At 41.1% G+C, this 72,089-nt stretch overlaps 2 protein-coding genes across 3 annotated transcripts; one reads left to right on the top strand and one right to left on the bottom strand.

The window, feature by feature from the left end:
- The first annotated feature begins 20,556 nt into the window (after window positions 1–20,556).
- On the top strand, window positions 20,557–33,980 carry LOC131246684 (dihydrolipoyllysine-residue succinyltransferase component of 2-oxoglutarate dehydrogenase complex 1, mitochondrial-like). Of its 2 annotated transcripts, none has more exons than XM_058247037.1 (13): window positions 20,557–20,719; window positions 25,765–25,825; window positions 25,905–25,932; window positions 26,193–26,263; window positions 26,391–26,465; window positions 26,654–26,709; window positions 26,818–26,862; window positions 26,989–27,240; window positions 28,250–28,344; window positions 30,328–30,418; window positions 30,497–30,607; window positions 32,864–33,058; window positions 33,482–33,980. In XM_058247037.1, exons 1-13 carry the CDS (start codon window positions 20,678–20,680, stop codon window positions 33,671–33,673), a joined length of 1,314 nt encoding a protein of 437 aa, XP_058103020.1. In that variant the 5' UTR covers window positions 20,557–20,677; the 3' UTR covers window positions 33,674–33,980. The 2 variants fall into 2 exon arrangements, with proteins under 2 accessions (XP_058103020.1, XP_058103019.1); XM_058247036.1 differs by having other exon boundaries at window positions 25,905–25,933; window positions 26,182–26,263.
- A 2,265-nt stretch (window positions 33,981–36,245) lies between these two features.
- LOC131246683 (uncharacterized) lies at window positions 36,246–59,228 on the bottom strand. The gene is made up of 3 exons (XM_058247035.1): window positions 58,915–59,228; window positions 54,822–55,032; window positions 36,246–41,126 (listed from the first exon to the last, which is right to left on the bottom strand). Exons 1-3 carry the CDS (start codon window positions 59,077–59,079, stop codon window positions 36,394–36,396), a joined length of 5,109 nt encoding a protein of 1,702 aa, XP_058103018.1. The 5' UTR covers window positions 59,080–59,228; the 3' UTR covers window positions 36,246–36,393.
- Window positions 59,229–72,089: the final 12,861 nt, after the last annotated feature.

The following is a 72,089-nucleotide window of genomic DNA, read 5'->3' as shown; positions in this document are numbered from 1 at the left end:
GCTTGATTGTGGGACCCACCTATCCCTATTGTTGTACTTCCCTAGAAACATTAATTACTATGATGTCACCCTAGGGGTGACATCACCCTACCATACCACCTTACCTTCCCTTTTCCCCATAAGTCAAACTCATTAATTCCCATTACCTCACCATCCCTCTCTCCCATCACTCCCTTACATCATTTCTCTCTTTCACTTCTCTCCATTCCAAGCAATCCCTCCATGGAGCAACCCACGTCCATGGCTCCCATGAGAGAGCTAGTGTGGCCCACCTCCCTATCTCCCATCTCCACCATCCAATGATCATCTCCACCATTGAAATTGTTTCTTTGGGGCTCTATCATGCATTGGCGGAAGAAGGAAGAAGAGATCTCGAGGTGGGTGCTCCTTTCTTTTCCTCTCATTTTTTTTTGTGATGTGTGGCCCACTTGGATGAATCCCATCTTGAGGTATGTTTTATCCCAACCGTACAAGTCATGTGGACCCTACTTTATAGTGATGGAAACACACAAATATCAAGTTGATTTAAATATGGTGGGCCACGTTCATGTGGGACCCACCTTGGTGACACGTGGACCACCTACACGTAGGACCCACTATGATGATTGTGTTATACCTATGTTGTCCAACGTCCAAGGGACGCTGGACAGGGAGTGGCTAAAGTGGCGTGCGTGCACTGAAATGGTGGTGTACTAATAAGCAAAGGAGAGGAAGAAGAATAGTATTTGGAGGTGGGCTGCTCATGCAGGCCCCACCTTGATGTATGTATAAAATCCACGCCGCCCATTTCAATTCTCATCTCATTTTAGGCGTTGAGCCAAAAGATGAGGCTAATCTGACAATCAAGCGGGCCATACCGTAGGAAATGGTAATTTTTACCGTTGAAAACTCACCCAACGATTCTACATGCTGTTGAAAAATACTCAATATTGGTCTTGTTTGGTCAATATTGAGCCGTGAGATGCAATGGTCAGGATGGATTTTTCCTGATGAGGGCCCCACCTAAGAAATTCCCTAGAAAAATTAGATTTAGAGAAAAAAAAAAACACAGAATCATAAGGCAGCAACGCTGCTGCTGTCAGAAGACTGCATGGGGGGGCCTCACGGCTCCAGCTGTGGGCCCCCACGGTGATGAATTTGGATCATCAACCCCGAGCATTTGGTGGGTCCCCACGGTTCATCCGTTCACGCCAAAAGTCAGCTGTATATGGAACTCCGGTGGGCCACATCATTTGAAATCATGTGAAGACATGTCTAAAACATATAAAATCGTTGGTGGGGCCTACCGGAGTTTTGGATGTTTTGGTCTGTACCGTCATTTATATGGGACCCACATAATGGGTGGGTGGATTGTGAATCACATCTCGGTGGGCCCCCAAAAAAAAAAATATAATAAAAAAAAAAAAATAAATAAGCGGCCCTGCTGCGGCAGCGGCCTCACGCCATCATGTGGGCCCCACGTGATGTGTTTCGGACATCACAGAGCATTTGATGGGTCCCCTTTGATTATGGTCTGTCCCAAAAAAATCGAATATTGATCTCAAGTGGGCCACACCATCCAAAAAAAAAAAAATCAGTGAATATATGCCTAAAACATATAAAATTGTTGGTGGGGCCTACAAAATTTGGTGACGTCAACTGGTCTGTACCCTCCGCCAAGTGGGACACACATAATGAGTGGGTGGATTTGGGGACCACCTCCCGGTGGACCCCCTCCATGTGAATATAATAATAGTTATTATAATAATAAATATATATATATATATATATACATTTATAAACATGCATTACCATGGGCTTCCCTGGCTGTGTACACAGTTCCCCACCCCAGGACCATGAGACCCTTTGAACGGTTGGGTGACAAATAAATATTACAATGGGCCCTACCTTGGTCCACGTAATTTTATGAACAATTGGGGTAGAAAATAAACATTGTGTTGGACCTTAGTTGGGTGGAAAATAAACATTATGTTGGGTCTTAAGTTGGGTGGAAAATGAGCATTTTGGTGGGCCCCACTTAGGTAAGTATTGTAAAGCACCCTCTATTAGTGTGGGCTCCATCATAATGTATGTGTTTCATCCAACGGCCCAACTATTGTGGAGATAATTTAAGGCCCATTATGGAGGCCCATCTTCATGCATTAGTGGTCCTTGTTGAGGCCCACCTTGATTTGTATTAGGCCCATATTATGAGGCCCATTGAGGCCCACCTTGATATAGATATGGGGCTCATGTTAGGTAGCCCATTTGATGTATTTGGGTCCTTGGGTCAAGGCCCAATTAGATGTATAAAAGGCCCATTACAATGTGTACTTCATGGAAGGCCATTCGTTGGGAGCGATGTTGGTTTGACGTCCACATTGATAATGTTGGTTAAATGTCCGCATTATAGCTCTCCCTAAGGCCCACTGATAGGCCCAAACTTGTGGTAAGTAGGCCGTCTAGGCCCATCTCCATTATACCTAGGACCCATCTCTTATTACATGTTTAGTATAGATGCATGATTCATGATCATTCGCACCATATGTATGCTGATGTGAGGAATGACCGATCATAGCATAAACCTTTGGATAGACTGTTTATGGGTCCCTGATAGGCTGAGTTGCCTCATATAAGTGCATGGTATCTACACATGAGTGATAGTATGATTCATGCACTTGCATTGTGTGATTGTAGTTATTGTATGGGCCTCGACATCGGGCCATAGCCTCCACAGAGACACATCGTGGATGGCGGGATTGGATACCGAAAATATTTGGTTCCAGCATACGGGCACCATAGATGTCCCCTGGGTGAAAATTCCTAAACCCGATGGTACGAGGATGACTCCAACGTCGAGGCCAAGTGGATATACGGGCGCATGAGGGCCGAATACCGGGAGGCCGCGTCTCCCACCGTGTCGTGGTCGGTTGGAAAGGAGTGTGGCCTTACTCGCCCGAGGGTAGGGGCAATACTAGGTGAGTTTGACCGGCTCGCGAATGGGTCCGCTATCGACGTCTCGGGTAGGTAGTTGACTATTGGTCGGGCGGATAGTGAGGTTTCTTACGCTCATTTGGGCTGTGGGGGGAGCGGCAGTGCCATTTGGAGTGTATTGAACCCGGTGATTATCTAGAATGAAAACTATTGATACATGATGAGGATTGGCATGCTTGAGTTGCATCTTGCATCGCATGGCGTATTATGGCCGATAGCATTCATATCTTGCACGCATAGCCTTGGTCGGGTGATTGCATTCATGTGCTCACTACCATGTTTCCGCATCACTCGACCTTGCATTTTGAGCACGTTTATATTGCGCACACACTTGCACCACCCTCTAAGCTTTCTATAAGCTTATGCACGATTAGATGCGTGCAGGTGACGCCAGGACGCAGTCGTAGCCATAGTCTCGCCGTAGTTGGACCGTGCAGACGAGCTTCTGGAGTTTTGTTTCTTTTATCACATTGTATTTTTCCTTTTCTATCGCATTGTACTCAAAAGTTTTGATCTTAGTGGATTTTGTGGTGGTGTTCTTGTGGTTATTGTTTGTGGGTTATGCTTTTGTTATGCTCATTATGAATCGGCTGATGACTTGAAATCCTCCTTGTAGTATTCCGGGATCGGAACCTGGTGAATGGGTGCCGGAATCCGAAAATGGGGTTCTACGGAGGTGTCGGCGCCGGATTCGGCGATCGGGAATTTGGTGAGCCCGGTTTTTGGCGTGACAGAAGTTGGTATCGAGCATAACTTGGGAATACTGAAAATAACATCACATATCTGTGATAGCTACCCTACACTTTATGATTGTTGAGAACTTAGAATGGTTAGATCCCAGAGTTCGAATAACCTAGAAATTTTTCTAATATAGCGCCCTACCGTTGGGATTGTGAGGTGCATAGTATTCCAGATTCGATCGTTCGATCTAAAGATTGGTAGGGTCACCATAGTGTTGATGATGCACCTTGGGGGCGAGGTTGCGATTAGAGAACGTTATCTTCATCCTTTTGTAGATTGATTGAGCCTTAACATATATACTTGATGATGTTTCATCTTCCCTTGTCTGTTTGTAAATTTCGAGGACGAAATTTTTATTTGGTGGGGAGAGCTGTAAGACCCGTAACCTAGCCTGTACCATTCCATAAACTTCTACGGTTCCCTCTAGTCGAGTTTCGGGGACCCGGGACGAGTAGATAGCATTGGCGCATGCTCTTGAGTCACATCCTGTAAACCCGAGCCGACTCAAAATGAGACCTACGTCATTTTGACCGTGCCGTCGCCGCGGTTCTGACGATGCGTCTTGTGCGTCAATACGATGCTCAGATTATAAGATCCGGCCCGTGCATTATCTAGGCCGTTGATCGCTTGATTGTGGGACCCACCTATTCCTATTGTTGTACTTCCCTAGAAACATTAATTACTATGATGTCACCCTAGGGGTGACATCACCCTACCATACCACCTTACCTTCCCTTTTCCCCATAAGTCAAACTCATTAATTCCCATTACCTCACCATCCCTCTCTCCCATCACTCCCTTACATCATTTCTCTCTTTCACTTCTCTCCATTCCAAGCAATCCCTCCATGGAGCAACCCACGTCCATGGCTCCCATGAGAGAGCTAGTGTGGCCCACCTCCCTATCTCCCATCTCCACCATCCAATGATCATCTCCACCATTGAAATTGTTTCTTTGGGGCTCTATCATGCATTGGCGGAAGAAGGAAGAAGAGATCTCGAGGTGGGTGCTCCTTTCTTTTCCTCTCATTTTTTTTTGTGATGTGTGGCCCACTTGGATGAATCCCATCTTGAGGTATGTTTTATCCCAACCGTACAAGTCATGTGGACCCTACTTTATAGTGATGGAAACACACAAATATCAAGTTGATTTAAATATGGTGGGCCACGTTCATGTGGGACCCACCTTGGTGACACGTGGACCACCTACACGTAGGACCCACTATGATGATTGTGTTATACCTATGTTGTCCAACGTCCAAGGGACGCTGGACAGGGAGTGGCTAAAGTGGCGTGCGTGCACTGAAATGGTGGTGTACTAATAAGCAAAGGAGAGGAAGAAGAATAGTATTTGGAGGTGGGCTGCTCATGCAGGCCCCACCTTGATGTATGTATAAAATCCACGCCGCCCATTTCAATTCTCATCTCATTTTAGGCGTTGAGCCAAAAGATGAGGCTAATCTGACAATCAAGCGGGCCATACCGTAGGAAATGGTAATTTTTACCGTTGAAAACTCACCCAACGATTCTACATGTTGAAAAATACTCAATATTGGTCTTGTTTGGTCAATATTGAGCCGTGAGATGCAATGGTCAGGATGGATTTTTCCTGATGAGGGCCCCACCTAAGAAATTCCCTAGAAAAATTAGATTTAGAGAAAAAAAAAAAACACAGAATCATAAGGCAGCAACGCTGCTGCTGCGGGCGGAGGCCTGGCTGGACCTCACGGCTCCAGCCGTGGGCCCCACGTGATGCATTTTGAACATCGAAACCGTGCATTTGATGGGTCCCCATGGACAAGCCGTCCATCCCAAGTATACGGAACTCAGGTGGGCCATACCATCTAAAATCACGTGATAACATGCCTAAAAATATAAAATCATCTGGTGGGGCCTCCTTGAGTTTTGGATGTGATTGAAACTTGGTTTGGACCCCTAATTTTATGGGACACATATAATGGATGGAGTAGATCTGGTTAATGTGGGTCCCACCTAGGATAAAAGAAAAAAATAAATAAATATGCATGCATGTACATTGACGTCCAGACTCTCTGGACGTCCAACGTTAAGTAGGGAGGGTCCCATTGGCCCCAATGGTGGACCCTACCATGATGTATGTTCTACATCCATGTCATTCATTTAATAGGTTCCCTTTTTTGATACGTTGGTTCTAAAAATCAGTCATAAAAAGTTCTCGTATGGCCCACACCATCACCTTTCATGCGGTGGTATGTCAAGCCACATGGAATCAACTGCTGGGGCCCACATGCAGCTTGGATCCACCTAAAACTCGGTTTGGACCCTTAAATTGGTGGGACACACATAATGAATGGGTGGGATTTGTGAACTACATCATGGTGGACCCTAGGATCACATAACCGTACCAAAAGTTTGGTGGACAAATAAATATTACAGTGGCTCAGTCCACGTGACCTTATAAAGAGGTTGTATGGCAAGTAAACATTGCAGTGGGCCCCTGGCCCATGTGACTTTATCAACAGATTGGATGCAAGTAAATGTTGTAGTGGGTCCCAATGTCGAGTGACCCTATCAACAGGTTAAAATAATAATAATAATAATAATAATAATAATAAATAAATAAATAAATACATACTGTAGTGGGCCCCAGGTCTGTATGACCTTATCAACAGGTTTGAATGGAAATAAACATTTTGGTGGGCCCCAGGTCTATAAGACCTTATCAACAGGTTGGATGCAAATAGATGTTATAGTGGCCCAAGTTGGATGATAAATAAATATTACAATGGGCCCTAGGCCCATGTGACCCTATGACTAGTTTGGATGGAAGATAAACATCATGTTGGCCTCATTTTGGATGGACAGTATGTTGGGCCCTAGGTTGGGTGGAAAATAAACATTTTGGTGGGTCTTACTTAAGACTTATTTATGTATGTGTTGTGTCCACAAAACTGTGGACCTCCATCATGGAACATGTGACTTATCTATTCCTTCCATCCCTATGGGACCCACTATGATGCATGTGTTTCATCCAACCGTCCAACCATTTTTGGAAAATGATCCTTTTTTTTAGGTTTGGGACGAAAATAAGTCAGATTTACTTATCAAGTGGACCATAGTGCACGGTGAGGATTGAACGGCTATCTTTGAAATCTTGAGACCCTATGATTAGATTAGATGGGAAATAAATGTTATGGCGGACCTTGAAAATTTTAGTAGTGGAAATCATTATCACCACTTATATTGAGTGTGGCCCATTTAACATACATGGGGCCCATTGATGTGGCCAATTTGATGTATGTATGACCATGTTATGAGGCCTACTTTGATGTATGTTGTGGCCCATTTGTCAGGCCCACTTTGATGTATCTTTATCCACGCCATCCAGGGCAGGCACCCCATTATGATATTGCATGTACAGGGCCTACCTATTGTGCATTGTGCTGCCAATTGGTGCAACCCACTTGATGTGTACGAGGCCCATTAGGGCGGCCCATTAATGCAAGGCCTATTGTGACATGTATTAGGCCCATGACGCGTGACCCATTTGATATGTATAAGACCCATGGGTAGGGCCCACCTATTCTGTATTTGCAGCCCATGAGCTGAGCCCCCCTGAGGTTTATATATGGGCCCCATTAATGTGGCCCTCTTGTATTTGAGGCCCACGGGTTGCGGCCCATGGGTCGTGGCCCATTGTGATATATACTCGGCCCATACGTCGTGGCCCATTGAGATGTGTTTACCCATTTAGTGAGGCCATTGTGAAATATTCCTACTCTTGTGATGAGGCCCATTGAGATGTATTTTTGGCTCATTGATGCGGCCCACTTGTTGAATTGAGGCCCATTGGTGTGGCGTGCGGCCCAATGTATCGACCCACCGTGATGTGTAGGCCCACGTGCTGCATGTGTAAGGCCCACCTGTGATGACTATTTGAGGCCCACTTGTTGGATATTTGGGCCCATCTTATGTTTGACTCTATGTGGACCACTCCTTGGGAGCAATGTTGGTTAAATGTCCACATTGTTGGGCAGTGATGGTTAGATGTCCATATTATGACCCTTCCTTAGGCCTTATCAGGCCCATTCTCATCATTCTCTTAGTGGGTTAACTCAAATAAGTGGGCCCCATTTACCGCGGACGGATGGCTCCATGCTACCAGATTTGATATAACCACGGTCGAGGGCTGATCTTTATATTATGGTTGATCAGATGTTTATCTATGGACCCAGTCTTGTCTATGTGATCGGTCGTCGGTGTTGATTATCGATGCTGATTGTCGGTGCCGATTATCGATGTAGATTATTGGTGTCGATTTGTCGAGGTCGATTGTATTGGCCGGTTCCGATTGTCGAGGCCGATTCTGAGTATCGAATTCGATTGCCATGGCCGATTGTCGAGACCTGCATGATGTATATGTGACCCGTAGTTGAGGGCCATTGTGATATGTATTAAGCCTATGATGCATGGTCCATTTAATGAATTCAAGACCCATGTGTAGGGCCCACATGTCCTGTGTTTGAGGCCTATGGGCAAGGCCCATTGTGATATGTATTAGACCCATGAGCAGGGTCCACCTGTTGTGTATATGTGGCCTTTGAGTAAGACCCATTGTGTTGTATATTAGGCCCTTGTGTGAGCAGTGGGCCCATTATATGTTTGACTCTATGTAGGCCATTCCTTGGGGGCAATGTTGGTTAAGTGTCCACATGGTCGAGGTCGATTATCGATGCTGGTTGTGGATACCGATTATGAGTATGTGACAATAGCATCATGATACATGCCCATACGCATCATCTGCATGTTTGTTATGAGAGGTGGTTGATCATTGCATATGTCATTGAGCATGTTGTTATGAGACTCCCTGATAGGTGGAGGTTATCTCACATGAGCACACGGTATGTGCAGGACTGATGCATGACTGGATTGTATGACTCATGCATCTCGCATTATGATTACTATACGCCCTAGCGACATCAGGGTCGTAGCCTCCACAGGCATATCGTGGATGGCCAAATAGGACACCGGAAATGTTTGGTTCTAGCATACGGGCGCCATAGATGTCCCCTGGGTGAAAATCCCTAAACCTCCGTGGCCGGGAGACGCCCCAACGTCGAGGACCGAGTGGATACATGAGCGCCCGAGTGCCAAATACCAGGAGGCCACGTCTCCCACCGTGTCGTGGTCGGTTGGGAGGGTGTGGCCTTACTCGCCCGAGGGTAGGGGCAATACTAGGCCGAGTTTGACAAGCTCGTGAATGGGTCCGCTATCGACGTCGGATAGGTATTGGCGGACTATTAGCAAGGCGGATAGTGAGGTTTCTTATGCTCACTTGGACTGTGCGGCTGGGAGAGCGACAGTGCCATTTGGAGTGTACTAAACCCTGGTGATGATCCCAGAGATGAAATGTATTGATTTGTGGATTTAGTGATCAGGAGTTGCATACTCATTCATGCATTCATTCATTCACTATCTACTCGGGTTGGTGGTAAGCAACTAGTTGATACGTGTGCCTTCGCAATGGCCAGGATTTCGGTTGGGCGCGCGACTAACTGAGATTAGGAGTCTACCACATTGAGTCGACTATCCAAATTTAGGTATGGGGTGGTTTGGATAGAAGTCTCTTGTGATGGACCCCATAACTGCGATACTACGTACTACCATCCAGGCTTCACACTCCAGTATGGTCATTCCATCCGCAACGCATATTGCATTACATCCGAGGCATACTACATATAGGGATACTTTGTATCTACAATTAGATGGTTTAGATATGGATGACGTATTAGTGCACATAAGGAATTATATACCCAATAGCATTTAAATGGTTATATGGTCTAGTTACGAACTGATGCTATTTGTGTTACTCATCAGAAATGTATATTGTATTGCATCCTCTACATTTGATATTTGGCTCTTTATGACTCCTCGTTTGCGTAGCTGTTATATATTGCGTATATATCGATTGGCTCATGGACTTGTTCATATTTCCGCTTACTCTGTTATCGTATGATCTATGATCTTGTGAGCATTTCTGTTTACTCAGATAATTCATGATCTTGCTAGTATCTTTGCTTATTCCGATATTGTACGGTTTATGGATTACCAGTACTTCCAGTTTGTATGATAATGGCATTGTATCGAATACTTGGCACTTACCTTGTGCACACACTTACACCACCCTCTAAGCTTTCTATAAGCTTATGCACGATAGATGCGTGCAGGTGTTTTTAGGTTGCAGCAGCGTTGAGCTTGGAGCGTGCAGTTGTATTCTGGAGCTTTGATTTCAATATATGTATTTCCCTTTCAGCATTGTATTCAAATGATTATATTAGTGGATATATGATGATGATGTTGCCTTTATGATTTGGGTATACTTGTGGTTATGCTTATTACGAGATAAATGTACATTGGCAAAAAAAAAAAAATCCTCCTTGTAGGATCCCAAGATCGGAATCTGGCGTGTGAACGCTAGGATCCGAGAATGGGGTACTACGGAGGCTGTCGGCACCAGATTCGGCAATCGGGATTTCTATGAATCCGATTTTCGGGTTTGGGGCGTGACAAAACCTGACCAACACATTCTCAATGTATTCTACCCGAGACAACTATAACATGTTCATCTCCCTATCTCTACATATATCGATGCCAAGAATCCTCTTTACAGCCCCCGTATATTTCATTTTGAATGTCCTTGGTAACTCGGTCTTCAGTATATTGATCTCAAACATGCTATGTCTAGCGATAAGCATATCATCAATATATAATACTGGAAGAATGAATTCTTATCACTCAGTGCCTTGAAGTGGACACAATGATCATATTCACTTATGGTAAATCGTTGACTCACCATAAAAGAATCAAATCTTTTATATCACTGCGTAAGCAACTATTTTAAGTCGTACAACGACCTCCTTAACCTGCAAACCTTAATATTTGGCTCTTATGTCTCAAACCCTTCTGGTTGTCTCATGTAGATCTACTCTTTCAGTTTCCAATATAGGAAAGCAGTCTTTACATCCAATTATTCTAATTCTAGATTGTATTGGACAACCAACGCCAACACAAAACTAATAAATGCATGCTTGACCATAGGAGTGAAAATTTTGCTGAAGTCGACATCATCCTTTTATATATAACCATTCGCTACCAACCTGGCATTGTACCTATCCCATTTCTTTTTATAAATCTATTTACATCTGATCACTTTTTGCTAATGAGAAGCTTCACCAACTGCCACGTCTCATTCTTGTATGAAGAGTCCATCTCCTCCTACATCGTTGTCATCCACTTCTCAATATTTGTGTCTTATAGTACTTCATGAAAGGTAGACGGATCCCCCTCATTCGTAATGAGAGAAAATGAAATATTTAAGTTATCTATGTATCTCACCATTAATCCGTGATCTCTCAGTAGATTTCTCATCACAAGTGGTCACACTACCTACTCATGTATATCTTCCTACGACTCAACTTTTACTAGTGTCTCACTCTTGTCAATTTCAACATCAATCACTGTTGATTTTTCTATTTCCTAATGTTCATCCTTCCGGAATAAGGAATTCTCATCAGAATTGATATCATGGCTCATCGTGATTTTTCGTATGGCCCAGTCATACAACTGTATCCCTTTACACTATGACCATAGCTACCAAAGGTATACTTCTTCGTCCTTTGGTGTATCTTATCTCTCTTAACTGATGGTACATTAGAGTAAGCATCGTAATCAAATACCCACAACCATGAATAGTCTACATCTGACCACTCCACACTTCTTTTGAAATTTTACAATATATGGACGTAGATGTGGACCGATTCACTAAATAATAAGTCGTATTGATGGCCTCAGTCCATGCCCCATTACCCAATGCAGCATCGCGCAACATGTTTTAGGTTGTTTTCAAGAGAATCTGATTCATTCGTTCCCCCACACCATTCTGCTCTTTTGTATGACTTACTGTATTGTGTCTAACTATCCTCACATCTTTACAAAATTGATTGAATTCCCTTAAGTAATTATCCACCATTGTCTGTCCTCAACACTTTCAACATTCACATTTGCTGTTTTTTCTACCATCACCTTCCGCATCTTAAAAATGGCGAAAATATCAAATTTATTTTTCAGAAAAATAAACTCACACATTTCTAGAGAAATCGTTAATGAATGTTAAAAAGAATGACAATCCATAAAAAAAAACTCACAAGCGATGACCCTCAAACATCCGAATGCACGTAATTAAGTACACCTTTACTTATATGTTTTTCAGACTTAAAAGACAACCTTGATTATTCACCATATATGCAATGCTCACATATATTCAAATCAATACTTTTAAATGAAGGAATCAGACAATGATAAAAAAAAAGTACCTTCATACAACACTCACTCATGTGGCCTAGGCGCACATGCCACAAATGTATCGATGTGAAATATGTTATGGACCTTGCAGCTACACCCATTTTAGTATTTTTGATCGACTTATAAAGCTTACAATTCAATTATGCTTTCATAACGATGAGTGCCCATTTTACAACTTTTATGACATGATTAAACCTAGTGAACTTGCACCCAAGTGCTTCGAGAGAGCCCAATGATATCGGATTTTTCCTTAGATCAGGAATGCGTTTAACATTTGTCAGGATACGCTTTATCCCATCAAACATCTTAATGCACATCGATCCGATACCAACCACCTCAAAGGCAATTTTATTGCCCATAAGCACCTAGCTACCATCATGCTCATTGTAAATGGTGAACCAATTCCGATGAGAGGTTATGTGGTATGAAGCCTATGAATCCAAAATCTACTTATTGCTAAGATACTCGGATTTAGATGTAGTCAGTACATCACAACCACCCACCTCCTCAATCGATTCTGTTGCATTGGCCTCCCTCGGTGAGTCATTTAAGTTATTTCCCTTCTAAGCTTTGGGGTTCCGACAATCCTTTTTTATATACCCCAACTTTTCACAATTCTAGCACTTCATCTTTCATTTGTCATTCGACTTGGACCTAACTTGTGAATTCTGCTTCTCTCGCTCGGAAGCTCTTCCCCTAGCAGCCAACGTATATGTAGAGGAACCCTGGCCCGTCATTTTCCTTCTTTCCCAACTGCTTTGAATGAACGGTTGAGATAACAATTTTAACGTCAATGATCTCCCTACGTGGCACATAGTGTTTACGAAATTATCGTACAATTCTAAAAGAGAATTCAACAAGATTAGAGCTTAGTCTTATTTATCAATCTTCACCTCCGCACTCGTCAACTTGCAAGGTAATTTATTGAATACGTTAATTGTTTATTAAGATCTAACCCTTCCACATTATATAGATTATAAAATTGTTTTTTTAGATGCAGACAATTTGAGAGAGATTTCGTCATGTACAAGCTTTATAACTTCGTCTAATGTCCCACTGTAATCTTCTGATCAAGGACATTATAAAAGACGTCATCCACCAAACATAATTGGATTGAGGTAATCGTCATCTGATCGAGTTCTTCCCACTGTTCATCGCTTATAGTCATAGGAAGCTTCACTATACCAATATGTGCTTATTACAATCTTTGTTGAACTAGAATGCCTTTTATCTTCACCGTCCATAGTTCAATGTTAGTTTTTTCAGTGAACTTGTATGTCTCATTCTTCTCGTTCAATCCCTTCATTACCATGTCTCATATTCAAACTCAAATCCTAACATATAGCTTTGATACCATTGTTGGGAGCCGTGGAAGCAAACTCCAAATTCAAATCACGCAAACAAAGCAATTACATAGAACACACGATTTTACTTAAAAAAACCATTGTGGGAAAAAACCACGACACAAAGCGACAAGCAATCCACTATGAAAACGAATTACAAGAGATAAAATTGACATACATATGCAAAAACCCTTCTCAAACCCTAACTCTTATTTAGAACAAGTCCTCATCCACTTAAGATTACTCTAATATCGAATTACACCCATATATATAATATTATACACGAAATAGGAAATAAATCGGGCAATTACGCAAATTTGTACGTGCTATCGATCTAAGCATCAATTGATCGACATCGATCGATCAACTTTCAATCAATCGAGTCTTCGTGTTCGATCAACCGAACATGATCAAAAGTGTCAAGAGAGTTATGTAGTTTGTTTTGAATTTTTTCGATCGATCGAAACTACAAAAAAACTATCTAGCAAGCAAACTCATATATTCAGGGTATTATCGATTGATCGAATTAGACCGTGGATTGATCAAAATCCCTTATTCCGACATAAATTGGAGACACCAATTTCAACAATATACAATTTTTTTATAGTTTTTTTCATAACTTTCTGTACAATTCTTGCTTATCATTACAAAACACTTAATCCATTTTGCAAGACACAATCATATTGTACTCATGACCCTTGAGTCAAAATCTTTTCACTCGTCATCAGTTAAACGATGTATTCTTCAATATTCATTTAAACGCCTTGTATAAGTCTTATTGAATAAATAAGTCACATACCCTAACTCGCCATATGTTAAATTTATTTTTTTCCATTAAACTTCTCTAATTTAAAGTTTAATATACAATTGATCACTCTTCCAAAGTGCATAAACAAAAAAAGCACAAACTAAAAAAAAAAATCAAACCAAAGATCTTATTTTAATTAATGTAGAAAATCATCCACACATGTTGATACAAGCCACACAACAATAAAATGAAATAAACAAAATAGAACAAAAAACGAAGCATGAAAAATGATGTAGTTTAACAATATGCATACGCCAACCTCTTAGCAATATAGAGCTATCTTCTTCATTAAAAATAAAAGAAATGGAATTATAATGTTTATCTCTCATTCTCACTTTTTCATTGCGCAAGAAATATTGTACCTTAAAAATTTCTAGGAAATTATCGTAACTTTACGTGTGTTCTTCATTTGTAGACGACACCAAGAGATAGTGAGTGCAAGGCCTTAAGAAACGGAAACGGATTGGCTACTCCCCCTGACACCAGCCCCGGAGCTGGTGGTCGGTGCGTTGTGGGCCCCACCATGATGTATGTGTTTCATCCATTCTGTTCATCCATTTTAAAATATCATTTTATGTCTTTACCCGAAATATGAGAGGGATATAAATGTCAAATGGATCACACCACAGGAAAAAAAATAGTGATTGGATCTCCATCATTTAAATCCTCCTAAGGTCTGATGTACTGTTTATTTGAAATCCAATCCGTTTATTAGGTCATAAAGGCCCAGATGAAGGGAGAAAACAAAGATCAACTTGATCCAATACTTTTAAGCCCCCAGAAAGTTTTTTAACGGTCGAAGTTCATTCAACACTGTTTCATGTAATGTGGTCCACTTGAGATTGGGATATACCTCATTTTTTGTGTATTACCTTAAATTGATCTAGAAAAATAGATAGACGGAATGGATGAAACACATACATCATGATGGGCCCACATAGCACCGACCACCAGCTCCGGGGCTGGTGTCAGGGGGAGTAGCCAATCCGTTTCCTTAAGAAACATAGGCTTCACACGGTGTATGTATACGTATGCACCTGGAGATGCATATGGATAGAGAGAGAGAGAGAGATTTCTCAGCGAGATGCTTCTAACCGGACAACAGGACACCCAATTAATACAGTAGATCTCGTGCATAAGAATCCGAATCCTCTATTTGACACGAATGTGAATGTTCTATTTTTCTAAAATGCGATTGAGCCACATCGACATCCACAAAACATGAAATTCTTGTTACTTGCAAATAGAAAATTCGGACTCCATGCACAATATGATAACCCTACAAAATCCAATGTCGTAGTTCTTGTTCTTAAAAAGGTCAGATGATAATACGATTTTATTCTCTAGAAAAGTTAGATGATATTGACCGCGTATCACGTTGTATGCACTCTTAGAATCTGTCCCTTTCTTATTCACTTTAATCCGCCTTTTGTTTTTCTTGTATAAGTTTATCAGGAAAGTTTATTAAAAATTAAATTTACATAAATAATTATAAAAGGTAAATTAAAAGAATTGTCTTAAAAGATAAGTTTTTCTTCAGTGGATGAACTGAGCCCTTAATCAGAGTCGGCGTGGCCTTGTACACTTGCGTTACCACACACCACCGACCTGGATAATGTGTTGACGTCACCAAGTTCTCTAGATCCCATCACGAGGTATGTGTTATATCTAAACCGTCCAACCATTTAAAGAGCTCTTACTAAATCTTGAGACAAAAAATAAAACAGATCCAAAGATAAAGTGGACCACACTGCAAAAGGCAGTGGGGGATTGAACGTCTACCGTTGAAACGCTTTTGGGGTAACGGAAGCTTTGGATCAATATGATATTTGTTTTTCCTCTTCATTCATTCAGTTATTTGTGACCTTATGAACAGATTGGGTTGAAGATAAACGTTATTGAGGCCCAACAAGTGTTTTAACGGTGACAGTCGTTATCCCACTTCCATTTGTGGTGTGATCCATTTGAGATTTTAATATCATTCATTTTTTGATGATGCTCTAAAATGATATCTCAAAATAGATGAACGGTGTGGATATAATAAATACATCATTATGGGGTCCATACAACATTGATCTCCTTTGAACCGTTCGTACAAGCCGTCGTTCGAGCAGCGTCAGCGCTCGTCTTCGTACGACACGTACCCACACCAGCCAGGTCGGTGGTGTGTGGTACACCATCCAATCCACATCCTTTTCAGACGGGACAGGCGGCGTGAGTCTTGGACACTTGCGTCATGACCTGTCTTAATGTGATTTGTAATAACTGAGAACGGGACTTCTCAACCAACAGCCTTCAGTTGCCATACGGGCACACGTGTGAAAAATCCATCCGTTTACCTTGTGAGCCCTCCATGAAGATATTTAGGGTGCTTCCTTAGTTTGGTGACCACACATGTTTATTAAAAATCAGACCATTACTGAAATTATTTAAGTTTTGAATTTATCTTGGGTATATGTGGCCCACCTCCTTATAAATATAGTATTATTTTGTCAATGGGGTGTTAAAGAGTGGGTCCATCTGATGGACGGCTTGGATCTTGTACAATTATGCCATATAGTACGCGCTAACTGGGAACCACTTGTAATGTGCGCCGCGCACCTTGTTGCATGGGTGGAGCTCTTCTAGAAAAACTTTGATGCTCTGGCAGAGTACGATGAATGATACGCAGACTTAAAAATTGTATTAATGTACCATACAAATAATAAAAATGAAACCGTCCAAATTATATATACCATTTAGATGCATCATGGCCCAAAAACTAGCTTCAGTTAATTATATGAATATTAGATTGGTGGACATTTAGTAGACGGTTACGATGAAGAGCATCCCATCGTTCAACAAACGAGTGTCCACCACTCAGTGGCTAGGATTGTTCAAGTGATCTTCTGAGTTTCGGGAATGTGACTTATCGACAGTGGTTTCAGAAATTTAGTTGATTCAATGTGAGTTAATACATGCCATGTGTACCATTCCCAAGCTCCTGTGTATCAATCTTCAAAAGCGGCCAGAGTACCAAAGAACTCCCCTTCTTTAAACACCATCCAACCGTTGAAAGACGAGCTCTCTGCGTCCAAAAGCCGCCACCTTTCTGGACCGAAAATTCTCTTAAAAATAATTACGAGCGCAATGGCGAACGCTCCATTTTCAAGCGCCAAACACAAACGCAGCACATATGAAGTTTAAACGCATATGAAGACTCAGATTCTCATAAATCAGTCCTCTCAGTATTTCACTGGTAAAAATAATGCCGGCCAACTGATCTTGTGGGTATAAAACATTTGCCAAATGTACGCCGTTGGTTACTGTGTTTACATCATTTCTTCTCTTAACGTGTGTTTCCTACTGGTGAATGAATTTACCGACCTTATTTTATAAAATTTCAACATGAAAAACCATATGAACGGTCTTGATCTCTTTAAAACATGCCACGTGGCTAAGTACGGTGCGCGTTTGTGTTTGTTGATAAAAGACAAGGGTAGTCTGAGAATAGCATTAATTTTCTCAAAATACCCTTACGAGAAGAAGCGATCATATCTTACTGCGGAACGCTCTCGATCAAGTATACGTTTTTGGTACTCGCCTTTCACGTGGCTAGAATATGGCACACGTGTTAGACATCCCTTCCGCTCGTCATGCTGGCCATACTCTTTTGATGCTATGTTGCGAAAATGAACCGCTAGATGAGTTTTCTAATGGTCCAGATTAAAATTCCAAATGTGGCCCATGAAAGGACCAGATCAGCCTGAATTTTTAGTTAGGTGGTTTAGCAGTTAAGATATGCCTGATTGAACAGCTTAGATCTTACACACGTGCTCTGCGTGCGAGTTCCACCAACTTAGCATTTTTCTTTCTTTTCTGTCACTTGGCAAACGCTCTCTCACCATCTAGAAAGTCGTCGCTCTGGTGTCCCCTACGAGAAAAACTCGATACTCTGACAGTGTGTTACAATGATACACAGGCACCAAAAAGTTGGATAAGTGGAATAAAACTACAAAAAAAAGACCGTTCAAATTATGCATAATATTTCGTATGTTCTATGAACTAGAAATCACTGTTATCTGATAATATGACTATCAGATTGGTTGACATTTATTGGACGGTTAAAAATGAAAAACAGTCAACTGTCTTATATCAAGAAACAATCGTGTTTGAATGAGAGGTTAGGATTTTTCCACCCATCTCATTTGACTGTAGCTACAGGGACGTGGATTCCATAAAGTTTGAATTAATATATGCCAGGTATAACATTTCTAGGTGCCTGCTTATCAAACATCATACGCAGCCAGAGCATCAAATAAGTCCAGCGCGGTTTGAGCTCGGATTCAGTAGCTGACACCGACGATACCAACTTCCCCTTGTGGTCATTAGGCCTGTTTGATTTTCCAAATTTATTGTAAATGTTCCGGAAATAGCTAATTATGACAATTTCACCGGTTGAAATTACGATGGTATTCTTACTTAGGAAATCAGTCCAAAATGGCTGACGTAAATTTGTGGGCCCCATCGTCATGTATATAACATATCCGAGTCGTCCATCCATTTTACCAAAACATTTTGACGCATGATCCAAAGAATGAGGCAAATCTAACATTCAAGTGGCCCACGCCAAAGTAAACAGTGGGCCCAAGAAGTTTTTAACAGTGAGTGTTTGAATCCATTTTTATTATGGTGTAGTCCACTTGAACTTTGAATCTACCTCATTTTTTGAGTCATGCCCTAAATTCATTAGGCATGATGGATGAACAGTGTGGATAATCTACATACATCATGGTGGGCCCCATATATATTTGGCAGCATTCTCCGTTTTAGCATTAAAAAAGTAAGAGCCAAATCAACCACGGGCAACGGTACGATAATTACTTATCAAATAATTATCATCCATTTTTCATGCATTTATCTGTACTCTAAAAACATCAAACATGCTATTTCTGAAAAAAGCTATGAAAGCCTCATCACACGTATGTGTTTTATCTACTCCATTTGTCCATTTTTTAGTGTTGTTAGTGAATGAACAAAAAAATGAGGCAAATTCAAATCTTAAGTGAACCACACCATTAGAACCAATGGTTACTTAACTGCCACCCTTAAAAAACTACTTAACGGCTATAAAATTTTTGTATAAAAGTGATATTTGTATTTTCCTTTTATCACTGTCTTTGTGACATAGTAAACTAGTTGGATGGCAAATAAACATTATGGTAGGCATTAACTACTTTCTAGCGGTAAGCTAGTGTGATGTTTGTGAGAAATCTATCTTATTCTGTACATTTTATGAGATCACATTTGGATGGGATACCCAAAACTTAAGTGGGCTGTACAAAAAGAAAAAGTGGGTAGCCAAATGCTTGCTGTTAAGACCTTTTTGGTCCATCCTCGGTGTCTCTATGTCATCCGTACCATTTATAAGGTTATTTTAGTAGGAATGGGATGAAAATACAGAAATATTAGGGGTCATTTGGCACGATTGATTTGGGGAGTTGAGAAATTTGAGTGGAGATTTCAAATCCCCTGAATTGTTTGGCACCATAAATAGGGTTTTCTAATCTTATAGTTTCAAATCCCTTCAACCAAAGCGTTTGAAATCCAAAGCGAGACCTTGGATTACATCTAAAATCCCATAGTTGCATTTCTAACATGTGTATCATTAGACTATTAATTTATTGGACACATGGCACACTAATGATATCTTAAAATAATTAGATTATTAATTACATCACTATAATTACTTTAATACAATGATTAGCATTGTCCATATAAATTCATGATTAAAAATCATTGGTTAGTCATTGGAACATGATTTTGTGCTTGTGGCTTATTCGAGATTTAAAATTTTATCAATTTTTTGACAAAGTATATATTTCAATGGGCTTATTACAACCATAATGGGCTTATTACAACCATTGTGTCAAAAATTATATAAGTTTACTAATTAGAGATATTAAAGTTGATTTTATAATTAAATTCAAATCTTCGCCGATATAGGACGAATAGCTACAATTGGATTAAAGTTGATTCTCAATTTAGGATGTCAAACGCAACAAGAGGATCTCAAATCCAAGGGTTCCGAATCCAAAGTTTCAAATCCACACTATCAAAGAGGCCCTTGGGCGGACACAAAACTTCAGTGGCCCTACTATTGCTTAAACCGAGTGGACGTTCAATACTCACTGTTTCCTGTTGTACGGCCTACTTTATTTTTGAATTTGCCTCGTTTTTTGACCCATGACCCAAAATTACCCGGAAAAACGGATGGACGGGGTGGATTTCTCACAAACATCAAGCTAGGCCCCCCCTAGTTTCCAAGTGCAAGAACTTTGCCAAAAAAAACGATCTTCCAAAAAACTCGCTGCGACAGCTGCGTCCCTTTTTATATTCTTCTCGAACCTTCTTGCCTCCGTAGTTTTCTCTCTATTCTAGGGTTTCTCATTCAATCTTGAAGTCTATTGGATAGATAGAAGTGGATCTCATAAATGGCAACGAAGATTGCTCGCCTGATTCGTCGTCCAGTCTCTGTAAGCTATGCTCCTCTTCGCTTTCTTTCAAATTCCTTGAGATCATATTTTCTCGCTTTCTTGATAAATCGGGTCTTCTTCTTTTTTTTTTTTTTGAAAATTTGTGATCTAGGGTTTGGATTTTTGTAGATCTGGACCTAATCCTTCTGTCTTTCTCTATCTGATGAATTGTATGATCTTCGTCCCTGGGACATGCTCGGGCGTTGAGTTCGCAGGAGTTGGGCCCATGGGTCTGTGATTGTTGATCCGATGGCTCCAACATGGATATGGTCCAGGAAGCTTCTCCGTTGGACAAAGTTCATCTCTGATTGGTGGCCACGAACTAGGCGGTTAAGAATGAATACGGTGATGGCTAATATTCAGCAAAAAGGTTGGCCAATGATCGGATGGCTAAGATCTTTTAGCTCGGGATGCTTTTTGGTGCATGGCCCATCCATGGTGGGGCACATAAATCAACGGCTTGGATCACTAACCCATGGCCAAATTATTCAAACTGGAAACCCAAGGATACTATGCATTTTCTTGGATCGAGATAGTTCTTCAAACAGCACTTCAAAAATAGATATTTTACTCGAGCAGTTTTTAATGATAAAATTACCTTGAGTAGTTAAGCCCAACCATCAACCATAAGAAAGCTATAGAAACAGAAATGAAAGATGAGAATGTTTTTATCAAGGAAAACAAAGAAGAAAACATGTTATAGATAAGGTACTTGGGGAAGTTATGCGGTGACTATGTTTTTATTGAGGTAAAAAAAGCAAGAAAACATGCTATAGATAGGGTACTTGAGGAAGTTATGTGGTGGATGGCAAGTATGAAAGAGGTTCTGAGAAGATTTATAGACATGACTTAAGACATTTGTGAGGCTGCTGTTACAAGATTGAGAATGGCTTTTGGTTATGATAGATGTGTTCCTATTAGCAATGTGTTCCCATCAAGGATCCACATTAAGTACTTTGTTTTTGACACCCGTTATAGATGACTTAACTGCTGGTATCCATAATGAGGTCCCTTGGTATATCATGTGTTGTTGTCAATGATGTGGTGTTGGTTTGTGAGATTAGCGAGGGGTTAATCTGAATTGGATGTTTGGAGTAAGGCTTTAACAATCCGAAGGTAGAGAAATTAGCATAATCAAGATAGAGTATTGGAATTTAAATTTAGTGGGGGTAATCATAAATGGGAGCCTCTAGTTAAAATTGATGTTTGAAAGGTAAAGTGATATGTTTTGTTGTTGTCTTGGATCTATCACTTAAAACTAGTAGGGAGTGCATTGTGCCTGTGCACATGCATGGTATTGCAACAAGGAGGTTCATGCAAGATTTGCAACAGGTGATCTACACTTCATATCTTTGGCCTAAAATCAAGACATACTAATGTTGTCTATATATTATATTAGTAGAGTTTCTTTCTTTGAGTAGTTCACATGACCACCGAAAATGCTTATTGTACGTGCTTACAAGGCAGCTAGTACATGTTATAATTAAGTGCGAGGGAAAGTAAGTACTTAATTACAAAAAAAAAAAACCACACAGATAGATAAAATAGAAAGAGGAGAGAGCAAAGGAGAGGCTGCCACATAGGCAACCCAATGCTAGAAAGATTTAAAGACTAGTTTTTTTTTTGGAATCAAATCAGGATATTTCCAATAGAATTAAGAGTTGGGTGGAGGAAGTGGAGATGTAACTTTGGAGCGATTTTTTATCAACAATTAAAATGGAGCTCGAGGGAAAATTTTGTAAGGCAACTACTGGACTAGTTATGCTATATAGGCAAAAGTGTTTAACCAAGTAGCAACATGAAGAGTGTTGAGGTGTAATGTGTGGAAGACTAAGAGGGGTGGTGTTAAGAATGAGGTCACTTGAAAGAACTTGGGAATAGTTGTCATTGGATATAAAATAGGACAACCAATTGAGATGGTTCTACCATGTTTTAAGAAACTTGAAGAGGTGCAAAGAGGCTAAGAATTGGACTGGCTTGAAGGGTTTGAAAGAATGATGGTTGGAGGACCTAATAAGCTCTTGGATAGAGGTCATAAGAAGGAATGTGAGAGCTTTTTAACATATGGAAGATGAATCTTATATGTGAATTTTTTGGCAACATAAGATTTGTAAAGTTGATGACCCTGGTAGCTAGTACAAGGTATTGATGGTGATCTAAGTTAGCTTTTTAGTGCAACATGAATCATGAAAAATGGACTTGAAACAACCAAGTCGTGCTTCGAAAGGTGAAGTAACAACATTGTTAGTAGAAAGGGTCTAAAGGAATCATCATTATGGAAATATATGACAAAAGGAGGCATTTTAAAAGAGAGTGATCACAGAAAAGGGTTCTCTCCGAAATGAATAATACAAAAAAGTGTGTTGTTCAAGAGAAATGAGATGACAAAGGATATCATTAGAAGGAAAAGGACAAAAGAGGATATTGCCTATGATCATAAGAGTTGCAATAATAGTGTTGAGAGCACCCATCTTGGGAACATCTTATCTATGAAAGCTAAAGTCTTTTTGCCAAAGGGTTGCAGACGTGGCAACCCTCTCTTTTGCTCTCTCATCTTTCTATTTTTTAGAGGTTTTTTTTTTTTATCATTTTTTTTTGGTAATTCAATAATTGCCTAGACGTGAGGTAACAATGTCGGATACATGTAAAATAAGTTTTTTCGGTGATTTGGTGGACTACTCAAAGAAAGGAATTCTATCATTACCAGCATGGAGGATAGGTAATATCGGACCATCTTGATTCTGTGCCAAGACAGTTTTATCATAGGCCACTTGCTGGGTTAATTGGATCTTGCATGAACTTCCAAGTGCATTTGCACTTTCATGCATCAAACTGTGCCCTACTAGTATGCCACTACGAGTATGTGTGGTGTGGAAGCATGTTGTTAAGAGCATGTGTTGCGTGTGAGAATGTCTTGTGATAGCATGTGTTACAGAGTACAATTCCCTGAGAGAATGTGTTGTGAAAAAATTATTGCTTGGAGAATGTATCTTGCGCAAATTATACCTCCCTAGAGAATATGCAGGCATGTCATTGAGAGTATGTTTTTTGCAAAATTATGCCATCAAGAGTATGTGTCATGACCCATGTGAGTGAGAGAATGTACAAAACTGACCAAGTGCCCAAGATAAAGGAGACGGCTCTAATCGACTCAAAAACATGGAGATGTATGTTGGTTATAAATCCAGCAAGCATTAGGCACTGGATTTGTCTACTGAATGGTCTTTACTCTTAGACACTGTGAAAGAGAGATATAAAAGAAAATACAATATGATGGAGGATACCAAAAAGGATATTTGTGGGTTGGGTGGTTCAAATTGACAAATTTGATATGGGGCGAGGTGGTGCTTGAAGATGAACTTTGTTATGTTGACACATTCTAAGTTGATTTTTGCATTAAGTTACTATCCCGTATGTTGATTTTGTCTTCTAAAAAAGATGTTATTTTCCTACCGAAGTTGCACTTGCTTTTGCAAGTTGAAAAACTGGAGTTAGAGAGTGGAGGGAGGAGCGTTTTCAGGCCCAAGGGGTCGGAGTTTCAAAATGTCCAGATTCTCTCTTACAGTTTCCAAGTTTTTCTTTTATTTACAAGGATAAATGTCTGATGGAATACAACTGCTAGAGATTGATAGGACATGGTTTGATTAGGGGATGGTTCAATTGGTCCTCCCCCTCATTAGAGTAAGTCAACTATCACAGTTGCGTTCAAATTGAGCATTTGTTTACCTTGGGTTTGATGTCTTTGGGTCTTGGACTTATAGAGGGTTCCTGAAATCTGACCTCCTTCATGAGTGGAAGGAGGTCACCAATGTCTCTCAGTGCTTGCCTCTAAGACACACACACGCGTGCGCACACGCACGCACACTCATTGAATGATTTGGGATTCAGAGGTAATATAAATTATTTTATCTACTAATAGTGGCCAAGTCGGCATATTACCAAATCATGCCTCTATTGCTATAGCCGTAGATATAGGTATTTTGAGAATATGCCTCAACGATCAATGGTTAATGATGGCTCTGATGGGTGGTTTTGCTAAAATGGATAATATTGTCCAACTTTTTTGGGCACCCGTAGCAAGGACGGCTAGAGAACATGTGATTATCTATAAGCTGCCCGGTGCTCATGCACATACCCTTGAACAGCCACATATATGCTAAAGAAATTTTAACACGTATAGAATTGAGAGTTCAAACCTCACCTTTATCACATGTATGCAAGTATATGAACTACACATTTACTGTTGTTGTTGAACCGTGGCTAGAAGATCCTACCTGAGCAGGCTATTGAGAAAGCTGATGGGACAAGTTTAGAATAGACTGAAGAGAGGGACTTTCTTCCTAATCCACTGTGACTATATATCAATGATATAAAACTGAGAGGTTGCTTCCTCAACAACATTTGTAGAATAAGCTTATGTTGTAGTGTGTGGGCCCAACCATGACGGGTGCATGACATCTACTCAACTCATCATGTGTGTCCCCTCCTGTTCTACTTGGATTCCAAAAATCAGCCAGATCCAAAACTCTGGTGGATCACACCATGCAAAATCATACATGAAACCTCTAAGATATGTAGCGTGGCCAACCTGAGTTTTGGAATGGCCTGATTTCTGTGGATTGAAATGAGAAATGTCCCAAAATTCGTATGTCACCGAGCAATGAGCTTTTGATTATGGCAAAGAGTATAGCATGAAGCTATTTATTATGAGCCAACTTGTGAATGGAGATTTATTGACATGGGGAACTTCTTAGATAATGTTGGAATCTTCTTTGAAAAGGATGTTTGTCCAGTACTTTTGTATCACTGTGGAAAGGCTTCTTTACAGTGGTTTTAACCCCATGCCAGGATCACTGGAACCTTCTCTTAATGGTTTACAAACATTATGAACATGATTAGTTTTTCTGTGTTTTGGCTTAAATTCTATTTTACTTTAGAGTTATTATCCCAAGTTATTTAATACTTGTCATGATACCATATAATATCTGTTTTCATGACCGTCTATTTGAATTGCTTTCATTCTTATTTGGCAAACATCTCCACAGACATTATTTGTGCTGAGAAGTTGTAGGCATGTTCGAAACTTCAGTCAACATATTTTGCCAGGTGATCTTTTAAACTATTTCCAGCTCAATGGCTGCTTGTTATCGTTCTGGAGGATGACATCATACATACATCTGTGCAGGTGGTCCAGTTCTTTCGAAGCCTGTGAGGTTAGATGTGGAAAGAAACATGCCTTTTTTTATTTTATTTTTTTATTTATTTTTTATTTTTTATAAAGTTTACCGATTAACATTGCTAAAGTTGTTACCAAAGTACTTTCTTCTGATTGTTATTATTAAAACCTTGCTCTGTTTCTACCTTTATTTTGCGTATTAACATTTTTTTAGTTTACGAGTGCCTGACTATAATTGTTCCTAGGCATATTGCTTTCTTTTACTTCCTCTCAAAAATTTCCCATGGAATTATGCAGGGAAGTTGTTGGCTTCCTTCAGAAGGACTCTCCTTACTGTGTATGGATTAGGTCGTTTTCTTCGGACAATGGTGCGATGCTGCACTTGCTTCCTCCATGTGATCTGCGTACTAGCTTTGATTATTTGACGCAAGTACTTTTGAAAGTGGTCCCTGACCAAGCAGATTTTTCTCCCTGCTTTTCTTTTGTTAAATGAAGGTGACCTGGTTGATGCGGTTGTCCCATTCATGGGTGAATCTATTACTGATGGCACTCTAGCAGCCTTCTTGAAGAGTATGTATATCAATAGCTAGCTTGTGATTATCTCTCTCATGTAATTTTATGGGTTTTATCGTAAATTACCGTGTCCATTTGTGGTCGAGTCATGTTCAAATTATGATTTTGTATGCACACATTCTGCGGGCGTGCGTTCGTGTGTCTATCTTGACTGGAAATTCACGTCCGTAATCTGTGTTGAGCAGAAACTGGAGATAGTGTAGAAGTTGATGAGACAATTGCTCAAGTTGAAACTGATAAGGTACATGTTGCAACGAGACAGTTGTCTAGTTACTGTGATTCTGTGCATAGTTGAATGTTTCAGGTTTGTTGCATTGGCATGTATTTTCAATTTTATCGATTCTTTCAGGTCACCATTGATGTTGCAAGCCCTGAAGCTGGAGTTATCGAAAAGGTAAAATGCCTGTAGAGCAAATTTGGCTTCTTCAGTACTGTTATTATTTTACCCTTGCTTCCTCTTCTGCAAATGGATATGTTTCTGAATGTGGCTTTGTGGGTTCTCTCTCTGTGAATATGGTAGTTGGTGGCCAGGGAAGGTGATACTGTGGTGCCAGGAACCAAGGTTGCTATCATTTCCAAGTCAGGTAGTGGCACAACACAAGCTCCATCAGAGAAGAAACCAGAGAAGGATGTGCCTCCGCCTTCTCCACCCATGGAGAAGGCGGCGCCTAAAGTAGAAGCTAGCAAAGAGAAGCCTAAAGCACCTTCTCCTCCACCTCCTAAAGCCTCAGCTACAGAACCTCAGCTTCCTCCCAAGGAAAGGGAAAGGCGAGTAAGTCTTGTAGTAGTTCTCCTCTTTACTTACCAAAACATGTTAATAGGGTAGTCTTTTGGTGCACGTGCACCTTCCTGTTGCATGTAATTGTAATTTGCACTGTCATTCACAGTTGTGTCATCTTTTTTTTTTTAAAATTTTTTTTACACACACTCACACCTACACACACCACAATGGGTACTCAAACCAATGACCTCTGTGTTGAAACTCTTGTGAGTCTACCACTGAGCCATGAGCAGAGACCCACTGTAGCGTCATCTGATTTTGATTAAGATTAGTAATTTCTAATTGTGATTATCATACCACAATAGCAGAACATTAAATGATATAGTTTATGTGGCCTTAGTCAGGGAATTAACAATTGAGGTTAACTAGGTCTTGACACTTAATATTTTGTGGGAGATTTTCTTTTTTGAACTTCTAGGGCTTGTTCGGATGGTGGGAAAAGAAAAGAAAGGAAAATGAAACACTCTTCTCATGATGGGACATTTCAATGTGTTTGGATAACAAGGGAAATAGTGGATTCCACAATGCAATCATTACCCAAACACTATAGTCAAATGCTCATGCCCAAGATACGAGGTGGCCATTGTGAATGGAATATGCTCTTGCTATCCAAGCAAGACCTCCAATCCATGTTTACTCATGGAATCCATGGGAATCCATCATGGATAATCATTACACTTTTATTACCTTTTCTTTTTTTACGCAATCCAAACAGGCTGTTAATGAGACTTTTGACTGAGAATTCAAGAGACCCACTGTTTACTCCACCATTGGAGAGGTTTGTTTCCATTGCTTGTTGTAGTTGGACTGTTTTGTTCTCCAGTACTTTATTATTGAATTGTGCTTGTCTGCTTGGTGTTACTTTATCAAGAAATTCTTAACTTCCATGGATCCATGTGGCGCATTTTGCATCATCTTTGATCTTTACACTGCCAAAGACACAATTGACGCGCAGGCTTCTGTTGTTTCTTGAATATTTTTTAACCTCTTGTGGTTGCAGGTTCCTATGACAAGGCTTAGGAAACGGGTAGCCACTCGTTTGAAGGACTCTCAGAATACATTTGCAATGCTGACAACATTCAATGAGGTTGACATGTATGTGACTGCACTAAATGTTCTTATTCGCTTTTAATGTAGATCAACTGTGTTTTTTTTTTTTTTTCCCACAAGCTGGCATTGCTTGCAATAATTTATTTTAATATATTTCAATAATTTGGAGAAGTTCGAGTCCTAGTTAGGTCATACAATGGTGTGTTATGAACTCACATCTCACACATTCTTATATGAATGTTATGTTACCTTCTGAATTTTCTACTTTTGCAAACTTACGTTTGCCTCGTGTGCCTTGCCACGTGGTGGTCTAGAGAGTTCAACTATTACGTTCCGCCATGAATGGGCCTTGTGGAAAAGGAGGAATTGGTCAGAAATCTTCACCATCCATACAAAGGAGGGAGACAATGATGCACCTGTTATGAGCTTTATGGGGATTGGGAGGATCTGATGAATGCTTTTTTCCTACGTGACCCATCCACGAAGCGTTGACTAATGAACAATCTAGATCATCATGTGTAGAGGCACAAAGGCTAGAAAAATGGTAAACAACACTAGGCACCAATCTGGAATAAGCGTTCCTAACAAATCCTGGGAAAAACTATTCCTGTATTTTTCAGATACTAATAGCAATGCATGCACTTACACATGGAATACATAGTGAGCACATCAATTAACAGTGGATAAGAGAAATCAACCAGTGGTCCAACATCTATTTACATTATTGGCCCACCTGATATCAGATCACCATGATTTTTAGAGCTTCCATTTGATGGAGATCGTGCCATGAGCATTTTTTATTCTCTTGTAAACACATGTTTGTCTGCATATAAAGTGTTCTTAATACTCGTGTTGGGACAATCGATATGCACATGTATATGCCCAACTCATGTGCGAACATGGCACACGTGTGCGAGATCCAAGAAACACGTAAGGTGGGGCTCACTTTCTAATACCCTTGCCCAAAATCAGGCCATTTTGCTCATTAAATCGGCAGTGGGCTGTGAAATCAGCAATGGGATGTGAATTGGTGCTCTTGGCCAAAAATTTTCAACTGTTTGGGCCTATTCAAAATTTTCATTCTTCTTGGCAAGCATGGTGTGTTGTAAAGGTCATTATGGGGCTGTAAAGGCCGTTACGTAAAGGTAACGGTGGCAACCATTACATGTTACGGGGTCGTAACGGCCGTAACAGCCGTTATGGAAAAAAATGACTCGCAATTGCCGTTAACGGCTCGTTGCGTCCCCTATAAAGTCATAACAGCCCCGTAATTGTCTGTTATGGGGCAAATACAGGTTTTTCATACTTTTTAATCAACATTACGGGGCAAATACAGGTTTCTCAGTATTTTTTTTCCAACCGTAATGGCCATTACGGGGGCTGTAACAGCCGTATAACCCGTATCGTAAAGGTAACGATGGTGGCCGTTACGGCCACCATTACTGTTACAGAACACTAGCAAGGCCTGGCCTATTGATAGGTCTACAAACACTACCATGCTTGCCTAACTTCATCATGCATTCATTTTCTTTTAAAAGTTTGTAGCTCATTGGATAGGCCTCATTTTTGGCCATCGACTTCTAAATGATGGCTCCAATTGTAGCTCCTTTTTTTTAAAAATTGCCTCATGTGCCTTGCCATCTAGTAGTCTAGAGAGTTCAACTATTACATCTCACCATGAGTGGGCGTTGTGGAAAAGGTGCTATTATTCAGAAACCTTCACCATCCATACAAAGGAGAGACAAATGATGCACTTTTTATGACCTCTATATGGATGGTGAGGATCCGATGAATGGATTTTGCACATCACCTATCCACGAAGGGTTGACTAAATGAACAGTCTGGTTCATATCATGTGGAGAGGCACAAAAGCGAGAAAAATGGTAAACAAGCACTAGGCACAAATCCAGAATAACTGTTCCTCAAAATTCCTGAGAAAAACTATTCCTGTTTTTCAGATACTAATATCTGCAGTTTTGTCACTGTTTTTTTTAAAAATAATTCTTGTTGGTTTGTTGTATGATTCAGGACTAACTTGATGAAGCTCCGATCTGATTATAAAGATGCCTTTGTCGAAAAGCATGGGGTGAAGTTGGGCCTTATGTCTGGATTTGTGAAAGTATGTGATGTGTTCAATTCTGCATTGCTCAGATTTTGTTAATGGTTGGATTCTCATATCACTTCCATTTTGTTTCAGGCTGCTGTCAGTGGCCTCCAAAATCAGCCCATAATCAATGCGGTCATTGATGGAGATGACATCATTTATAGAGAGTATATTGACATCAGTATTGCAGTCGGCACTCCTAAGGTATCTCAATATCCTATCCGCTTTGTTCAACGTTTAAAAACATGGGTACTGGAGCATTCTTGCTCCTATGTTTTTTTTGACTCCTGCCTCCACCAACGATGGTGGAACCAGATCCAACACCTGTTCCCACAATTGGTTTTGAAATGTCCGGAGATGAAACCTGTGCCTCTACCCTTGTGTATATCCCTTAGCTTCTCTCGCCTCTTCCGGTCAACTTCAACGGGACCTAGAACAAGCTATATGACTATTTTCCACAGTGCTGTTCATCGCCATAGGCAACCTCACTTCCCATTCTTTCGGGGATCTCTTGGGCAAATGTATTAGAGAGTTCATCCCATACCTAGATGTCGGTATATAGATCTATAACTTGAGGAGTGATATCAGGATAGATCAGGGTCCCTCCTGCTAGCTGGAACGAAACGATCTTTCAAGAAGTAGTCTCATCACCCTCGGGCCTGGCACCTGACAAGAGGAAGGCTGGGCTCTCTCCAACCATTCTGAAGGGCTGAGACCTTGTAAAGGAAAAATAAGCCAACTGGTTTAGACCTGAATCAGTTCAGTAAAGTAAGGAAGCCTTATGGCTTTTCCAAGCCTTGCCGATCGGCGGCTCATCGAACTTTTGATCCCAGCTCAAACTGAACATGATGTAATCAAACTTATGGTTTGACACTATAGAGAACATAAAGCCCATATGCGAAGTGGAAAAAGTGAGAGTTGCAAGTACTATTTATGATGTCCCTGTGATTGTAGCCTGGGATCGTCCACAAACCTTAGCTGTTCGCCGAATAGGGTGAACGGGAAAAGGTTATCACCAATCTGGCCAGACTTCCTTGCTTCCCCGTGAAGCCCCGCTGATCAATTCCTCGAGATAGGAAACTGCTGGCATAAAAGCAGTGGCTTCCGACCCATTGATTCATACCTCGGGACACCCTCTTTTAGTAGCGCCCTTGGAATCTATGCCCTTTAAAGTGCCAGTAGTTATAGCTGTGGTCACACCAACCCTTTTGTTCTTATTGCTCTGGGGTCCGATCCGGCCAGCTCCGAAACTTACAAGTATTGGATGATGCTCAACTATGTATCGTCCAATTCGATGCGAATCTTGAGTGATTTAGTCCTTGGCATTACGATTAATGTGGGTCATCATCATCATCTCAGCCTTGACCCAGCTAGTTGGGATCACCATTACAATGTGTGGGTAATGTCCCAAAGATGCACTTTTTACTTTTGATTTTGCCTGGGGTGTGTTTGGTTGCACCAATCATGAAATTTGCACCTAATTAGACTGATTAATCATGAATTTTCATGATATTTGGTGCACTTTAACACACCCTTAACCATTTGGTGCAAAGGCCGGATTCCCCTATCATTCCATCGACCAATTTACCTTTGCCTCTAGGCTAAAAGTACTAATTTGCAAATATTGAGTGTATGATGCAAGGTATTAAAAAACGGTTACGTAATGGTAACAAACACAACTGTTATGTGTTACGGGGCCAAAATGGGCCGTTACTGGAAAAATTACCCGTAACAGTCCCGTTGTGGACCGGAACAGTGTCCAAATAGGTTTTTTTTTTTTTTTTTCAAAAATATAGAAATTGCTGTAATGGCTGTAACGGCCTGTATTGTAACGGTAACGGTGGTGGCCATTACGGCCACTGTTACCATTATGAAACACTTTGGTATGAAGCCAAGAGTGGCCTTAATGAGGTCTAGCTATTTAGTCACCTGCCATATTTGAATGTGGAGTGATATAAATTTTCCAAAATACCAGGGAGCATATAGAAACCAAATGCACCATTAATCTATATATATATATTTGAAGACAGGGTGTCCCCACCTCTTTTTGAAGTGAGACTAATCCCTGCGGATACACGCAATCACCCACAACCATGTGTATTGAGTAAAAGCCAAGGAGGGGAATCGAACCCTCACTTGTAGGGAGCAAACCTACGGTGAAGACCGTTCGCCCAAACCTTGTTGGGTTATTTATTTATTTATTTAATTTATTATTATTATTATTTTTTTTTTGTTTATCATGTTCAATAAAAATCACTCAGCTTGTGCGAGTACTGACAAAAGACAACTGAAAAAGAAGTGTGTAGCTAGCAGCCTTCTGTACTAAGTTTTGGGGGAACCATTGTTTTATTTTGTTTGTTGTGTTCGTATGGTCAAGCTTAAATTTGCTTCAAATCTCTGAACATCTCTCCAGACATGCATGAATTTTGGTTTCCTCACAGAGTTCCATGATCATTTTAGGGTCTTGTTGTTCCAGTCATCCGCAATGCGGATAAAATGAACTTTGCTGAAATAGAGAAGGCAATCAACAGTCTTGCAAAGAAAGCAAATGATGGAACGATATCAATCGATGAGATGGCAGGGGGTTCATTTACAATATCCAATGGTGGTGTCTACGGAAGTCTTTTGAGCACGCCAATCATTAATCCCCCACAGGTATGCACCTATGGTCTCACTTCTTTCAACTCTGGTTAATGAGGAAATCTAATTGCATATGAGTTCCTATGGGACAAATGGCGATCGTTTCAAGTCTTCAAGATCAGGACTGCTCTTCTGGTGGCCCACACCATAACCATATACGGGCCATGTCCCTCACATCCCAACAATTTACAGGTCAGATGATCCTAGCCCTTTGATTGGAAGGAAAAATAATTGCTACTCATTTTTCAATCAAGCAGTTAGGAGCCTAGGATCATCCAATCAGCCTGTACCATGGAACCAGATATGGTGGTCCATACGGATGAGCCATCCAGATCCTGTAACATCCGGGTGTGTAATAAGTTATGCAATTAGGCTTTCTTTGTAATTATTTTTGTTTTTCATGAGCACAATTATCTAATGAATATTATCAAAACGCAGTCGGCCATCCTAGGTATGCACTCGATTGTGTCTCGTCCGATGGTTGTTGGCGGAAACATTACACCGAGACCAATGATGAACATTGCTCTCACATACGATCATAGGCTCATTGATGGAAGAGAGGCAGTCTTCTTCTTGCGTCGCATCAAGGATGTTGTGGAAGACCCTCGCAGGCTTCTCCTTGATATATGAGCAGAAGCAGGCACCACCTCAGCCATGCAGTCTGACAAGAATACCTTGATTCTTGCCGCATGGGGAATAATTCTTTTTGCTTCAAATTAAAGTTTTGCAGGCTTTATTATGTTGGTATATTTTCTCTTAAACGAGTTTAGAATTGTGGGCCACCATGATTGAATTTGAATATTTGAAGCCTCATAATGTTTTGATTCGGGTTTTTGTATGTTTCTGCATTTGAAAGCAGAACCTTGAACCATGCATGCTTTTTAGCATTTTGGATGCTACTCAAGTTATATAAGCACACGCATTTTTCCGTTTTCTAGTCTCTGACAAGGCCACATTTCTTATTCTTGGTAATTTCTCACTAAGGAATTATTGGAATATTTTCAAATTTTGGGTCAGGCCATATTCAGGAAAATCATCATCATCCAATGTACCTTTTCATTCTAAAAAGGACCATATCCCTAGGTAAACCAACCTATGATAAAAAAAAATGTAAAGAGATAAAAGTAAATGGTAAATAAATATTAGGAGATAATGATTTTGGATATTGGGATATATTATGATATTCTTGGGAATGATTGGGTATTATGGGGGCAACTGGAGATATTTCGAGAAAATCGGGATCTCGGTTTTCTTTTTAATTTTAATTTTAATTTTTGGCAAAAAATAGTAGACTAATACTATGATCAATCACCACTTTTCAATGTAATCATAGCCTCGCACCACCGATTTGCATCAGCTTTGCAACTCTTGTTTAACAAACAAAAAATTCCTCCTTTCAAGCTCTTCAACTCAAATATTTTCTTCTCAGGTCTGTTTTTTTTTTTTTTTTTTTTGTTTTTATTAAAGCTCGTAGGCAGATAATATGAGATAATATCTTCAACTGGGATGATTCCTAGGATCCTTTGAATGACCTCATTCTTAATTCTATCCTTCCTAGTCTTTTCACACACTTACCCATATTGCTGCAATGGTCATGTTGCCTTGGGTGGCGCACACAAAAGTGTACCAGTAGACGTGACTAAATAAATGGGTGGTCATTGCATGGTGCGCCACCCAAACAATTGGTGTGTCCCACCCGCAGGCTAGATTAAACAATCTGTGGGCTTTGTCCATCAACTTGTTACCGATCGAGGACCCAAATGTCACCTCATGCAAGCTGCTGATCTGATGTTCCCCATCATCACTGTGTTATCCCTCGAACGTATCTCAGTTTTTTTTTTTTTTTTTTTTGTTCTTATCAAATAAGAAAGAAGACAACTTAGTGAAATGATCCACGTCCAATGAATTTTCTATCCCTATCCACAGGCAAGTAATGCGAGACTTGGAAGTAAACACATACCTGTTATCAATAATTATTATTATTTTTTATTCCAAAACACCATACATGGCCTCAAGCCAACTTGGGTTTCCCAACTGTAGTATCTGTACTATCTGGGCTAAGGTGCAGTTTTTATTGGCATCTGTAAGTTTGAATTTATACAGGGATTACTTGAAGGGAGAGGAGAGAGCCATGAATGAGGATGACGGCCATGATCGTGCCATGGACCTGCTATGTGAGATTTTAATGCAATGCTTGCCATAGATCTATCCAAATGGGGGATGTTAGTGCAAGCCTCACGAGGACTAGCAAATTGTGCGAATAGCTGTTCACATTCAAGCAAAAGAACCCAGCTTTCTAACGCTGGGATCTTTCAATATGTGGGATTTTTTGGTACATGAAAGCCCATCATATCAACGGTTTAAATCATCTACGAGCCTAATAACTCTTGCACATGTGAGCGTTGTGTTGCGCATGCTGTTTGTGACTACAACTGGCCTGGACCAGCTCCAAATCCAAACCCAAACCAAGTCAGGCCCGTCTATTAAGTAGTCATGGCTACGGTCATACACATAAAAGCTGATCCAGACCACTCACCCAGTGGACCTTAACATGGAGGTGCCTTTGCTTAAAGGCTCGTCAGATAATCTGATTTACCTTATTGCCAGCCAATGAGTGGTCCACCATGAAGATCACATGGAACAAAAATCAGGCCAGTCCCTACATCTGGTGGGCCACACCGTTGGAGTCATGGATAAAAGCCGTTCTGACTCCACGCACCGGCGTGGGACACCTAATGATGGATTGGCAAGGTTATATTGATGATGGGGCCCACCTTTTTGCCAGGACCAGATCTACACAAGTTGCATGTTGGCAGCCAAGGTGGGGCGGTGTAGGTGATCACTTCTCACAATCCAATACTACTCGTGTCTACTTAAATAGCCTGAAATCCTGTGGGACCCACTGCAGGCCGCCTATGCACAACAGAAACAGCTGGATTGGAGAATCCAGCTGAGATTGAAAATAACTATTGAGTTGATAATCACAGCCATCCAATCTCATCCATGAAAAATAGCAGGCCATTATCTAAAACCCTGATCATCCAATGAGCTTGATATTGGGGCCACGTGCAATACATGATGGACCCCTCCAACCCAATGGTCCACTGCTACAAGTGGGCCCCACATAGACTTGCACCGTAACAAGGTAGGAAGAATTTGTACTGGCATATAGCTAATCTCTGTCTTCACCAAACAGAAGAAATTCCAACAGAAACTAACATCCACCAATATATACATTAACACAAAAAAAGCTTCAAAATCCAAACAAAAACAAAACAGAAAATGACAATCTTCAAATAAGCAAAATCAAAAATAGAAAGTTCTAAGTACAAACCTTGCTTCATAAGTTACTATGTGGATGAGAATTCAGATTTCAGGAACTCCTCATCCTCCATGAAAACCTGCAGATTCTTAGTCTTCAACAAGAAGTCAACCGCCGCCTCCTTGAATTCCAACAAGCAGCCGATCTTGATAAGCTCACGGAGGCCTGCAATCCGATCAGGCTCCTCCCATAACAGCCCATCAGCTATCATTTCAGAGAAATATGTGGCGTATTCGATGTTTGATTTGTTGTGGGATGATCTATCTATCTTCTGAATGAAGAGCTTTGACTCCTCTCTATCCCAACGAATCATTCGTGTAGCTTTTGTTTCGATGATCTTTTCTGAAGACAGCGGTAGATTGTAGCTTACTGTAATGGGTTCATCCGAAACGAAGAGTTCGACACTGAGAAGGCTTTTCACTGTCCGATGCCTTGCATCGATGGGCATTTCAGATGAAGGATCTGAGAGAAACCCAAGTGCAATTCGGAACAACCCAGTCGGGAGCATCACATATTTCTGATCTAACTTCTCGAATTCAAGCTTGGTTGATGCAGAAGACTCATCCTTCTGAATGGATTCAGAAATGGTTCGGACCCCAATGCTGCCGTAGATCTTATTGAGCTTATTGCGAGACAGATAAGGCAAGCTCCGTTGCGGATACCAGATGAATATCGGTTCTTGAGAAGCCTCTTCCAAAAGATCCTCCAATAGCAGGTCATCAGGGATGAAAACATCTTGCTTGTTGACAAGTCGGATTCCCTCCGAAGCTGTCTTCACGGGCACCTTTGAGATGCTGCTCAAGAGAAGCTTCTCCACCTTTGAATTCCAATGTCTTGACACAAATGCCCAGAAAGAGCAGCACTCCTCGTAGGACATTTCATGGCCCGTTTTTTCCCAATCAATCCACAGACAGCAGTAATCTTCGACTGTGGGATTTGAGCTTACTCCGAGTGTCATGGAGAAGAAGCAAAGTATATCTTTCTTGTAATACTTGTCCAAAACCTTCAACCGTAAACCGAAGAGATTATCCTTGTCATGAATCACACAGCCTTTCGGGCACACCCATTCGCCCTTATCGCTTCCATTCGGTATCCAAATCCAGCTAGCTTCTTTACTGTTTGGGACCCAGTTGAATTTGCTCAAACACTCGTGGATTCTCGTTATGACTGTAAATTGGGAATGGCAACTGAGGTAGCTTGCGAGCAATGAGCAGCCACTTTCAGCATCCACAATCACTCCAATCGCATTGAGCTCTTTCCGATACGATGCAATTTCAGTCCCATAAAATGCTTCATCGATGAATGGCCCATCTTCACGTTCTAGAGAAACCCACTTCGAATCGAACAGCATACACTCACTGGGCGATTGATAACCCATATGGGTCTTCAGCCACCTCTTATTGATCCGTCGCATGAACTCCTCTTGTAAGGCGCTGCCCTGCTCCTGTAAGTACCGAATGCATTTCAGCAGCGACAGCACGCTTGCAGGAGTTACTCTGCTTGGGTTCTGAATACTAAGACCGCCAGCTACGAACCTCGATCCATCTTTGAATTTGACTACGGCACCAAAATCCCTCAGCTCATTTCTGTATGCATGGATGTCTAGTCCATAGCATGCTTCACTGTCGTCGATGAAAGGAAGGATCGCGATCGGACAGATAGATTCCCATTCCCCATCAAACAGTATCGATTCCTTTGGAGATCGGAAGCCAAGGAAGCGGGTCTGCAGCCATTTTTCTTCAAGCACGCAGTTGAATAGCTCTGCGGGGAAGTTGCGGTTTGCTTCCTTTAGGTGCTGATAAAATGCTAGCAATGCTAGCACATTTTCTTTTCTAATGGAAGACTTCCTTGCAAGCTCTTTGAAATGACATGTGACTGCCTTAGCCACTCCTTGTAGCGTTACAACTACCCCGGCCGCTTTCAACTCATCCTTGTATGAGTGGATCCTGCTCCCGTAAAATCCTTCATCAATCAACGGCAGGCCATTGACAACCTTCAAAAGGCATCCCCATTCAGGATCAAACAAGAAAGAATTGTCTGGTGACTGGTAACCGCTATTGGTCCTTACCCATCTCTGATTTCTAAGCTTCCCTGTGATCTGGTCAGACGATCTCGAATTTTGAATGCAGTCCAATATCAAAAGAACACTATCCGCTGACAGAGAAGCTAAAGATGCGGGCAATCTGAAGTGGTTGACCACGATGCTGTAATTCGCATCAAAGCTAACTACAACACCAAGCAACCGAAGCTCTGATTTAAAGTAGAGTATATCCTCACCGTAGTATTCTTTATCGATGAAGGGCAGATTGCTGATCTCCGACACCGCTTTCCATTCAGGTCCATATAAAATGGACCCCACTGGAGATCTGTCACCATGAGTGGTCCGTAGCCAACGCCCGCCTTTGACACTCTTGATGAATTCCTCCGGTAACAGGTACTTCTCCCGCATGAACTTTATCAACTGCAACATCGATAGAACGTTCGCTCTCGTTAGCCTCATGGAATTGGCTAGCTTCATGAGCCGGTCGCCGATGAACTGGCATGCTTCCCCATACTCGAACATCACCCCAATTGTTTTCAGTTCTTCCTTGTAGTAACTGATCCTGTAGTCATAGAATTCCTGGTCGATCAGGGGGATATCGACCATCACGGACCCCATCTGAAGTAGGCTTCCCCAGTCGGAGCTTGATAGGAATGTCTCCGAGGGAGGCTTGTAACCGACAGATGTCTTCAGCCAACTCCCCTCCTTGATGCATCGCAAGAACCTCCCGGGCAACTGCACCCCCCTATATTTCAAGTTCTGAATCCATTCCAAGAGCAGAAACGTGTTTTCCTTTGTCAATGGAGATGATACGGTAGGAAAAGCAGCGTCAGGAGGACATAGACTTGGTATGTCAGAAGCTTCAACATGAACCTCCATGAACTTCATCAGCTGTTTCTTGGATGAATATAGACCTGCAAAATAGCCCTCCTGGATATAATCTTCACCCAGTTCAACATAGTCCTCTCCTCTCCATGGATTCAAACCTAACAATCCGACCCACTTGCTTCCATTAGCAGGGACGAGGACCTGTCTCCTCTTTGCAGTCACCTGGCCATAGTTATCTACAAGCGGCATGTTAGCACACAGCTGAGAGACTTCCCCATCTGACAGGTATTTCTTCGAGAGGGAGTGATATAAGAAGTGGGCAAAAGCTACAACAAGCTTTCTATCATTCCTCACTGCATTAGTGAGAAGATTGCCATATTTAAATACAGTCAGACTGCCCGCGCTAGCGTACTGTGTAAGCCATTCCCATGTTGTTTTGAACTTTGGAGACGATCTGAAAGTGTCGTCCGTGCTTTTTGGGACAAAGAAGCGGCCAGCGGCACATCGGAATTCATGGTTCCAATTGATAAGCCATGAAACATGTTCCTCACTGAATGAAAAGCATATCCTATTGCCATGCATCTCAGTTGCATTGTTGATGCTCCACAAGGATTGCTTGCAGTTCCAATCAATGTATTTCAAGAGGGGTATGTTCCTGATATCAGTATTACCAAAAATCTGCCAATTGTCTGCGAAAAAGGATAGCAGCTCCATATAAAGATCCTCGGAAACACCCAATACTAGATTTGAGCTCTTGATGCATTTCGCATACCATTCATTGTCGATGGGCTTCACACCCAAGAAACCCAGGACATCATTGTATTCGGCCTCATCAAATGCTGAATTCAGAATGTAGGTCCCGTGGGAGGAAAGATTTTGCAAGCACACGCCTTGTGCCTCTGCCTTGATCAATATACTCCAGAATGCTGGCATTAGCCGGCCCACTTCACTGGGCTTGCAGAATAGCTTTTGCTGTGTGTATGACTCGCATGGTATGATATTCTCCGCAATCACCTTCGCTCTTATTGTCTCTCGTACGGTGTTCAGCTCCTTGAATGAAGAGCTTTTTACTGGCAAGAAATTGAACATTGGTGGGAGGGAAGATGTGGGTGCATTCTCTGTTCCTTTCACAAGAGAGATGAAAGCATTGATGAAAGCAGAGGCCACACAGTCAAGAATGCCTTTGTTCCACACATTATCCAAGAGTATGGTTTCTCTTGATGATGCTAGAACGAAATCTGCCTGAACTATGAAAGGAAAGTTTGTGACCATCTCTGTCGGCAGAAACGCATAAATGCCAGGCGTTCCCATCCCTCGATCGAGGCGTTCCCCGAAGGGAAATGCCAGTGTGATCACCCATTGCTCAACTTCCTTCCTCCTTTCGATTTGGTTTTCCAATTTAACTGGGAACTTTTGCTTCCACATATGGTAAATGCATTTGCTCTCTTCCCCTTTGCGGTGCTCTTCAGCTGAGAGATGGAGAGTGTAGGACTCTGCGTCCAAGTTCTTCCTCCTCTTGAAGTTGGTTTCGCTCGAAATAGAGATGGAATTGACTGTATTGAGCCGAGGATCATCGTTGCCTTCCCTGACACTAAGCTGCTTGATTTTTGAAAGGAACAACAGGACCTCAGGGTGCATTCTCGAGAGCTCTTGCTTCACAGCTTTTACCTTTTCGGACTTCAATGGCAGGACTATAGTTGTCGCTGGAAGGGTTTTAGCAGTGCCATAGATTTTTTGTATGTCGTAGAGAGTTGGGTTCTCGTCCACCCATTCAGGGACAATGTATCCGAGATTGCAGTCCAGATGTGGCTCTTCATCAAACCTTATCTGATACCCATTGCTGAAAATACAAGGTTGGCTCGTAATGAGGAATACACTCTTGAATCCGATACCTGCCAATCACCCAAAATGTTAATTTTGATCATACTACAAGAAATTTGGAAAAAAAAGAAGGCAGATAATGGTTAGGCAATTTATTTGAGCTAATTTTTGAATGATGAAAGAAACCGTATTTTTTTCCAGAGATGAATAAAAAACATCATATGGTTTTGAAAGTGGAAATGATAGCAAGGATCATGTTCAAGAACTGCGTATTATGAACATGTTTTCAAGGGATGAGGAATTCTTCATCAGTAAAAACACTCCACTCCGTCCCAAGACTAGTTAAAGGAAGGGTGATGCCAATGGTTTTGCAAATCAATCATGAGAATTCTTGTTTCAGATATTTAGATTGGTGCATGACCCATAAACAGGATTGCTAGAGCTGACTCCAAATAGCTCATATAAGGCTATGATAAAGATGTTTTCACGAGATAAAGAGAAGGTTTTATGGTTTTGAAAGTGGTTATGATAGTAAATAATACCCTGTTCTTGTGGAGATTGAAACATACATAAAAAATTTTGGAAAATGAAATAACAAATTCTACTTGGTTCAAACCAGTGTTTCAAATAGCGCCCGTAGCGTACGCTACGTAGCGTAGCGCTATGTAACAACCCAAATAGCGTAAATCCCCTATAGAGTACGCTACAGGGGTCGTAGTGTATGCTATAGCTACATAGCGCGTAGCGTAAGCTGCAATGTATTTTTTTACTATTTTAGTTTTTATTTTTTATTTTTTCACATTTTCTTTGTTTCTAATGTTGAGGAATGTGACACTTGTATTGTACTTGATACTTTTAACCTATGGGATTTTTGTTTCTTTTCATAATTGTGACTTGTGGTTTCAATTAGACATTATTAATTGAAGTGGTTTGCTTAGAAAGTTGTTGACGTGATAATTATTTGATTTGGCTTATATATGTGGATTGGCTTATGATAAATGATAACTAATAACTTTTTTGAACATGCTTATAATTGATAAAATGAAACATCTTTTAGGCATTTTTATAATTTTTTTCCTCTCTCTCTCTTTTTTTTTTTCACTATTTATTATATTTGTCCTATTTTTAAATTTAAAAATAGAAGTATCATGTAGCTTACACTACAAGCAATGTATTTACGCTACACGCTATAGAGGGTTGAGACGCTACGCATCATGCTACTGCTACTTAAAATACTGGTTCAGACAGCCATAAGGTGGAATTGTGTTGAATATTTAACTGGCTTACTCTCTTTCTTTGAGTTCAATAATGAACCAAGGTGGTGCTCGTCATTTCATATATTGGATAGCTTCTTAGGTGAATTTTCTAGTTAGGCATTATATAGGTATGTTAATGCTTGTCATCTGTGTTTGATTGTTTCTCATATGACGGGTTAGATAGTTTTGCCACATTCTCTCTATCACACTCTCCATCAATCCATCCATGCATCCATTTAACTATCTCAAGCATCCACCCTTGCTTTTCAAATCTGAAATTCAAATGAGCCAATAGATTGTGGAACATAACTCTCTAACTACTCACTCATTTTACTTTTTTTTTAAAAAAATTGTAGAGAAAAACAACATGGAGGTTCTATTTGCAATGAGCTTGTATTGCTTTTCTTGTTTATTCTATTCCCCTTATATTATGGTTCTTCTTCTTTTTCAAAAAATAAAAAATAAAAATTCTCATTGGAGATCAATGAAAGAGTTGATGGTGTTGTCATCCATTGTAGATATTCTCATTCTTGTTCTTTCTGATAAGATCAGCCCTGGACTTATTTTTGTGATATTACAGTGGAATTGTTTAGATGCCCAATTCCAATGCACTGGAAGAGACTTGTCTTATCAAACCTACTCACAATACTTAAATTTGTTCCAATATCAAACTCAGTTTGGGTAATTGATTTTGTTGCCAAAAATAATGGTAGGAGACGACATAAACTAGTTGTAAAATAACAACAACAACAACAACAATAATAAGGCTTTTCGCATGAAGATATGTAGAAGGCTGCCACTATTTGCAAAGAGGAAGGAAAGGTTTTTCAGTTAGAAAATGGGTTGTATATATTAAAACAATCTCCTAGAGCACGGTTTGAGAGGGTTTATTAGAGTATCAATGGAGTATAAATTTTCAACAAGCGAAGCAAATCGGTGTCTTAAAGGTACTGGACATCGATGTTTTCCATATCGTTATCACGTAATGTATCGCACCCTTGGGATATGGATACACATCGGTTATCGCACGAGACATATTGGTTGTATTGCGTAATTTATCTTTGTTGGGAAACATAGGAAAACATTAGGAAATTGGTCGAATTTTTTAATGAAACTCCAAGGATTGTTAAAAAAGACAACAATACACACTTAGAAATAAAAAATCACAAAAAACAAGTGCACATAATAGTTTTCCTTTGTATAGAGTCCTAATGTATGCGCTGTCTAATTGAACTGATGCAACTATACTCAAAGTCAATTCATAAAATTTATAAATATAAGAAGACATGTATGGAAACACAAGTATTGCATTCAAAAGAAAAGGAAGTAGAAAACTAGATACCTGTGGATTTCGAAAAAGAAAAATTATTTTTTAACATTTTAAATATTTTTAATTAAAAAATTATATATTTTTCCCAAAAAATTCCTCATTTGAAACTTGATGAAATCTAAGAATTCCTGATTTGGAAAATTCATTCTACAAGGAGGGGCCCAAACTATGTATTTACCTACGAACGCAAAACAATTCTCTACTTTGAGATCTGGCCCTTAAGAAATACCCGCCAACCTAGGAAAGAGATCCCTCAACCTATTCCCTGCGAGCCAAATGTCATACCAAAATCTGATGTTCTTACCATTACCTAACCTGAATCCGATATTTTCCCACACTTTATGTTTAAATGATGCCATTGCCTTCCAAAGAGAAGAAGCTCTGTACAATGAAGATTGCCTGATCCACCAACCCATATCATCCTCCCCATATCTCCTACGGATCACCTCTCTCCATAGAGATTGAACTTCTATACCAAACCTCCAAACCCATTTTCCTAGCAGTGCTCCATTTATATGCTCTAACTTCCTAAAACCCACCCCCCTTGATCCCTTGACTTACACAGTTCTTCCCAGTTCAGAAGATGAAATTTATGATCCTCTTTTGCTCCTTTCCACAAGAAATCTCTCAGTTTTTCCAACTTATCGAGGACTGATTTCGGGCACTTGAAAAGCGACATGAAATACACTAGAAGATTCGACCTCCCAAAGACAAGTTATGAGTTTGTTAATGAAGATAATCTTCTTTCAAATCTTTCGATAACTATATCCCATAGATGTTTCACTAGCTTGCCAATACACAACAGAAGGCCGAGATACAATGTGGGAAAGACACCCTCCCTACACCCAAACTTGAAAGCGAACAACTTCATTTGCTCCTTCAGAATCCCCACCCCCAAAATTTCACTCTTGCTATACTTTTAAACCTGAAACTGCCTGGAAAGTGACTATCTCAAAGGTAATCCGCAGAAGAAGGATTTTCTTCACAAAATAACAATGTATCATCCGCATACTGTAAATGAGTGATTTGGAAATCGAAATTGTCCACTTTAAAACCTTTCACAAGCCCCATCTTCATCCCTTTTCCAAGGAATCTGCTGAATGCCTCCATAATCACCACGAACAAATAGGGAGACAGGGGATCCCCTTGCCGAAGACCTCTCAATGATCGAAATAAACCCTTTGGGGAACCATTCACTAAGACAAAAATTTGGCTGGCTTAACGCATTCTTGCATCCATGCCTGCCATTTAACTTCACATCCCAACCTGTCTAACGTGTAATCCAAAAAGTCCCAATCGACTTGATCATATGCTTTTTCTATGACCAACTTGCAAATCAGCCCCTTTTCCCCTCTTCTATTCATGCATCTATACATTCACTTGCCACTAGAAAACTATCAACAATCTGCTTGTCTTTGACAAAAGCCCCTTGCGATTATGAAATTACTTCTTCAAACACCGCTTGAAATGTAAAGGCGAGCAACTTTGTCAGGCCACCCAATATGCTTATAGGTCTGAAATCTTTAAGGCACTCGGCACCTTCTTTTTTTAGGAATTAGCACTACGAATGTGGCCCCCATTTCTGAAGGTATATAGCCTTTCTAAAAAAATTCATTAACAAAAGCAAACACATCTTTCTTAACCAACCCCCAAAACTGCTGAAAGAACACAATCGGAAAACCACCCAACCCTGGCACTTTTTCACTACCCAAATCCTCCACCGCTTGCTTAACTTCCTCCTCTAGGAAAGCATTTTCCAACAAATCCACCGCTAAAGGAGTAATAGGATTAAAAGTGAGATTATCCACAACCGACCTCTTCCAATGGTCATGAGAAAGCACCTTATTGTAAAAACCAACTATTGAAGTACAAACTTTGTCTTTATCCTCTACTCTTACTGATGGGGACATCACGCGCACATGCATGCCCCTCTACACACGTACGTAAGGAGGAGGAGAGCCCCACCATCTATCCAGATCGATGACGACATCTAGGGAGGGCCTCCTAGTTAGAGGGCTGCATTTTGGTTCGTTGGAGCGGACCCGATAATCATGTGAATCCCTACCATGGGTTCTCATAATCGTGGCCCATTATTCCAATTAATCTAGTACTTTGGGTTTTGCTTATTATTGTTATTAGGAGTATCATGAATGGTTTAGATTGCTTTGATTAGTTGTTATTTTTTATTACTTCGTCGCTAAGTAATAGGTTACGCACATGACACGAGTTTTGGGGTATAGAGTTTTATTATAAATAGGCACCCCTTGTAGTCTTTTTAATGGAATGAAGATTAATAAAATTGCTGCGTTTTTCTGCCCTAAATTTCTGAGTTGTGGAGATTCAATTGGGTGCAAAACCCTCCCTTCCTTGAAGGGCTGACTACCGTGGTGCGAAGCCACACCTATCCCGATTCGCCCCCACCTTCTACCATTCATATTTCTCTTTTCCTACAAGCATTCCATCTGCAAATCCATCAATATTTGTAGGCGTTTCCCCATCTACAGCAGATTTCTGGAATTTGGCCCTGCAGGAGGGCTGAAACTTCGGCGAAGCACCACGCACAAATCAAGCGTTGGATCGAGTTGAAATTTGGGGGTTTTGGAATCCATCCCTGACTGACCAGGGCCAAGGTGGTCTTTTTCTAAATAGTGGGCCCCACACATGTGCGGCCGGGATCACACGCACGTGCGTCTGGGCCATTGCTGTTGTCCACACGTGCGGTACTTCTCTGGTTCGTCTCTCCTCTTTCACCCAAAATCCCTAAATCCAACCCTAAATTACGCAAATCCCCAATTTTATGCCCTTTCTTCAACCTTAGGGTTCCCTGAATTGAAATTTTTAAATCCTTTGGATCGGGGGAATTATTTCTGTGCATGTGTGGATGAATTTACCTTCCTTTGATTCTTGTTTGGTCTATAATTTTAATTGATCCGGCCCTAGCATGTGTAGGCCTGGATCCGTGTAAGATTTTTCTTTGATTGAGTGTTTGAACTTTCGTGTGGGATGTGGAATTTTATGTAATTGTTTCTGAACTAGTGTGATCTAAAACCTAAAAATCTTGCACATCATACTTGAATTTCATGTCATGCATAACTTACCCTGTCTTCACACCCCAAATATAGGGTTGTGATGTAGTAATAATCTCGGTAAGACCAAGGTCGAATTCACAGGGGCTGAACCTTGTACGTATTCTGAAAGTAACTTGAACTAGAACTAGGCGAAGATGTAATCTAAATCAAGGAATTTTAAGAGAAGTAATGGTGAAATATTAAACTAAAACTTGTAAAATTCAAAGGTGGGAAACTAGGGTGCCAAGGATCCACTTTTAAAGATCAGGGAGATTTATGCTTGATTCAGGAACACAACTGGAATTAGAGTCATATCTTCATCCAGATGGAAGATATTTCATTAAAAACTGATCTGAACTTCCTTTGATCCAGTTTTCAAGAGATGAGTAGTATGAGAATTAGAATTGATTGCATCACAAAACCATGCCCATGAGACAAAGCAAACAACAGAATTTAGCCAATCCACATCCAATCTAAGATGATTATAAACGTTAGGAAGGGTTCCATCATCCAACCATGCCCAGGAGACGATGGTGAACAACAAGGTTCCTAATTTCATAATCATACTAATGCAAAGAACATGCTCAAAGCTATCGCAGATCCATTGTAATTTAAGTCACAACAAACCATTAAAAACTGAAAGCATTCCTTAAAATCAAACTAGAATCAAAGTTAGTTCAACGTAGACATGAATAAAAAACCATAGGAATACCCCATCATGCTACAAGCTTCACCTCTTAGCCCTACCTTAAGAGGTTTAGCCTATCATGGACATGATCGACTTAAATCTCTAAAGAAAAGGAAAGTATTGAAGTAAGAAAGGCTAAAGAAGGAAGAAAATCCCTATGAAACTGTTGAGGGTCAAATATTGCATATTAGGCCCCAGTTATTACCTGAATTTATGAACATGATACTGTTTAACGACCTACTTTAATCGTATTTGTGATGCAAGGTGTATTTAGGAGCCTGGATAGAAAAAGGATACTAAAAGCATGGATTTAACGTTCTGAAGTCACCAAGGCAAGGGACGGACCTCAGGCGATCGAAATCGAAGAATTTACACACCAAAGATCCATGAAAATCAAGCCACTCACGTTAAACGGGCCCGAAAATCGTCTAGAATGTAAGATCACAGGGTTCCCACCATCCATTCGGCTCAAAACTTTATATCTGGCCTGAGGACCCTAAATTAATCGTACACGTCGAAATTCAACCCTTGGATCCCTCTAGGGGCGTGTTTGGGCAGTGGGATTAAAAGGGATTAGGTGGGATGGGATTCATCTGGTCATGTGCCAATTCCACTCCATGTTTGGGAAGAATGGAAAAGCTCGGAATTAGATCATATGGAATTGCATTGGGTCCCGTGCCAATTTCACTCAATGTTAGCAAGTTGTGTAGGTCCAACCATGATGTGTGGGCTATATCCACACCGTCCACCCATTTTTTGAGATCATTTTAGAGCATGGGCCAAAAAATCAAGTAAATCTAAAGCTCAAGTGGACCCCACCATAGAAAGCAACGGGATTGAATACTTACCGTTGAAAACTTCTTTAGGGCCACATAAGTTTTGGATCTGCCTCATTTTTAGGCCCATGCCATAAAATGAGGTTACAAAACAAATGAACGGTTTAGACATAACACGTGTGTTATTCTTAGTAATTTCAAATGATGGTGGGTATATCCATTCAATGTACCACCATATTACCAACAAAGCATGGCATTAATCTTATCCCATGGCAATAGGGGACAATCCCTGCCATGGGTAATAATTATGTTTTTTGAATCCCATCCCACCTAATCCCTTCTAATCCCACCGCCCAAACACGCCCTAGAAGTGGACCATAAAGTGGGGATTTAATGTACACCGTTAAAAACTTCTTGGGAGCAAGAAGTTCGGATAAGCTAATATTTGTTTTTTCACTTCACTCACGTTAAGGAAGCAGGTGGTCGGAGTAGATTTCTCATGAACATCACGATGGGTCCCACCTTGGGGTGCCTGCGCACACAGCGCACGTAATCTTGCAGTGCACTGAGCCAACCAGAGCAGTCAAACTGCCGTTGACCACAACTTCCGCCGGAATTCAAACTCCTCTGTGTAACAAAGGAACAGAGACTTGCGGCCCTCCCTAGTGGGCCACCATGGTGATTCGACGGTCCAATCCGGACCGTCCATTCGAACCCCATGGTCCATCCTACTAAGGCCTAGGTGACAAAACTTAAAAAAGACAGCAAGAATGGCGTCCCAACCATTCCAACGCAGGTTGAACGGCTGTAAGATTGATCAGGTGGGCCGCATCAATGGACAACCAAAACCACCCCTTCCCAACCAAAATTCCGAGAGGAATCCGTTGGATAGCATGGATTTCTCAAAAGACAGCTGAAGTGGGCCCCACCGAGAGCTCAGTGCAGCTCCTGTGCGTAGATTACGCACGTTCGCAATTTCCGGACCATTCGGGAAGTAGCGGCCCACCATCTCTGATCGGTTGGCCAATCCAAACCGTTCAGACGATGCTCAGGCCAAGGACGACCCCAATCATGAAGTCAGAAGGGAAGGTTGGATGATCAGCCGTCCAAAACAATCCTCCAAACGTAAGGTGTTGCGTTACTTGCGCCTACACAAGAGGTTACGGACGAAATTCTTCTTGTTGCGCACGACTCCAGTACCACCTCACGCAGGCTATATAAAAGAGAGAGAAGTAGAGACGTGAGGATCATCCAAGGACGTGTGGATCCAGCATCAGATCAGCCGTGGAGGCGTGGAGGATAAGGAGACGTGAACGAGAAAGAGGCCGAGGCCGTGGACGTGGAGACGGTTTCTGTTTTTTCTCTTTTTTTCTTCATTGGTTTTTTTTCTTTCCTTCAGATTTTAGTTAATCATAGTTAGCTAAACCTTAGCTAGGGCTAAGAGGTGAAGCTTGTAGCATGATAGAGTTTTCTACAACTTTGATTCATGTTACATTGAACTCTCTTTGATTTCAGTTTGATTAATAGGAATATTTTTAGTCTTTAATGGTTTATCGTGACTTAAATTACAATGGATTTGCGATGGCTCTGAGCATGTTCTGATCATTATAGGGACTATGAACGCGGGAGCCCTGTTGTTCACCATCGTCTCACGGGCATGGTTGGGTGATGAAACATTTCCTAACATTCATAACTCCCTTAGATTGGAGGTGGATTGGCTAAATTCTGTTGTTTGCTTTATCTCATGGGCATAGTTTTGTGATGGAATCAATTCTAATTCTCATACCTATCTGCTATTGAAAACTGGATCAAAGGAAGTTCAGATTCGTTTTTAATGAAATATCTTCCAACTGGATGAAAATAGGACTCTGATTCTAGTTGTGTTCATGAATTAAACATAGATCTCCTTGATCTCTACAAGTGGATCCTTGGAAACCCTAACTTCCCACCTTTAAATTTTACAAGTTTTAGTTTAATAGTTCACCATTATTCCCTTAAATTTTCCTGATTTAGATTACATCTTTGCCTAGTTCTAGTTCAAGTTACTTTCAGAATACGTACAAGGTTCAGTCCCCGTGGATTCGACCTCGGTCTTACCGAGGTTATTATTACATCACAACCCTATACTTGGGGTTTGAACAGAAACCGGCCAACTCCACAGATCTCGCTCTCTCTCCTTGCTCTCTCTCTCTCTCTCTCTCTCTCTCTCTCTCTCTCTCTCTCTCTCCACGTCGAAGCCTCCACGGCTGCCCTGGATAATCTCTCACGTCCTTCTCTCCCTCTCTTTTATAGCAGGAATGTAGGTCGGTGGAAGTTATCGCAGCCAGCTGCATACGCAGCGAAAACGCGAGATGATTCGCGTGTGGAACGAGTTTGCTCAGCTGTTCTTCCAAAACTCTCAAAACCGACTTCATGGACAGGGTTAGGGCCATCTTTTGCAACGTGTGGACGGTACGGATCATGGATCCAACCGTGATCGTGCTTGTACAACTGCCGGAGAAGCCAGGCAGCGTCCGGACGCACGTCCGTGCATTATACCTGCGAAAATCTAGATCTACGTAACTCGTGGGGCCCATGATCGAAGTCTACAGAGGAATCCACTCCGCTCATTAGATTCCTGGCGAAAAACTAGCCGAAAAGGAGTGATTTTGGTCGAGTTTTGGTGCGGCCCACTGTATCAACTCACCTCGTTGTTCATCCTGCGTTTTTCGTCGATATACGTGTGTACACGTGAATGGGAGCGAAGGGAGTCCATGGGTACGGTTGGTTGGGCCTCCTGGACCCAATGGACGGTCCTGATCGTCCGTGTGGTGGACGATGGTGACCCACTATCAATTTCAGCGGACGTCTGTCCATTGTTTGCGGAAGGAAGACGGTGAACAGTAGGAATTCGGTCGAGTCAAGGACCCTTTGACCAAATTCCGGGTCTGGTGTGCGGCCAGTGTATGTATGCTATGCACACGCACACTACTCAAAGTGTGGTCCACAGTGATGTCTTGATACATCTGCTCCGTCCATCCTCTCTCTCATTCGATTTTAAGGGGTTGAGACCAAAATTGAAGCATATCCAGATATCAGGTGGGCCGCAGATAGATGATTTATGGGCTGATCTGTCCGTTGGGCCACTTCCACGAGGATCCAATAGCTGAAATTTGACGTGTACGGTTAATTTATGGTCCTCAGGCCACATATAAAGTTTCAAGCCGAACGGATGGTAGGAACCCTGTGATCTTGCATTTTGGACGATTTTTCGGTCCCTTTAACGTCAATTTCTTGATTTTCTCTGATCTCTGGTGTGTAAATTCTTCGATCTCGGTCCCCTGGGATCCATCCCCTACCTTAGTGACTTCTGAGCGTTAAATCCATGCTTTTAGTACCCATTTTCAGTCCAGGCTCCTAAATTCACCTTGCAACACAAACGCGATTAAAATAGGCCGTTAAATAGTATCATGTTCATAAATTCAGGTAATAACTAGGGTCTAATATGCCATATTTGACCCTCAACATCAACCATGATGGAGATAATTTTGCTAGCCCTTGCCCTTGTACTCGCCATCGAATGGAAGAATTTCGTGTTTTGATCGTCGTCTTTCAACGAAAGAGCTTGCGAAAGTTGCCTCCACTTAATTTCCTCCTCATGTAGCCTGGCGTTGTACTTGGCCTGTTAAAGTTCTCACCAAGCTATTTCCTCGTCCGGTAGAGCTTCTTTCTCTTCTTTAATATCAAGCTTTTGAATATCTTCCAAAAAAATTGTGGTTTCCTCCTCAAGGCCTCTTAGGACCTCCCCCTCCATTTCCATATTTCTTTCTTCAACATTTTGAACTTTTGGAAGAGCACAAAACCTGCTCCCCCATAAATCTCAAAAGAGGACCAACACTCTTCCACCCAGTGTTCAAAATATCGGTATCATGTTACATATCACATCATTGGGATACAGACACGTATCGGTTATCGCATGGGATATATTGTTTTTTATTAAGTAATTTATCAAACTTTTGAGAAACATGAGGAAACATTAGGGAAATGGTTGAAATTTCAATAAAACTTCAAGAATTGTTAAAAAAAGATCTCAATATACACTTTTAAATCATAATCTCTCAAAAAAGAAGTGCACATAATAGGTTTCCTTTGCATTGGGTCCTCAGCTATGCACTGTCGAATTGAACTAATGCAACTATATTCAAATTGAATGCATAACATTTAGAGTGTATGTGATGATTATTTCATCAAACACTCCTAAATACTTCGAAATTATTCTTAACTGACAGTAGTTGAAGGGAAATCTCAAATATATATATATATATATATATAAAATTTTTAATTAAAAAATTATTTTTATTTTCGAAAAATTGACAAGGACTTAACAAATTAGTAGATCAACCCTCATACATGCTTGATTTCATGTTTGGAGTGTAATATTAAGCAATTTGGGAGAAATTGGGAAAATTTTGAATTTTCCCCTATTTTTTCCATATCGGATCACCTACACTCAAATTTTGAAATTAGAGTGTATGTGGTGATAATTTCATCAAATACTCCTAAATACTTCAAAATTAGTCTCAATTGACAGCTGGTTGAAGGAAAATTTCGAAAAAAAAAAAATGGAGAACATGAAGAACAAATGAATATCGAAATCAAAGCTCCAACTCCATGATTTTTCATGCAAAACATGAAGAAATAATGGATTTATAACCATTTGACACTGATTTAACATAATTTCAACAAAAAAAAGGGGGGATTGAAAGTTGAAAATGTTCACTAGATAGAATATGTGGGATCTATCGGCACTACCTGTGTGTTTTGTACCGCACAGGTGGGATACAAGATATATCGTGGGATATATCGGCCGATGTCGTCGATATTTAAAACATTGCTTCCACCTTCCCCTTGAAACCTTCTATTTGTAACCAATATAGCTCAAATCTGAAGGGGCAGGGCCCCCAATTTTCCTTATCTACCTCTAAGAAAATCAGACAATGGTCTGAAATCGGCTTCGATAATCCTCTTTGGTGAATGAGCAGCAATTTCTCCACCTAATTTGGGGAAGAAGAAACTGATCTAACTTAGAAAGAGTCCGGTCTGCTTGACCATTAGACCAAGTATATTTTACTTCTCCCATAGGAAGATGGACCATATCATTTCTAGTTATCCAATCAGATAAATTCCGCATACTAGTAGAAATACGATCCCCTATCTATCTCTCATGGACAAATCTGACAAGGTTAAAATCGCTGCCAGGGTAAGTCCCATCTAGATCTACAAGAGTTCAATTCTGCCCAAAATTCTGAATGGAATTTATACCGACACGGCCCATAGACCGCTGAAAACGCCCACTTGAAACCTGAAGCCGCTTCTTTAAAAACCACCTACAAATTATATTTCCCCTTCCAAGTGTCCTCTTTACACCAGAAGTTTGAGTCCCATAAAATTAATATGCCTCCTGCTAAGCCTATAGCCTCCAAAGGAGCCCAATCCATATACTTCCCCCACCATAAGGATTTCACAATATGTTGATCTATAACTTGCAACTTTGTCTCCTGAAACACTGTAATCTGCACCTTGAACCTTTTGCACATCTTTTATCTGCCCTCGCTTCTGAGGACATCCCAGCCCTCTGATATTCCAACTCTAGAACTTTCATTGCACACTAACTAATCCCATACGAACCTCACTTGACACCCCTTCTGATGGGGACATCAGAGTACCTACTTGGGTGTACCAGAGATGGAGACGACAACCAAAATCCAGAACTCATTGAGTAAACAAGAACTTTACAGTTAGATGGATGCAAGAGCATATTTCAGATTGTTATAAATAACTTCAAGAATGCGGCAAGAATAGAAGGCTTAACAAGTGAAGATACAGTGTTCGAGTTTCAAATATCAGAACATAAAAGAGAACCAACTTCCACAATGCATTAGGGTTTAGGAACACCTAAAAGAGGATGCATGATGAAAACAACAAAGACATCTGGACAATTCAAATATTGAAACTTAAATAACCCCAAATAGCTATGATAATGATGATGATGATTGGGGAGCCGAGCATGTTCTTATCTGCTACACTGCTCTCAAGTTAGGAATGTCCATTGTCAAGACCATTTGTCAGGCAGGTCCCACCATGAAGAAATTGGGGAGCTCAACAAGTTCTTATCTGATGCCCTGCTCTCACATTGGACACATGTCATGACCATCCATTTTCAAGACCATTCATGAGGTGGTTTCCACCATGGATAAGGTATTGTTTGCCAATCACACAATGTGCAACCCCACCCGTCTGATTGGGTAAACTTTTCACATTCATTGCTGACAGTTGCCAATACCTTTTCCATCATCCTTCTGCATGTCTCAACATCAAACTGTTAAGATTGTATGAACAGAGACTTTTCCACAGTCGCAGATCCATGGAAGGCTTACATGGGCCATCTAGTGAGATTTTCAGTTTCTAGTGGGAGATTTAGATGATAGTGAAATTCATAGATGAACGCTTAATTTTTGTTATCAACCAAGGAAATACTTAAACCACTGAAAGTTTTGTAATGGAAAACACCAAAGATGTTGTAATGTATCCGCTTCGAGGAAAAAAAAAATGAATGAAAAATCTGGAATAGAAGCGGTGGGAAGAATAGCTGTTAGTGAACTGGAATACCTTTCTCTCCAATATATCCACGTTGTCTGTTCCCTTTCTTTGTGGATCCTCCAATGTTGCATATGGAGTCAATGTTCTTCTCAGAGAAGCCTCTTTCATTGTTGAATATAAGGAGAGTCGATTTGGCACCGGTTGCAGTGATGTCCTTTGATGTGATAACAAACTCCAGCGACGGATCCACGCCATTCAAGTACTCATTATCTTCCGCATTCTGTAAATTCAGCATCCAAATTCCTTTAATTGCATCAAATAGAGAACATGTATACTCTTTCCCTCATGATTGGATCAACCTGATTTGAAACCAAGAGATCTATGAGGTGGGGCCCACCTTTTGGTCGACTCATACACACGTGCCACGTTGGCATGTGCGTACAAGATGGGCTGTAATTTACAGTCCATTGAGTTGTATGTGAACATTCCTCTTTGGAAAGAAGGGAAAAAAAGATGTGTGACAGTCAAGTTAGTTACAAAATGAACAGGTGATTTTTCACTATTGAGTGATTCTTATCACTTAATGGTCAAGAAAGAAGGATGATTGAAAGTGGGGCCCACTTGTTGTGTTATCACCCACAGAGAACTTTAATTATTGGTGTTTCACACTGGATCATTTTTCTGTAGAAAAAAAAAATGGGTAAAAGCTCAGCCAATTGAATGGTTAGGATAATCAGATATCCATATGATTCAAGGATAGAAGTACATGCACTCTGGGATGAATCTAACAACTGGCATGGATGATGGACCATTTATATGACACATGCCCAATTTGAGTGCTATGTCTGGAATGATGAACATGGGCCCTCCGCACTCATGGATGGCGGATATTCTCTTGAAAGAGCTTTCCTATGGCATAGATGTGTACAGCCTATACTAATCCCAAGGTCTGGGCCCACCCAGGGTTGAAATCTAGGCCTGATGCCATGGTTGGCTGGGCCAAGACTAATGTTGAATGGCCCCGCTTGGCTTGTTGGCTGATCCAATCATTAAGTAGGCCATCATTATAATTAAGGGTTCACTGTAGACTTACATCTGCAATTAAAATATAATCTTTGAAGCTGGGTTCATGTTTATATGTAGTATTTATTATGCATGGAGGATATCTATAATAATAATAATAAATGAAATTGGGCCTATTGAAAACCTTTGATCACTTAAACTCTTTTCCTTATACGGTTGGCCATGGCCTAACCTAAAAGATCAAAGCTAAGGTCAGAGCCAAGGCATTTTCTGCTTGTTAGAGCATGGGCCAGGCTAGGCCGAGGCTCAAGGGATTAGAGCTGGGCTAGGAGGTTCGGGCCCCATTTCCAGCCTATTGTTGATTGTAGATGCCTGAAAATTTGATCAAATTGAACATTTCAACCTTTTGATCACTCAAAGGTTATATTGACCATCCGTTTTCAAAATGGGGATTCATTAAGGTTAATCTTAAAATCTGAACTTCTCAAAACTTCTTTATTCCACCGTGTTTCTTAAAAGCCAGCAATTGGCTTGTGTGTATGCATTCTAAGTAAGCATCCCTTTTGTTAGAGGAATTAATGAAACCTAGTACTGAAGCTTTGCACAATATACTCGGATTTTCATTTTCGAGAAGTGAAAAAATCATGGATGAGGGAATTCTCGTATGTTTGTATTCAATATATTGTGGTGTATAAATATAGAAGGAATGACCCGAAAAAAGGGGAAAAAATATAATGAGGAAAAATCAAATCTCAGCAAACATGGAAGGAGATTATCTTTAATTTAAATCTTTCATAATACTCTTCAAATTGATGCGTGGAGATCTGTAACACCCAAGTTGCCGAGTAAACGATGAGATTGGTCTCGACCAAGAGGTTATGTCTGCAACTTCTTTATTAGAAGGCATGTATGAAGTGCAAAGAACTCCAAAAGATATCTTTTCTCAAATAAGGTGACAATCAGTCTTTATATATTTGGTCTGTTTATGAAAAACAAGATTGCTAGTAATGTGAAGGGCCAATTGATTGTCACAACATAGTTGCATAGGTTGGGAATGCTGAACACTGAGATCTTGGAGAAGGTTTTTGAGCTAAGTGAGTTCACAAGCAGCATTGGCCATGTTGCATTATTCACCTCAATGGATGACCAGGTCTTCTTCTTTTCTTTTCTTTTTTCAATAGATAGGGCTTTGTCTAAGCATAGTAAAGAACCCATAGTGCATTGGCAGGTTTTGAGGCAACTGGGCTAGTCTGAACACGGTGTAACACATACATAACATACACTTGAAAATTTGAAATCCTCACATCAAAATTTATTTCTAGGAAGCAAATCATGACAAAACTTTAGGAAAGACATTATTAGATAAACCAAACCATACATTATTAGTTTTGGGACCTTAGCCACAAAATCCATCGGTCATCGGGTCCACAATAGATCATTGGACGATCCTCATCTTGATCGTGAGAATTTATCGTCTGATCTTTAAACCCAACCGTTAAAGTATAACTAGACAGTCTATAGGGCCTTTAGGATTGTTGATGAAAATTTCTGAAGTGATCCGACCGTTAGATTTTCGTGAATCATAAATTAAACAAACAAATTCATGATGTGTGGCCCACTTAAGCATCAGATCCACTTCATTCATGGACCCATGTTTTGAGAAGGTCTGACCGACCTGATGAGTGGTTCAGATCGAACCATTGTCGACCAGAACGGGTCCCACAATATTTAAATAAAGAAATATAGAATTTTTTTATAGTATAAGTCACTCGGTCAGCGCACTTACCGAGCTTTGACTCGGGGAGACCCGAATCTCCCTCCACTGTTAGAAACGGAGACCCGTTTCAATAGTAGCCCAGGAATCGATCAACCATCACCTGAGATGATGATCCAAGGCAGTGGCTTTCACACGAGTGCATGTGTTCGAGCATGCGAACAAGAATCTGATTTCATTTGCACGCGGGGACTGTTTCGAAATCGGAAGTTTCCGATTTCAATTCAATCCGGATTGATTGGCGATCCACGAAGAGGGTTCTTCTCTCAAAGCTTCACCGTCCAAGTAAGGAAATCTCAGCCTTTCATTTGGCTCTCACGCGGGTGTCTGTTTTGAACAGCAACCAGTTCTACGCACTAGTTATGCGTGTGAGGCCCACATGGTGTTTGTATAAAATCCAACCCGTCTAGCAAGGTACTTCCACCAAAAAAATGGAACAACCTAAAAATCAGATCAATCCAACCATAAAGTGGGCCACACCATAGAAGACAATGAATGACCACCGAATAATCCTCACTTTCATAAGGGTCCCATCTAATGGTTGGATCAAACTGATTTTTGGGGCACACTATTTTAATTGCAGGAATAACATGGTGGAAGGTTCGGATGGCATACAAACACAACGATTGAGTCCCACACACCAACTAGTTGTATCCTCAACGAAATCGGATTGCCTACTAGGTAACTCAGTAGGAGGTAAACTATGTGGGGCGCATCATAAGTTATGTGTCTTATCCACTCCATCCATCCGTTTCATCAGCTTATTTTAGCGCATGAGCCTTCAAGGCTCAAGTGGACCGCACCACAGGAGACAGTTTGAATTGAACACCAACCATTGAAATCTTAAGAGGGGCCACAAAAGGTTTTGGATGAAGCTGATATTTGTGTTTTATCTTCATCCATGTCTGTGTGAGCTTATGAAAGTTTCGACGGTGGAGATTATTATCCCCACTGTTTCCTGTGGTGGAGCCATATGCTTCAATTTTCGGCTCTACCCCTAAAATGAACTGAAATTTTGGATGGATGACTTGGATAAGCAACATACATTCATGGTGGGCCCCACTGAGTTTATCGTACGCAATCCGATTTCATCTTTAGCAAACTTAAAATATAATCATATATTAATATTTTAAATTTATTTATTAAATTATAATAATTTATCACTTTCACCGAGATTTTCCCGAGAAAACCCAAAAAATTTGAAAAATCCCCGAGAAATTCACGAGAACGAAATTTATCGCTATGGATCAAGCCCAGCCCAATACATTATGGGCCCAATAGCAGAAAATGAGACCCACTCAGACCGGTACATCCTCCTCCGGCCGAACCGGAGAGAGAGAGAGAGAGAGAGAGAGAGAGAGAGACCTGAATGAGCTCCATGAGGAAATGAACGTCTTTAGTATACAGCTCGGCGGACAGATAATTAACGGCCTGATGTAAAGCTCCCGCTAGAGGATTCGGTTTTCCTCCGATGGAGAATGTCTCTCTCCTAATATACTCAATATGCTCTCTTGGCGTTCTCGTCCCCATCTCTTCTCTCAGTCGCGAAATACCAGAATACTATTTCTTATGCAGGAAATCAAAAGCCAGGAATCCTATTTCTCTGCATTTCATCTCACTTAATTTCTCACTCTCTTCTTATATAGGAGGAGATGCTTGGGGAAGAAGGAAAGAACATAGAAAGCTCAAAAGACGAATCAGAGAGACCAGAAAAAGGAACGGGCGAAAAAGGGTTGGGCGAAAAGAGAGGGAAGTGCTACTCGCAATTGCTTGAGCGCACTTTGAAATTCTATTCGCTCGCACGTGATAACTGAGGATACGTGTGAGAATATGATTTATTCATCAGCCTATCCCAATTATCCATGTGGCACGTATGGAGAAAACAGGGCTGTATGATCATCGGGTTGGGCGTACCTGTAGAAAAGAAAAGAAAAAAAAGAACGGTTGAAAGAGGTTTAACTATCGGTTCAATCTGTAAGGATGCGTGGCCCACCTGGTGATTATATCTGCATATTTTATACCGTAGGATCGACTTAGACATGGGTAAATTGAGTACACGTGTGACGCGTGTGCGATTAGCGTTTCACCCAAGAGGTTCGCTCGAATGCATAGGTACGAATTGCAATGTCGTACGTTGGGACTTTATCCATAGGAATCAGGTTGTATTCAAATGATCCAAACCGTTTATGTGATAAGTATTTTCTTAGATGGGAGATGTATGAAAAATATGGAAGATTGAATGTTTTAAACCTTTGATTAAATAACCTTTATACCAGCAGTCCATTTTCCAAGCAAAAGACTTTAAATGGCTGAAATTATCCTATTTAAAGATTTTTTTATTTTTTATTTTTGGGTTTTTTGTCCACCCTAAGATTGATGGTATAAACAGTCAGTTTGATCGTGGTAAGACAGAACCAGATTCAAAGCTAAAGTCCTGATGTATCATATTACAGTACATCGGGATGTATTCGATCAAACGGCTTCCCAATGGGTGCAGTTTGGGTGGATCGTCGGATCCACCGACCGTGGGGCTCACTTTTTTTTTGGTTTTTTTTTTTTTCACACACGCACACACACCCCCACACACACGCTTACACACGCACACACAACCCACACACGCACGCCGTGGGATTTCACCACTGGTGGGTACTCGAACCCCTGACCCGGTATTGAAACTTCTGGGAGTCTACCACCCGTGGGGCTCACTTTGATGTATGTGCTTTACATCTACACCGTCCATCTATCTTTATAACTCATTCTCCAGTGTGATAAAAAAATGAAATAGATCCAAATGTTAGGTGGACCATTCCACAGAAATTAATCCTCACCGTCAAAAACTTTGTAGGCCACTGGAATGTCTATTTTCCATCCAACTTTTGATAAGTTCATAAAGACCTGGATGAAGAGATCAGACAAATATCTACTTGATCTAAAACTTGTGGCTCACTAGAAGTTTTTAACTGTCATTGACCACTGTTTCCTGTATTATGGTTCACCTGAAATCTCTTTATTCTTTTATTTTTTGATAATGCTAAGAAATGAGTTTTCAAAACGGAAGGACCGAGTGGATATAAGGAACATACATCAAGGTGGGCCCCACGTTCAGGGATCCCATCCACTTGGGTGGATCCGTTGGTTTTTCACCGTGTTGGGTACCGGAATTACACTCGTTTACACGTGGAGGCTACTCGCACGTGGACGATTCGGGGGCCGCTCATGTGACCTTTCCCACGTGTGAGGCGAGTACACTTGAGCTCATGACAGAGAGAGAGAGAGAGAGAGAGAGAGAGAGAGAGAGGAGGTATCTGGGAGACGGATTGGCTACTCCCCCTGACACCGGCCCCGTGGCTGGTGGTCGGTGCTCTGTGGGTCCAACCATGATGTATTTTTTTTCATCCATTCCGTTTATCAATTTTTAAAGATTATTTTATGCATTGATATAAAAAACTATAGGGATATCAATCTCAGTTGGACCACACCACAGGAAAACAATAATGATTGGATATCCACCATTAAAATCCTCCTGAGGCCCATTGTACTGTTTATTTGACATCCAATCTGTTGATTAGATCATAAAGACCCAAATGAAAGGAAAAAATAAACATCAGCTTGATCCAAAACTTTCATGGCCCCCAAAACATTTTTAATGGTCAACATTCATTCAACACTGTTTCATATAATGTGGTCCACTTGAGATTTCTCTATACCTCAATTTTTCTCTTATATCAAAAAAGATATATATAAATAGATGGACATCATGGATGAAACACAAACATCATAGTGGGGCCCACAGAGCACCGACCACCAGGCTTTGGCTGGTGGCAGGGGAGTAGCCAATCCGTTTCCAGATATCTGATTCCGACTCTGTACGGTCTCGTACTATAAAGAGATGGTGAGTCCGCGTTGACGCTGTAGCCTTCTTAGGAGAAAGAGCAACCTACAGAGAATCGCGCGAGGAGAGATTGAAGATGTGGATTTCGTCACACGTGTCAAATCAGGACATTTATAAGAGATCACGTCCGTTCATTTAGGATAATCTAACGTTAATATCTAAATAAAAATGTGTTCGTAAGATTGGCGGTTAGAATAAATGGTTTGAAATACATTACATCCAGCGTGTGATATGCAGACAGCTTGATGACCGTACATTCCTGGATTCATTTATTGTAATTTTCACACTATTACCCACCAGTTTCATGGTTCAGATTTTTCACATGTGTGCTAAGTTAACTCGTTTACCGAAATTCACTTCTTCAACGTCTCCTGGCTTGAATCGCTGCAGCATTCTTTTCCTGAGGAGTTTGCGTTTTCGCGACGCTTGATCAACAGTATACGCGGTTTTCAATTCTGAGAACCGGACCCACTAATCAGTAATCCGGACCATTGATTTGTTGCTTCTAACTGTGATTGAACGGTTCACATGAAATATCTTCCACAAAACAAAATTTCATACCTTCAATTTGTAGCCTAAATTAAGACAGTTAATCACAGAAAAGATGTAAAGTCCTGGGAGAGAAAATTACTACTGTAACCCCACCTTTTATCCAGCGTCTTTTACGAAAATCCAAAACTTTCCTTCCCAACTTAGACCTTGCACGTACGGACAGAGCATTTGAGGACGAAAATGCCCCTGTATGGTACGTCTAGCTACGATTATAATCCGTAGCCATTGAAAATTGCTTTGTAAAGCAGGGGTATTTTCGTCCTCAAGTGCTCTGTCCGTACGTACAAGGTGTAAGTTGAGAAGGTAAGTTTTGAATTCTTTATAAAAGACGCTGGATTAAAGGTGGGGTCTACAGTGATAATTTTCTCGTGGGACATTCTTCCGAGAAATTTACCACTATACGACCCATTTACCATTTTGAGCCCACTTCTTTTTACCTCACCGGAATGAGCCCCAGATGTTCGGACGACTTGCCAAAGGTCGAAAATGCCACTTCCTTTTGAGCATTCTATCTCGGGTGGGCTCGCTGAACTAGCAGCCCCCGCGCCAGTTGCTGGCCTATCTAGCGGGATCACGCCCATATGGAGGCCCTTATAGTTACGGATTATAACCGTAGCCATAAACGGACTACCGTGATAATAGAACGTATATTTTTTTATTTTTATTTTTACATAGAGAACTTTATTCTACCTACAGTTTTCTCTAATACATATTAATATAAATATGTATATATACGCATATAATTTTTTTTTTCTCTCTCTCTCTCTTTTTTTTTTTTTTTCATTTCTTTCTTTATTCATTTAACAAGAATATCTTCTAAACCAAAATTAGTTACTTGATGTACCACATTTGATTTTAGGGTTAGAGAAGCTACTTTAGCCAGCCAACCTGGTTATTTTCAAATATTCCATTAGGCCAATGGTCAAAAATTCATTTCATTCACTTCGCGGTCAATTTTATTCATTTCATTCACTTCACGGTCAATTTCATTCACTTCGCGGTCAACTCAATTCATTTCACAATCAATTGCCTTCACTTCACAGTAAATTCCATACATTTCGCGATTAATTCCTTTCACTTCACGATTAATTCCATGCATTTCTCGGTCAATTCCCTTCACTTCACGATCAATTCTGTGCATTTCATGGACAATTCGCTTCACTTGACGGTCAATTCCGGTGATTTCCCTTCACTTCACGGTCAATTCCATGCATTTCACGGTCAATTCCCTTCACTTCACGGTCATTTCCGTACATTTCATGGTCAATTCCTTTCACTTCACGGTCATTTCCATGCATCTCACGGTTAATTCCCTTCACTTCACGATCATTTCCATGTATTTCACGGTCAATTTTGACGATTCTGCTTCACTTTAAGGTCATTTCCATGCATTTCACGGTCACTTCCCTTCACTTCACAGTCAATTCCATGCATTTCACAAACAATTTGCTTCACTTGACGGTTATTTTCATGCATTTCATGGACAATTTGCTTCACTTGACGGTCAATTCCATGCATTTCATGGTCAATTCCGCCAATTCTGCTTCACTTCATGGTCATTTCTATGCATTTCACGGTCAATTCCCTTCACTTCATGGTCAATTCCATGCATTTCATGGTCAATTCCCTTCACTTCACGGTCATTTCCATGCATTTCACGGTCAATTTCGGCGATTTCACTTCACTTCACGATCATTTCCATGCATTTCACGGTCAATTCCCTTCACTTCACGGTCATTTTCATGCATTTCACGGTCAATTCCCTTCACTTCACGGTCATTTCCATGCATTTCATGGTCAATTCCCTTCACTTCACGGTCATTTCCATGCATTTCACGGTCAATTTTGGCGATTTCGCTTAACTTCACGGTCATTTCCATGTATTTTACGATCATTTCCATGCATTTCGCGGTCAATTCCGCCGCTTCAATTGACGGTCATTTTCGTGCATTTCACGATCAATTCCCTTCACTTCACAGTCATTTTCATGCATTTCATAGTCAATTCCCTTCACTTCACGATCATTTTCATACATTTCATGGTCAATTCCCTTCACTTCACGGTCATTTCCATGCATTCCATGGTCAATTCCCTTCACTTCACGATCATTTCCATGCATTTCACTGTCAATTCCGCCGATTCTGCTTTAATTGGATCCTTGACACCCTAGTTTCTTACCTCCAATTTTTCTAAGTTTTAGATAAATATTTCACTATTATTCCCTCAATTTCATTCGATTTAGATTTCATCTTAGTCTAGTTCTACTTCTACTTAATTTCAAATTACGTACAAGCTTCAGTCCCTTAGGATTCGACCTCGGTCTCACCGAGTCTATTACTACATCACAACCATATACTTGGGCAGTGAACAATTATTATCAACTATCATTTTCTTAAGGGTTTCAATTTTAAACAATCTGGTTGCCTTCAAAGTATGTCATGTTTAAAGTCAAATGATGGTTGTGAAAGTGTGGAGTTTGGGTCGCATCCTACGGTAACCTTGCATAGGAAGATTGGGCTCGAGTCTAATCCATCATGAAATGCACTAATCGACCGTGAAGTGAAGGGAATCGATTGTGAAATGCATGGAATTACGTGAAGTGAAGGGAATCGACCGTGAAATGCATGGAATCGATCGTGAAGTGAAGGAAATTGATCGCGAAATGCATGGAATTCACCGTGAAATGAAGGGAATCGACCATGAAATGAATCGAGTTGACCGCAAGTGAATGAAATTTACTGCAAAAGTGAACTTGACCGCAAGTGAATGAAATGAATTTTTGGCCATCGACCGATGAAATCTTGAAAAATAACTAGGTTGGTTGGCTAAAGTAGCTTCTCCTACCCCAAAATCATATGTGGTACGTCAAGTAACTAATTTTGGTTTAAAAGATATTCTTGTTAAATGACTAAAGAAAAAAATGAAAAAAAAAGAGATTTTTTTCTTTTAGCGTTCATACGCCAGATTTCGATCCTGGGATCTTACAAGGAGGATTTTTTTTTGTACATTTAACTCGTAATAAGCATAACCACAAGATTACCCAATTCACAAAGGCAACATCATCATCATATATCCACTAATATAATCATTTGAGTACAATGCTGAAAGGGAAATACATAAATCGAGAATCAAGCTCCAGAAGATCGTTGCACACTCCAAGCTCAATACTGCTGCAACCTAACATCACCTGCACGCATCTATCATGCATAAGCTTATAGAAGCTTAGAGGGTGGTATAAGTATGTGCACAAGGTAAGTGCCAAGTATTCAATACAATGCCAAAATCATACAATACCGAAAATACTAGTAATCCATAAATCATACAATATCGGAATAAGCAGAAATACTGACAAGATCATAAATCATATGATAACAGAGTAAGCAGGAATGCTGATAAGTCCATGAGTCAATCAATATCAGAATACGCAATATAGAATAGCTATGCAAATGAGGAGTCATAAAGGGCCAAATATCAGATGCCGAGGATGCGATGCAATATACAATTCCTGATGAGTTCACAAATAGCATCAGCCATATCTAGACTATATAAATGCATAAACACAGTAACCCAAAATACCATATGCCGCAGATGTAATGCAATATATGGTGCAAATGGAATAACCATCTGGAGTGTGAAGTCGGGATGATAGACGTAGTATCGCAGCTATGGTGTCCATCACAAGGGACTTCTATCCAAACTAATCTCATACCTAAATTTGGATAGTCGACTCAATGTGGTAAACTCCCGATCTCGGAGTTGCGCTCCCAACCGAAATCTTGGCCATTGCGAAGGTACACGTAACAAATAGTTGCGCACCACCACCGAGTGGATAATGAATGAATAAATGAATGAGTATGGAACTCCCGCTCAATAAGTCCACATATCAAGACTGTTCATCTCTGGGGATCATCACCGGGGTTTAATGCACTCCAAATGGCATTGTCGCTCTACGGGCCTCACACCAAGTGAGCGTAAGAAACCTCACTATCCGCCGGCCAATATCGGACTCGGCTTCCTCGTCGATAGCGGACTCATTTAAGAGCTGGTCAAACTCACCTAGCTATGCCCCCTACCCTCGGGCGGGTAAGGCCACACCCTCCCAACCGACCACGACACGGTGGGAGACGCGCCTCCGGTATTCGGCACTCGGGCGCTCATGTATCCACTCGGTCTCGACGTTGGGGCGTCCTCCGGTACTAAGAGGGTTTATGGATTTTCACCCATGACCATCTAAGGACCGATGCTAGAACAAATTTTTGGTGCCCCGTCTTGCCATCCACGATATGCCGTGGAGGCTACGACCCTGCACTAGGGCGTACAGTGATCACAATGCAAGATGCATGAGTCATACAATCCAATCATGCATCACTCCTACACATACCATGTGCTCAGGTGAGGCAACTCCACCTATCAGGGAGTCCCATAAATAACCGGCACTATGGCATATGCAATGATCAATCATATCTCATAACAAACATGCAGATGATGCGTATGGGCATGTATCATGATGTTATGCTGTCACATACTCATAATCGATATCAATAACTGGCATCAACAATCAACTTCGACAATGTGGATATTTAACCAACATTGCCCCCAAGGAATGACCCACATAGAGCCAACCATATAATGGGCCCACGGCCTCACACAAAGGCCTAATATACAATACAATGGGCCTTACTCAAGGGCCACATATACACAACAGGTGGGCCCTGCTCATGGGCCTCAAATATATGACATGTGGGTCCTACACATGGGTCTCGAATGCATCAAATGGGCCATGCATCATGGGCCTAATACATATCACAATGGGTCTTGCCCATAGGCCATGAATACATCACAATGGGCCTCAACCGCGGGTCGCATGTAATTATATAGGTCTCGACAATCGGCCTCGGCAATCGAAATCGACACTCGGAATCGGCCTTAATACTTGGCCTCAATAATCAGGATTGATCGATAATCAGAATCAGCAAATCGGTCACGTCAATCGGAATCGGCAATCGGCCACGACAATCGGGATCGATCGATAATCAGAATCGGTAAATCGATCACGATAATCGGATCAATCGATAACCAATCAACCATAACGTAAAGATTGGCTCTCGGCCGTGATTATATCAAATCCGATGGCACAGAGCCATCCGTCTATGGCGAATGAGGCCCACTTATTTGGGTGAACCCATGAAGAGAATGGGCCTAACAAGGCCTAAGGAAAGGTCACAATGAAGACATCTAACCGTCATTGCCCATCCATGTGGACATTCAACCAACATTGCTCCCAAGCAATGGTCCATATAGAGTCAAACATAAGGTGGGCCCATAGCCTTACACAAAGGCCTAATGTACATCGCATTGGGTCTCATACAAGGGATATATATACACAACAAGTGGGCCCTGCACATGAGCCTCAGATACATCGCATGGCCACAACCCATGGGCCTAATGCACATCATAATGGGCCTCGTTAAATGGGTTACAAAACATCACCATGGCCATGCCATATGGGCCGGAAATACATAATAGGTGGGCCTCAAATATCTAACAGGCAGGCCTTAAATAGCCAACAGGTGAACCTCGAATATTCATCAGAGGTGGGCCTTGCACATGCAGCAAGTGGTCCTACACATCACAGCTGGGCCTACCAGTGGTCCAGCCAAAGAACGGTCTGGATCACATACACATCACGATGGGCCGCACCAATGGGCCTCATATACAACAAGTGGGCCGCATCAATGGGCCGCACTAATGGGCCACAAGTATATCAAAATGGGCCTGATGGATGGGCCACAAACACATCAAAAGTGGGCCTCATGGATGGGCCATAAACACATCAAAGGTGGGCCTCATGGATGGGCCATAAACACATACATCATGGTGGTGTCCACGCTAGCAAACGAGTGGACGGCCTGGATAGAACACATACGTTTGAGGTGGGTCCTATCCGCTGGAGGTGGACAATAAGGGTGAAACATGAATTATCAAGGTGGGCCCCTTCGTCCCGACCTCAGGATGGTGTGGATGTAAACCACACATCAAGGTGACTACTCTAGCTCCTGCCCGTCCCAGTTAATGAATGGACGGTGTGAATATACAACACATCTCAAGGTGGGCCCTACCCGTCCTATGACAAAACAAATGGACGGCTGGGTATAGAACGCATGCATCAAGGGGCCCACCGTCCCACAAAACAGATGGACGGCGTTGCTGCAAAGCACATACATCATGGTCGGCCCATACAGCACCGTCCAAATGGACGGTGTGTATATAAAATACATATATCAAGGTGGGCCGTAACGACGGGCCTCGCACATGGGGCTTACATACCTCATGTGGACCGTATATATCAAGGTGGGCCTCAACAATGGGCCATAAATATGGCAAGTGGGCCACATCACACAGGCCATATGTATATTAAATGGGCCACACCCAAATATAGGTGGTGATAAGGATTTCCACCATTAAAATTCCTAAGGGTTTAATGGTGGACATTCAAATCCACTGCTTTCTGCAATGTGGTCCACTTGATCCTAGATCTGTCTTATTTATCTCAAGCCTTAAGGCAGCCCACCAACTAAATGGACGGTTTGGATGTAACCCCTACATCAAAGGCGGGGTCCACTGACCGTCCAGCAACCCATGGCTGAACGACATGTATAAAACACATACACCGTGGTGGGTTCCACCGTCCACAGTCGTGGACGGTGTGAATAAAATGCATACATCAGTGTGTCCCACGTGGGGCCCACTATAACATTTATTTGTCATCCAAACTGTTGATAAGGTCACACGGACCTGGATCAAAAGGAAGAACAAATTTCATATTAATCTAAAACTTCTGTGACACACAAAAAGGTTTCAATGGCAGACGTTCAATCACGTTGTTTCCTAACGTGTGGGCCACCTGAGTCCCATATGCCGTTGATTTTTTGGGGTGGCCCACAGACAGAAGGAGGCCCACCCAATGCAAAGTGTGGGATTTTGGCACACATCACGGTGAGGCCCACGTTTGGGGACCCACGGTTTGCTAGGGACCGTCCCAGCGCCCTAACAAGTCAGCAGCAGTAGCAGGCGCTGCTGCTGCTCTCTCTCTCTTATTTTTATTTTTTAAAAAAACAGCAATTTCACAGTTTTTCATACGTGGGGCCCGCATTTGGAGAATTCGATCCAGCCGTTGGATTCCATGACTCAAGATCGATCAAATAAGCCCAATATTCAATATGCTTTGGGAGTGTAGAAAGATCAGAGTGCATTTTAACGGTGAAAACCACTGTTTTCTAAGCTATGACCCACCAGATAGTCGGATTGACTTCATTTTTCGGCTCAACGCCTAAAATGAGCTTGGGAATGGAATGGACGGCGTGGATTAAACTTATACATCAAGGTGGGGCCTACATGAGCGACCCACTCCAAGGCTTGAACCAAGCCAATATTTTTGGTTTTCATTTCACGTCCAGCGTCTCTGGACGCTGGACGGCTTGGCCATAGCACATGCATTTAAGGTGGGCCTTGCTCAGATGGGCCACCAAATGCACGGATGGTGTGGATACAACACAAATATAAAGTGGGCCCCACCTACAAATGGCTTGGATCAAATACATGCTTCATGGTGGGGTCCATCCGGGTGGGCCACACAACTACATCATCACACACAACAATAATAAAAATGAAAGAGATAGGGAGAGGGAGAAAGAAGGAGATGCATGCGATGGAGGGACCCTGACATTATGGGCCCTCCCTTCCATACCTCACAACATACATCAAGTGGGTCCCAATACATGTGGGCCCATTGATCAAAATCAATGGTGGAGATCCTTTCTCCATCGAAATGCAAGGTCTAGATGACCCTATCCATGCAAGGAAAAAATAAACATCATGATGGGGTCCATGGAGAATGGCCCCATCATGGAATGATCATGATAATCAAGGTGGGCCATCGGCCACATCTAGGGTCCAAGTGAGATCCATACCATCAATCGGTAGGCCTCACTTGGCCCATCATAAAAACATGAAATGTAGGCTATAGAAACACCCACCGTTCGATCTTCTTGATCCGATGGAACGCCGATCTCCTTGTGCTTCACTTTGATGGAGGATGATGAGAGATGAACGACTAAGATGAGAGATTTTTGGGATTTGAAGTGGGCCACACACACTCACTTTCTCTCCTTAGAATGCATGGACATCCACCACTCTCTTTGGTCTTTGTTGCTTAGAAAATGTGAAGAGAAGGAGAGAGAATGGGTGGTTGTAAGAGAGGTGATGTGTGATGGGGTGATGGGCATGTACTTGACATGTATGGGTGTGTAAGAGAGAGAGAGGGAGAGAGTTGACTTTGGGGTTGCTCTTGTAATTAACATGAGGTGATTGATTGATTAATTGATAGGACATGATATAGAGATTCTCTTGGGATGGCAAACGCGCGGTGTTTTCCCGAACTGAACACAGGCTCACATCTTCTCGCCAGGGTATCGGATCGGTGTATAAGACGCGGCGTTGGAACCACGGCAACAGTGCGATCGCAATGGTACAAGTCTCGGATTGAGCTAACTCAGATCTACGGGATATGACTTAGGGTCGTACGCAAACGTAGATTATAAGTCGCGAATTGCCGAAATTCAACGAGGAGGACCGTGGAAACCTACGAAATGGTACAGACTAGGATACCGGCCTTACAGCTCTCCCCACCTAATAAAAATTTCATCCTCAAAATTTAAAATAGAACATGACCAATATACAGAGCTCACCAAGGGAGGGAAATCCTATCAGAACACAACATCCTAGTCAAACACCTAAGAGATGGAGACAACGCCTACGAATCTCTGCCTCTTGCTCTTAAGACGCCTCATCAACACTATGATGACCTCACTGAACATCAGATCCTGGATCAGAAACGATCAAAACAGGGATACTATGTAGCCTCACAATCTCAACGGTAGGGAGCTATATCATAAAATCTCTAAGTTATTCGAACTTGGGGATCTAATCATTCTAAGTTCTCAACAATTATAGAGTGAAGGATAACTATCAGCAGATATGTGACTATTAAAACTACCGCCAACTACTTAAGGGGACTTGTCACGTGCCAAACCCGGAAATCGGATTCACAGGAATCCCGATCGCTGAATTTGGTGCCGACAGCCTCTGTAGTATCCCATTCTCTGTTCCTAGCGTCTATATGTTAGATTCCGATTCTGGGATCCTACAAGGAGGATTTTTTATTATTATTATTTTTACATTTGACTCATAATAAGCATAACCACAAGATTACTCAATTCACAAAGGCAACATCATCATCATATATCCACTAATATAATCATTTGAGTACAATGCTAAAAGGGAAATACATAAATCAAAAATCAAGCTCCAGATGACCGCTGCATGCTCCAAGCTCAACACTGCTATAACCTAACATCACCTGCACGCATCTATCGTGCGTAAGCTTATAGAAGCTTAGAGGGTGGTGTAAGTGTGTGCACAAGGTAAGTGTCAAGTATTTAATACAATACCAAAATAATACAATATTGGAAATACCAGTAATCCATAAATCGTACAATATCGAAATAAGCAGAAATACTGACAAGATCATGAATTATCAGAGTAAGCGAGAATGCTAACAAATCCATGAGTCAATCAATATCGAATACGCAATATAGAACAACTATACAAATGAGGAGTCATAAAGGGCTAAATATCGATGCCGAGGATGCGATGCAATATACAATTTCTGATGAGTTCACGAATAACGCCAACCGTATCTAGACCATATAAATGTAGAAACACAAGAGCCAAATATCAGATGCCAAGGATGCAATACAATATGCGGTGCGAATGAAACGACCATGCTAGAGTATAAAGTCGGGATGATAGTACGTGGTATCGCAGGCTATGGGGTCCATCACAAGGGACTTCTATCCAAACTAGTCCCATACCTAATTTGGATAGTCCGACTCAATGTGGTAAACTCCTAATCTCAGGTTAGTCGTACGCCCCAACCAAAATCCGAGCCATTGCGTAGGTACACATAACAAATAGTTGCGCACCACTAGCCCGAGTGGATAGTGAATTAATGATTGAATATGCAACTCCTGCTCAA

Source organism: Magnolia sinica, chromosome 5 (genome assembly GCF_029962835.1).
Source record: "Magnolia sinica isolate HGM2019 chromosome 5, MsV1, whole genome shotgun sequence".
Lineage (NCBI taxonomy): Eukaryota > Viridiplantae > Streptophyta > Magnoliopsida > Magnoliales > Magnoliaceae > Magnolia > Magnolia sinica.
Note: the sequence above shows the minus strand (reverse complement) of the source record. Positions and strands in the feature narration are given on the sequence as shown.

Coding starts and splice junctions, on each gene's coding strand:
- LOC131246684 (XM_058247036.1), top strand. CDS start 20,678: ATGGCAACGAAGATTGCTCGCCTGATTCGTCGTCCAGTCTCT. Junction 26,264..26,390: donor GTCGTTTTCTTCGGACAATG/GTGCGATGCTGC, acceptor TGTTAAATGAAG/GTGACCTGGTTGATGCGGTT. Junction 28,345..30,327: donor ACATTCAATGAGGTTGACAT/GTATGTGACTGC, acceptor TGTATGATTCAG/GACTAACTTGATGAAGCTCC.
- LOC131246683 (XM_058247035.1), bottom strand. CDS start 59,079: ATGGGGACGAGAACGCCAAGAGAGCATATTGAGTATATTAGGAGAGAG. Junction 55,033..58,914: donor TCCTCATGGAGCTCATTCAG/GTCTCTCTCTCT, acceptor CTGAATTTACAG/AATGCGGAAGATAATGAGTA. Junction 41,127..54,821: donor TGGATATATTGGAGAGAAAG/GTATTCCAGTTC, acceptor GGTGATTGGCAG/GTATCGGATTCAAGAGTGTA.